General features: G+C 38.9%; 3 protein-coding genes across 5 annotated transcripts; 1 reads left to right on the forward strand and 2 right to left on the reverse strand.

The window, feature by feature from the left end:
* Positions 1–727: 727 nt before the first annotated feature.
* On the forward strand, positions 728–22,096 carry LOC145780817 (lysosomal cobalamin transporter ABCD4-like). 2 transcript variants are annotated; one of them, XM_082592458.1, is made up of 13 exons: positions 728–867; positions 11,450–11,577; positions 11,752–11,891; positions 13,453–13,695; positions 13,997–14,264; positions 14,927–15,018; positions 15,155–15,310; positions 15,653–15,725; positions 16,125–16,370; positions 16,982–17,109; positions 18,080–18,171; positions 20,451–20,566; positions 21,869–22,096. In XM_082592458.1, exons 1-13 carry the CDS (start codon positions 741–743, stop codon positions 21,929–21,931), a joined length of 1,872 nt encoding a protein of 623 aa, XP_082448584.1. In that variant the 5' UTR covers positions 728–740; the 3' UTR covers positions 21,932–22,096. The 2 variants fall into 2 exon arrangements, with proteins under 2 accessions (XP_082448584.1, XP_082448586.1); XM_082592460.1 differs by lacking the exon at positions 728–867 and adding an exon at positions 3,768–3,900.
* Positions 22,097–22,773: 677 nt separating this feature from the next.
* LOC145781154 (exosome complex component RRP46-like) lies at positions 22,774–28,570 on the reverse strand. The gene is made up of 4 exons (XM_082592921.1): positions 28,411–28,570; positions 25,174–25,409; positions 23,790–23,831; positions 22,774–23,536 (listed from the first exon to the last, which is right to left on the reverse strand). Exons 1-4 carry the CDS (start codon positions 28,499–28,501, stop codon positions 23,213–23,215), a joined length of 693 nt encoding a protein of 230 aa, XP_082449047.1. The 5' UTR covers positions 28,502–28,570; the 3' UTR covers positions 22,774–23,212.
* A 6,140-nt stretch (positions 28,571–34,710) lies between these two features.
* Positions 34,711–51,464, reverse strand: LOC145781060 (dermatan-sulfate epimerase-like protein). 2 transcript variants are annotated; one of them, XM_082592784.1, is made up of 9 exons: positions 51,142–51,464; positions 50,341–50,656; positions 49,004–49,943; positions 47,960–48,742; positions 46,900–47,013; positions 43,975–44,338; positions 43,001–43,119; positions 36,515–36,787; positions 34,711–36,269 (listed from the first exon to the last, which is right to left on the reverse strand). In XM_082592784.1, the coding sequence occupies exons 1-9, from the start codon at positions 51,382–51,384 to the stop codon at positions 36,119–36,121; spliced, it is 3,303 nt and encodes a 1,100-aa protein (XP_082448910.1). In that variant the 5' UTR covers positions 51,385–51,464; the 3' UTR covers positions 34,711–36,118. The 2 variants fall into 2 exon arrangements, with proteins under 2 accessions (XP_082448910.1, XP_082448911.1); XM_082592785.1 differs by lacking the exons at positions 34,711–36,269; positions 36,515–36,787; positions 43,001–43,119 and adding an exon at positions 43,639–43,738.
* Between the last annotated feature and the right edge of the window lie 20,625 nt (positions 51,465–72,089).

The raw sequence follows: 72,089 nt of genomic DNA on the forward strand, positions 1-72,089 counted from the left end.
AGCAACTTTGTTGAGCAAAGCTTTAGTATGTCAGGTACCTAAATAGTTGATTGGGTAAAAATTGGCAATTTTTCACCAGAAAATGTTTAGAAACATTTCTCTTGTATTATGTAAATAAATCAGATGACTAAAGTACTGCAGTTTGAAATGCTTGTGCAGTGCATAAATGCAATTTTACGTTTTTTGCTATAGCAAAACGTTGCCCTACTCATTAGAATTTCAATGGAAAGTAGAATTGTCATTGCTTAAGCTGCAATCACACCATTCATTAATGCTGATAACTTGTACCTCACCAGCATTTGCATTTTCAAATTTTAAAATTCAAATTTTTCCAAACATCGGAGTTACGGTACTTATTAAGTTCTTATTTTTAACAAGCTGTATGCTACTAAAAACTGGTAGTCATTTGGACACTATTGTGCTTTAACTTCTTTGACATGATGCAATACGATAGAGTTAGCGATACTTTATATACAGATTAAGCACTAAGTTGAGTAAAGGAAATGTTGTCAGATCTTTGAAGAAGTGTTGCTTTTTGGAATAGCTTAAATATAATGTATCATAGGCAATAGGCATAAAGAAATAACAAAGCCACTGGTGTAATTTTAGTGAAATTCTTGGATTGAATCTTTGATGCTTATAAAAAAAAGTAAATTGTTATCTACTTTACTAGTGACAGATCTATATAATCAGTTAGCACTAATAACTGATCAATTTTAGACAATTTTTAAGTTTGTGTAATGGCTCATGCAAAAGTAGATGTCGTATTTTTTCGAAGGTTGTGGCGGTTGTTTGGAATTTTATTTGAAAGATACAACTCCAGGTCTTCATTAATATTTTATGCACTTTCCATACTGTCCTTGATATGTAAGTAGCAAAACAATTTTTTTAGCATGTGCTTTTTACTAATTATTTTATGACTTCGTGTGTGCCTCCATATTTTTGTGAAAGCACAAACTTGTCACTTATTGTACTAAGTTGTATTAGTTGTATTTCATGGCATAACAAACGATTAAGAAACCTTTACAAAATAATCTTTGAATATCACAATTGAGTTTTGTTACTCACAACTGAAAAAGCATATAAATCACTTTTTGTTTTGGAATCTTATATTAGAATAGTTTTAATTTTAGTTGTTGCTCATTGTGACAACATAAAGTACAATGCAGTGTAAAAACAGCTCGATGCAACAAAAAAACATAAAAATCAAAGAGGCTCCTTCAATTTTAGCCAAGTGTGCAACAAAAATGGAAGTGATTGTAGAATTTTGACACGAATTCTACGTTAAAGAATATCTTTCTCACTGGCGCCAAACAGTGGATTGGATTATCATATGCGTCGCTCAGTTAATACGGTTATGCGCCTACTGTAACGAATAGAATTAAGTAACAAAAGTAGATGACACCATTTAATGGCTTTAATAAACTAAATAGGCACTGCGTCTGAAAAACATAGCAGAACATAAATATACCTTCACGTAACAGCAACAGAAAACTATACTAGCACCACCCTACTTCAACCCAAGCAGCGTGTTAATGGTAACTCAACAAAGGTGTAAAGGAAGACGCGACCTTACACGTCAGCGGCGCCGCTGCAATCAACACAAAGCTTTAAGCAACAAAACAGAACTTCACGACATTCAACCCCGGTTTAATGAAAAACTCGACACTACATAAATTACATCACGGCATTATAACAAGTACAAGGATTCAAGCCAAACCCAGTAAATAAATACATAAATTGCAAAAACTAAGTCACGTATCAAAGCCATAGCGCACAACAGGACGGCGTGTTCGTGTGGAGCGACGTAACGATGAGTTTTGTTCAGGATTGGTAGGACCAGCTTCTGAAGATTCGACATTTTGTAAAATTGGAGCAGGATCCAAGTGAGGTTGAGCTGATTCCAACATTCCAAAATCAATTTCTAATGGCTCCGTTAGCGTTTCGTCATCATGAGTGGTGGTAATCTGTTTAGGATTAGGTGCTAAGTCACGCAATGATACAGTAGTTTCACGTCCATCATTGAGGCGTACGTGAGCGTATTGGGGGTTAGCTTCAATAAGCTCGGCATCTTCAACAAATAAGTCGCTCTTGTTTCGTACATGACGTTTTACATACACCGGTCCTGGTTTTAGCCAGGCAGGCATCGATACCCCATTTGAAGACTTACGAGAATGATAAAACATACGCTCGTGGGGAGTGCAGTTTGTAGCAGTACATCAAAGTGAACGTAACGAATGTAATACATCGGGTAACACGTTTTCCCACAAAGTCTCGGGTAGTTTTTTTGACTCGCAGTCCCTAAAGAATAGCTTTCCACACTATGCCATTATATCGTTCCACTTGGCTATTGCCTCGAGGGTTGTATCTAGTAGACCGACTGGTCGGAACACCCTTTCCATGCAGCCACTCTTTCAGTTCGCTCGACATAAAATTTGCACCCTGGTCGGTGTGGACATACGACGGAAATCCAAACACGGAAAATAAATTTCATAATTTTTCGATAACAGTAGATGCCTTCATGTTGGCACACGGATATACAAAGGAAAATCTAGAAAATTCGTCCACGATCACCAACAAGTATCTGTTCTTGGTGGCAGATGCTACAGGACCTTTAAAATCCATACTGATTCTTTCGAAAGGTTGGGTTGCTTTGATGAGGTGTTGTTGCTCTTTGGGCTTATAAAAAGCTGCTTTAATTTCGGCGCAGTCTTTGCATTGCATTGCGACGGCTTTCACGGCTTCCAAAGAATAAGGAAGGTTTTTCGTTTTTATATAATGCCACAATCGTGTAATACCAGGATGGCAAAGTGATTCATGTAGCAATTTTAAAGCGGCTTCTGATGTTGTTGTCACAGATGCCGATGTTGCTCTAGAGAAGGTGTCAGGTGCAGTGTTTTTATTTCCTGGTCTGTAAACGGTAGAGAAGTTATAAGGTGAAAGTTCCAAACGCCAACGTTGTATTTTATCATTTTTTTACCTTGGAAGGATGTTTTAAATCGAACATAAAGGAAACGCTTCTTTGGTCCGTAATCAAGTTAAAGTGTCTTCCCAGCAGTAAATGCTTCCACTTTCTTAATGCTTCTACAATTGCGTAGGCTTCCTTTTCAATTGCTGAATGCATTTGCTCCGAAGTTGATAAGGTTCGCGCGTGAAATGCTACAGGACGGCCGTTTTGATTTAATGTTGTGGCAATGGCAAAGTCTGAAGCATCTGTTTCTACAGTAAAAGGAATAGACTCGTCGATTGGTTGTAAAGAAGCATGGGTTAACTTCGTTTTCAGTTTGTTCAAGGCAGCCAAAGCCTCACAACTTAAAGGCAATTTTTCTGTTTGCACGAGTGACCTAACTGTTGCAGAGAAGTTAGAGATCCATTTGGCGTAGTAGGCGAACAATCCCATGATTCGCTGCAATTCTTTCTTTGTTGTTGGTACCGGCAAATCTTGCAATGCTTTGATACGTTGGGGATCTGGTTTTATAATTCCAGCTCCAACTTGGTAACCCAACAAACAAACTTCAGTGCGGTTGTACAAACTTTTTGCTTCATTAAATGTAAAGTGATCTTCTTTAGCAGCTTTGAGTAGTGCTGCGAGATTGTTATCATGCTCTTGTGTCATTCCTCCCACGGTGAGTCGGTGATATTATCCAAGTAGGCATTCACGCATTTTAATTTGTGTTTTGCAATAGAGTTGTTAATTACTCGTTGAAACGCGGGTACCGCGTTTGTCAATCCAAATGGTAAGTATTTCCATTGGTACAGCTCGTGCGACGACTGAAATGCGGTATAACGGCGATCTTTGGGGCAAATTGGTATTTGATGGTACGCAGATTTTAAGTCTAATGTGGATATATACTTCCACTTGGCAACTTCATTTACTATGGATTCAATGGATGGCAAAGGGTAAGCGTCCAGCAAGGTATACAAGTTGATTGTCTGGCTGTAATCAATGCACATCCTCTTCTTTCCATTACCATTGTCGACGATCAAGGGCTGGGCCCTCCATGGGGAATTGCTTTTCTTTATGCGGCCTTCGCGTAATAATCGTTCCGTTTCGATTCGAATTAGTTCTTGGTCAGCCGATGAGAATTTACAAGTTTTAACAGCCATTGGTTTGCATGTAGGTAGCAAGTGTGAAAACAACTCAGGATATTCGACTTGTGCTGCAGGCATAACAGATGACACAAAAAGTTCAGGCAAATTACCATTAAATTGAAAAGTTACACTTTTATGGCGTTCGAGTAAATCATCGCCTATGATTGCGTCACAAACCAATTCAGGCATAATAAGAAATTCTGCCTGTTCATAAAAGTGATTGGCAAATTTCAGTTTAACATTACAAATACCATAAATGTCGGTTTTTAACGAAGTGTTAGCCATGTTTGCAACGAAACGAAGAGACGTATATTTAATGTGGTTTTTGTCCACAAAGGTCTTGCTTAAATAACTGTTTGTACTTCCAGTATCGATTAAAGCGTTAGCGAAGGCATCGTTAATTTTCACTTCACTTACAACATGTTTAGAAAATGTAGAAGTAGAATGCAGTGTAGACATTGAAGCTAGACGAGGTGAGTTTATGCAATTGCTTGTAACAACACCCTTACGACTTAAGCAACACTTGGCATAATGGCCAGTTTTGCCACAATAATCACATTTTTCGTCTTTTGCAGGACATTGATTTCTGCGGTGCCAATTACGACTACCACAAAAAAAGCATGTAAACTTGTTCGATATGTGCTTTTTTGTTTGTCTTATTGCTGCGGTTGTGCGATCCTGGCTGGACGAATCTTCGCTTTTATTTTGAGTGTACTCATGTCGAACTGTCGGCAGCTCAGTTGAACAACTTTGCACAGCACACATGTTGTGGTGAGAATACGTTTCGGACGTGCTTTTTGCCAATTCTAGAGCTCTAGCCTTGGCGCAAGCTTGATCAAAAGTTAAAGTCTGATTTTCGAGAAGACGCTCTCTTATGAGTGTGGACGAAATCCCACTGATTAAGGAGTCTCTCTTCATGTCATCTCTATAAGCTACTGCATTGACGGGGACAAAGTTGCAATTTCGGCTCAGATTATTTAGACGTGAAACAAATTCATCAATTGACTCACCGTCTTTTTGTTGTGCAGTAGCAAGCAGATGTCGCAAATAGATCTCGTTCCTTGGCTTGACGTACAAGTTTTTGAGAGCTGTTATTGCATCGTCAAAATTGTCGGCTTCAGACACAGTTTTGTAAGTGTTTGCAGTAAGGAAAGCTGCCAATATGTTGAGCTTGTTGACTGGTTCCTCTCCTTCAGCACGAGGCATGGCTTCCACAAAGTTTGTAAAAGTCTTGAACCAAAACTTCCAATCGTCTTCTGCTGTTGGTGAATTTGGATCTACGGATAGCTTTTCTGGTTGAAGACATTTCCAGTTATTATTGGCCATCTCCGATTGCTTTCAGGACTTGCACTTTCTATCAACTCTTCTAGCTTCGATTTCTATGTAGTTTATTAAATTGTAACGAATAGAATTAAGTAACAAAAGTAGATGACACCATTTAATGGCTTTAATAAACTAAATAGGCACTGCGTCTGAAAAACATAGCAGAACATAAATATACCTTCACGTAACAGCAACAGAAAACTATACTAGCACCACCCTACTTCAACCCAAGCAGCGTGTTAATGGTAACTCAACAAAGGTGTAAAGGAAGACGCGACCTTACACGTCAGCGGCGCCGCTGCAATCAACACAAAGCTTTAAGCAACAGAACAGAACTTCACGACACCTACAACAGACAGAAAAACAAGCCAAGTAGTTTGAATCTGAACACGGTCTTGAGTTCTGTTAGTTTATTGTGGCAGATAGGTTGCAAGATCACAAGTCAGCAGATCACAAGGTCACAAGATCACAAGTTGCAGGTCGAAGGTTCAGCCACAAGGTTGCAGGTTGCAAGGTCTACAGGGTTGCAGGTCGCAAGGTCTACGGGGTTGCAGGTCGCAAGGTTTACGGGGTTGCAGGTCGCAAGGTCGTTTAACAAACTTAGTGGGCAGATATAGGCTACTTCAATTCTAGATAGAGCTGGTGATTATAGTTCAGACTCACCGAGACAGCAATCAGGGCTTGAAGTGATAATCCGTACAAATAATAATCCAAATAATAATAAGTCATACAGCAATTGATTGTACTAGTGCATCTTATTCAAATAGAATACAAAATGTACAATTAGTAAATGGTCAAGAAATATTTCACATAAAGTTTCTCAATTTATGCTTAAGAGTTAAGATTTAAACATCTCGTTTCACCAAATGCAGCTAATACAAAACTCAACGGAATTTCTGGTCTATACTCTCAAACGTTCGCTTTGCTAAGCCTTTTATGCTGATATTGCAAAACACAAAGAAGATGCGCTATATAAAGACAACGATAAGAAAAAATAGCTTCAGTAATATGCCTTGGTTGAAGCAAGCAAGCAGATAACAATCGTTCGCCAACGTTGATACAACATCTTTCAAGATGCGGCGAAAGGCTTCGAAGAAATAACGCGCTTAGCCAGTATTTATAGTCACATACAGACACACAGCATTTAGACGTTGAATTACCGTTGGCCGTGCTATGCCAACGTTTAAATGGATGATGAAAAACAACGATTAGTATTTTACGGACCATAAGGCGCACCGGACTATAAGGCGCACCGGACTATAAGGCGCACTGTCAATAAATTGCTTTGATTAGTTTTTTGTTCATACATAAGGCGCACCGGACTATAAGGCGCACTGGACCATAAGGCGCACCGGACCATATATAATAGTATATCGGTACTGGTTTTGAGTGTAGGCAATAAAGCACTACCGCACTTGATCCATACATAAGGCGCATCGGACCATAAGGCGCACGATCAATTTATGAAGAAAAAAAAAATTTAAAGTGCGCCTTATGGTCCGTAAAATACGGTAATTTTCAGCCCACAAGATGACATAAAATTGTTTTTTAGAGCAGTAGAGTTAAAAATAGCATTTTAAAACAACACACTACAGATACTCTGGTGCCGTTTCATGAGCACAATCCCTTGCAAGCCCAGTCTCTTGTCTAGAAACTGACAGCAATTACACTGGTCTACAAATTTCAACTTTTTTTTTCAGGTTTGGGTTTTGACAACTGATTTTGGCTAATTTTGGGGCGCTGAATCCGAAAATGAACTCAGATTTTCTCTATCACATCAAGTTTTCTTTCTATCGTTGCCATTATTTTATGAAATTGACCAATTTTACCCTTTTTAGTGCAGTAAAATGTCAAATATAATTATTTTCTGACAGCTATAAACTTTCAAACATAGAGATATTTTTACACTAAATTCATAAATTGGATCAGATTTCCTTTAAAATAAAAAAAATTCCTGTTATGATAATCGTAATAGGACATAGTGGAGATTGGTAGCGTTGAGTTTTTCCATGCTGGCTTGAACTCCCTGTCTTGGTTTCTCAGGCATTATCTGTGGGTCAGCTGCTATCTCTGTGCAGATGGAATATCGTAGGAAGACAGCTGGTGGGAGTAGATTTGACTTAGTAATAAATTCTTGCTTAGTAAGGAAGATTTATTTAGAAGTTTCATAAAGCACATGTACATTGTACAGACCAACATCAGAGTTCAAGCTGAAAAGTGGTCTGTAGAAGGAAAAGATATTTTCATACTTTATAAGTTTGAGTTCGAGTCGGTTAGAGTTTTTGGTATAATGGTGTTTCTGTGGAAAAACTTGCTCTTAGAAAATTACTAACAAAGAAAGGTTGTATTTGATCTCAAGCTATGTCTGCTTCCAGCAAAAGAAGAAAATGTTGTAATGATCCGGATATATTTTGTTACATTTGGGGATGCTTCATGTTGAAGTCTCAACAATGCAATGTTACCACGATTGTAAAAAGGGCATATCTTGCTTACTTTAAAGTCAATTTGGGGGACCAGGATAAAAGCTGGGCTCCTCATAAAGTGTGCAAGACCTGCGTTGAATGTCTGAGAAGTTGGTCGCAAGAAAAAGGTTCACAAATGAAATTTGGAATGCCCATGATTTGGCGAGAGGAACGAAATCATGTTGACGATTGTTATTTTTGTCTTGTTAGTGTGAAAGGGTATAACAAAAAGAGTAAACATCGTTTGAAATATCCAAATCTGGATTCGGCATTGCGGCCAGTTCCTCACAGTGATGAAAAGCCACTGCAAGTATTTACATCACTTCCAGAACTACACGAAGAGACTATTTCTTCTTCAGAAGCATCGTTTAGTGAAGGAGAAAGTGAAATTTTTCAGCCAGCACCCGAGGATCTGTCAGACAAGCCTTCTCAGTTTAATCAGATGGAACTAAATGATTTAGTGAGAGATTTGTATTTGCCTAAGCAATCTGCGGAGTTATTGGCATCAAGGCTACAGGAAAGGAAACTTCTCAAAGCTGGTACAAGCGTGACATTTTATCGCAAACGAGAAGAAGAACTGCTTCCATATTTTGCTTCCTACAATGATTTCGTTTATTGCAACAATATAGAAGGGCTTCTTCTAGAAATGGGACTACCACAGTATCATGCAGACGAATGGAGACTTTTCGTTGATAGCTCCAAACGAAGTTTGAAGTGTGTTCTACTTCACAATGGTAACGTGTACGGTTCTATTCCGATAGGACATTCGGTGACAATGAAAGAAGAGTATCAGAACATCAAAACCGTTCTTGAAAAGTTAAAATACCATGAGCATGGTTGGCTCATCTGTGTAGATTTCAAAATGGTGAACTTTTTGCTGGGGCAACAAAATGGCTACACCAAATACCCATGTTTCCTATGCTACTGGGACAGCAGGGCCAAGTATCAGCACTGGAACAAAGAAGAGTGGCCTCCAAGGCTCACCTTGACACAAAAATATCATACGTGATCAGTTACTTGATATCAAAAAGATCCTCTTGCCTCCTCTTCACATCAAACTTGGTCTCATGAAACAATATGTAAAAGCTTTAGATCATGAAGGAGAGTGTTTTAAGTATATATGTTATGCTTTTCCCGGTCTCAGTGAAGAGAAAAAAAGAGCTGGGATTTTCAATGGACCACAAATCAGGCAATTGTTAAAGGATGAAAATTTTGTAAAATCAATGTTGCCATTCGAGGCTAGAGCTTGGAATGCTTTCGGTGCTGTTGTGAGAATTTTTTTGGGAAAAAGAAAAGCAGAAAATTATAAAGATCTCTTAAGGGAGCTACTGCTTAGTTTTGAAGGTTTGGGAAGCAGGATGAGCATCAAAGTTCACTATTTGAAGAGCCATGCGGATGAGTTTCCAGAAAACCTTGGGAAAGTTAGTGAAGAACAGGGTGAACGTTTCCACCAGGATATTAAAATTATGGAGGAACGTTATCAAGGTCGGTGGGATTGTCATATGATGGCCGACTATTGCTGGAGTTTTAAAAGAGAAATTCCAGATGCTGCTCATAAAAGAAAGTTCCTCAAAAGAGCATTTTAAGCTTATATATAAGTGAAGAGTTCATATTTTATGAAAGCTCTTTTTTTGACTGTTTCTGAACTCGCCCTGCCCAAGTCAATCCTTTGAGTCAATCTTTATTTTGGCACTTTGCTATTTCTGTGTGTGTCTTCAAAATTTCTGCACTCCATTGGAATGTCTATGTGCATATTGTGTGAACTGTAGGCTATAATTCAGATAATACCTTGTCACTGTCCTATCGACATGTTCGTCAGCATAATGTAGCGTAGCCTATGATGTTATTATAGTTGCTCTTTTGCATGCCTATGTTTTATTCCAAGGCATGAAATTTTAATAAAGACAACGCAAATTTGTGTGAATATAATATAGAATGCTTGTTTGCTAATTAAAGCTAGATTATTGCAGGTAAAACAGTGTTTATTGCATCAGAATTCCTTGTTTTGACAACAGAGGGGGGGCAAAATTGATTTTTTTCAAAAATTAGGGATATTTCATATCTCAAAAACGTGATGTGATAGAGAAAATCTGAGTTCATTTTCGGATTCAGCGCCCCAAAATTAGCTAAAATGAGTTGTCAAAACCCAAACCTGAAATTTTGTGTAGACCAGTGTTATTTAAACTTGTGTTTCGTGAAGAATAAGGAATTGCTAAAAATGTAAATTGTTTTCGTACAATTCGATGGATCACCAACTCCGTGGAAAGAGATGTATGGATTTAAGTAAACACAAGCTTTATCTCTGTAAAAGTAACGTAATAATTCTATCAGCAGGAAGACGCGATTGACGTTTCAGAGGTTTGTCTTGAAACAACAAGCATCGCTAGGTCTGGCTGATGCTTGACATAATACTCAAGGCGATTATAAAATTAACAGTGATTTCTAGCTGTGTTCACTGTTCAGGCCTTTAATCTCCCGGCAGCCATGGCCCCCAAGATGTCATCAAGTGGCTTTTGAAACTACCGCACTGGTAAGCCATGTTTGGTCACCGGCTTCCCCAAGCCAACATTGCCCCACTTGTGTTGGTATTTTTAAGTTTTTTCTCTTCACTCACATAATTTTCAATATTTTTTCACAAATAAAGCAAGGTCTCTTGCACGTCGACATGAAGTATTGCTGAGAAATGTTTTGCAAAAAAACTGAGCATCAACCTATAACAACTCAAAGACAAACTCTGCAACTACCTGGGAAGCAGCGCAATTAAATACTACAATATGTTTTCACGTTGATTTTACCTGAGTGAATGCAAAAACATTATACAAGGCTAATTGGCAGCCTTTCTTCATTGTTAAAGAGCTGGTAAAGGAAAAGGCCAAGCCCCATGTTTGAGTGACTAGGGCAGTGGTTCCCAACCTTTTTCTGCTGCTCATGACTCATTAAACTAGGAAGATTTTGGTGGTGGCCCATTAACTTATGCAATAAAAAACACAAAGTGTCAATAACGTAAATATTAATTAGCAGTTAATTTACACAAGTTTAATGAGAAGATTGTTGCTGCATCTTGTCACTTTGTGTTTTTTATTGAATACTTTGAATCCTGGGTGTAGTCGATGAAATTATGCAGCGTATGTCATATTCAACATCAAGTTGGTTGCGTTGCTTCGATTTAATAAGGATGAGAAGGTTACTCACATGACCATGTGACGGTGAAAGACATTAACTTTTTTTAAACAGTTTCTGCTGACGCGAAGATACGATGAGGACACTCTAATGCAGAATTCAGTGACTGAATTTATGATGATTGTTATGAAGTTATTATTCTGATTTATGCCTAGTTTGGTGTCCCACTGAAAACAGCGTCATGGCCTACCACTGGATGAAAAGTAGCCTACTGGATTAGAGGACCATAGTCTCAGAGGCTATGGCTAATTGGCTACCATTATTATATATACAGTGACTATATCCTGTAGATATTAATATTTTGCCCATAAAAAGTGGAAAAATTTGAAGTGGAAAGAAAATTGTTGTATAAAATTGGTAATATTTAAACACATTGCAATTTTTGTTTTCAGTGCAGTTTGTCATCTATGCAGCTGGGTTAATTCCTTCTAAATTCTTCGAAGTACTTGGAGCAAAAAATGTTGACGCTTTTCCCAAATTGGCGATTTATTCTATTTCAATCATTGTTTTAAATGCAGTTGTAAGTATTTCTCGTATGCTTTTCTTTGAAAAAATAACTTAGCTTAGTAATTCGTCTGAGTAAACAATACAAAGCCCAAAATGTAGCTAAAATTAAACTCTGTGTTTTCATTTTCTCTTCAATTTCTGCACTTTTAGCACTGACTTTTTAAATTTTAATTTTTAATTATTTCAGATGAAAAGCTCTCTCACTTACGTTTCTCGGATTCTCTATTTAACATGGAGACAAACTCTTTGTTCAAAACTTCATCAAAAATACTTCAGAAGAAATAATTATTATGAACTAAATGCTCTTGATCATTCATTAGATAACATGTAAGTGTCGTACAGTCAGTGTCCGACGTTTTTTTCGTAAACAGTTGTTCGTAAAACAATTGTTCGTAAAGTTAATTCTTTGTAACACATTTTTTTGTAAAGCATTTCTTCGTACGTGCAATTGACCGTAATACTAATTGTTTGTAAAACAGTTACAATTCTTTACGAACAATTAATTAGGGTAGCGTATATGCTCGAGATGTGCTAGATGTGACGTGCTGTAGACGAGCAGACAGAGTGTAGAGTCCCTGATTCACAAATCACAATGGCAGCGAAAAAGGAAAGCGAAAGCTTTTGTATGGTGGCCAGCTTTATTACAAAGATTATAGTGCACTTAACGCACAAGGGCAAGAAACTACTTATTGGAAATTTGAGCATTTTCCAAGGAAATGTCCTGCACGAGTAACAACAGGGGCGCCGAAACAATTTTTGACTGGGGGAGGGGGGGCAGGATTATGAAAAAACGCACTTTTGTTGCTGAAAGGCCAATTTTTTTTTAAACTTTTAAGATAAGATATAGCGATAATGCTCATCTATCAGCTCACTATCGAGTAATGATACAAGTGTCTGGTATACAAAGAAGGACGTCATGCTATGTTATAATGATATAACCTACTGTGTTGCAGAATTTGTGCTGTAAATATTATTTTGAGCTTTTGATTGAAAGCTTTTGATTAACGGTTTTAAAAATATTTTCTTTGTCGAATATCTCGAAAACTAGAGCCAATTTGAAAAAGTTAAGTGCATTTTCGGAATCAGGGGCCTTGAAATACTTTAAAATGACTCTCACCTTTATATGTGCCAAAAAATTTTTGTTGGCCTGTGTTATAATTAGGCTAAAAGCGAATAGCAGAAATTGTTATATTGCAAAATGTACAGTAGCTTACATGACTTAAAAAGGGCACCATTGCCCCCCTGTCCCTCCATGATGCTCCCCGCTTCCGGCGCCCCTGAGTAACAACTGAAAAATTGTTCACAAACAATAATTGACCTATCACCCGTTTACGAACAATTCACTATACAAACAATTGATGTATACGAAGAAATGATTTACAAAGAAATGTTTTACGAAGAATTAATTTTACGAACAACTGTTTACGAACAATTGTTTTACGAACAACTGTTTACGAACAATTCACCTATAACCGTACAGTCGAATTCATCAAAAATGAGTTTGTTTACTATGTCAGCTTTCCCATAATTTTTTTGGTTCTAGCAGTACTCCAGCCTTTTGTATGCATTTAAGTTTGCCCATAAATGCATGCGGAATACCATAACTTTGCTTATTTTCATCTCCCAGCTGCACTTTGTTGTCACATAGTAGTGATAAAGTTAAATTTTCATAAATAGTTTTGTGGTGCTGTACTTGGTGTGTAACTTCAGTTTTATTACAAAGTTTATAAGCTTTTGCCATTCTGATATATATATCCTACAGTACCGTACTGTAATATATTGATTATTATCCAAGTACTGAGAGTCATTGCGTAAAAGGTGGGTAATGTCTGACGTTTTGTGATTATATGCGCTTTTGCAATGAAACTATTTTTGTTGATCTTCTCAGGGATCAACGAATTACAAGGGATGCAAATATGTTTACAAAAGAATGGAGTCTCCTGATCAGCCGTCTTGTCGTTATTCCTTTTACTATTGTGTACTATTCTTACCAGTGTTTTGTCAATACAACTTGGCTGGGGCCTGTGATAATCTATGTATATTTCGTTGTGGGATCAATTGTAAATCGAGTCATAATAACTCCCATTGTTCGACTAAATGTTAATCAGGAAGTCAAAGAAGGCGATTTTAGGTATGTATGTTTGTAAACATGGATAGCTCTTTTCATTTAGAGAAAGGCAATGTTTTAGTCCATAGTCCAATAATTATCTTGACTTTGCACGCATCGATAGAGCTGTCGCTCAATTTAATTTAATGTGGTTTAGATCTGTGCTTAATGCTTTTATCACTGCTTGCTGTTTAAATGCATGGTAACTTATTGTTAAAAAGTAACAGGTTTATATTTATGTGCTTTCTTTTTGGTGAAGTGGTCCTATAGTTTGTATTGTCCGCTTCCGCATACTTTCCAGAATTGTAGTTTTTTACCTGTTTAGGTATCAGCATTTGAACGTTAGGGTCAATTCAGAATCAATGGCTTTTTACCACGCTGGCGAAATCGAACACGAAAAGAGCAACACACGACTCGGGATTTTATTAAAAACACAACTGTCTCTATTCAATTGGTCATTTTGGCTCAACTCAGCAGTAAACATATTTGATTACGTGGGAGGAATTCTGAGCTACTTGGTAATAGCTATTCCAATATTTGCGGGGGTTTACGATGATCTTGCTCCTGAAGAAATAAGCTCTTTAATAAGTGAGGTAAGCAATTTCATAAATTTGTTTAAATTCACTACGTTGCGTTTCACGTTTGCTTAGTTTAGTTAGTATGTAACTGCTTCCGATGCAGAAAACTGTTTAACATTTTGTCATCAAAGAAAATATGTCATAATTTTCTTTTGTTGTAGTCAGAATGTGAGAAAATCGTAAACTTTTTATATCTTCTACCGTAGCCTTTTTATACTCATTGCTATACTATGAGGCGCATGCGCAATTGCGCATAAGTAAGCGGTACCGAGTAACTCTTTAATTGGCGATACCTGCGATAAATTCATTTGGCAGTACTGATGCCGAATTATTTGTACATAGATAAATCGGCACTTTTGTGTTTTCATATTCCGACACTACAAAAAACATAGGTCTTTGCAATACCGGTGATGGACAATTGGTAGTTTACACAAAGTTGCCCCCAACACGTTGCCTTATATTATTTCGTAATGAGTGCGCGTGAAAGCGATAAGATTCCGCGAACTGCTGGTCTTTAACGTTGTATTTTAAGTCGTTTTTTACGACAAAAATATTTCGTTTTTGCCGTAAAGATGATTTTAACAAACATAATGTTTTTATTTGATGGAATTTAAAAAAGAACCGGTACCAGCCCAGGTACCACTAACCTACCTAATTTACATTTTTACTCATTGCAGAATTCATTTGTATGCATCTATTTGATCCATTCATTCTCCCAGCTTATAGACATGTCAAGCACCATTGGCGACATAGCTGCCCACACACACAGGTAAGCGATTGTTGTGGTTAAGTTAGAACTATCATTGCGCGAGATGCTGTTTTCCTCCAGTTGAGAAAACGAGTATTTCTGTTACGTTTTTGATGTCATTGTAAAAATAGGATTGTCTTATGTTTGTATGGACTAGGTTGGCCCAAGTGATAGAAACGATCGATGATAAAGAAAGTCGCAGTGAAGGACTTGAAAGTGGTTTTGAAAATGAATCGTACGGCAATGATGCTGATCCTCTTGTGGAAACGGATCCAAATGCCAACCTTGAGGTAGAAAAGGTGGACAAAAACACGTATGTATCTCTCACCGTTCTATTTTGCTCCACCACGAATAGAAGCTTGGGAAGATTCATGACGTAGCTTAATGGAATATCAAACGCCAAGCAATCAATTAAATGATTGAATAGTTTTACTTTTAATACTGTTGACCGAAATGTTTGAAGGCACTGACGAATTTTTTAACGCTTTCCGCTGGTATTCGCACGTTTCACAATGATCAATGTTTTCTGATCACCTTTGTTCGTTACGGCAATCGTAATTGACTATTGTTTTATGAAGTATGATTCTCATCTTACATAGTGCAATCCTAATGTGCGCTTTGCAAGCAAGTTTTTCAATTAGTCACTTTTTGCTAGGTCAACCATATCCACGTTGAACCAACAGCGGGCATGTGACAACGAAGCAGCGGTGTTCTTCAATCTCGCTGATGTAAGCAATTTCGTGTTTGTAACTTACAGTTTGTATTTCGACCGTTCATAATGTCTGAATCTTTGTATGGCTGATTATTGTCCGAAAGCCGGTACGAAGGCTGGAAGATATCAGTTTCTACTTCATCATTCGTCTTGCGCGATTAAGTTTGATGAATCTCGCTGAAGTTATTCATCTTAATTAGTTGCTCCACCGTTGTTCTTACTGCCTATTGCAATTCTGAAAACCGTTGTAGCGTAAAAAATGGTGTTGCCGTTTGAAAAGTTAGGAATAGTTGCTTGAAATTAACCAAAACATGGCATATTGTTGTGATTGAATTGCTTTCAAATACATCTTTTATTATTGTGAAAATCTCTGCAAACTGGGTATTAGCCTATGCTTGTATGCTTTCTTTTGTAGATCACATATTACACGCCAGACAATTCTTATATCTTGGTGAAATCACTAAACTTAACAGTGCAAGCTGGAAAGAACTTGCTGATAACCGGTGCAACGGGCACTGGGAAAACGTCATTGCTGCGAGTTCTAGCCGGGTTGTGCCAACCTAGCAGTGGTACATTGAAAACATATGTTGCTTTTGGCCCAAGAGGTGTCATGTACTTGCCACAAAAACCCTTGGTTACTGATGGCAACCTGCAAGATCAGGTCAGTAGTTGAATGTTTTTATATTTTACGTTGATTCAAGTACAGTTTTTTGCGCAACTATATGATGCAGTATACACTAGTATACAGTACTTTCATGAAGAAACTTTTTTGTTTTACATCGTTATCATGTGTTTTTCTGCTACAGCAACTTCCGAAATCATAATCTTGTGGCTACTTCTACATTTGTTGTATGCTCGTATGTTTCTATTAAACGTGTACGTGTCAAATTAATGTTTAGTTTACCATTTGTGTTATTCGATCATGTTTGTTCTCTGTGTTTGCAATGGCGGATACAAACGTACAAAGTATCTCGGTTTAGATAAACTTTGGCTGAGTTAAAGGCTTTGTTTGCATAATCTTTGATCGATGTTGTTGTGATTGATTTGCACAATTATGAACTGTAACAGTGTACGTATTTGAATTTCCAGTAGACCTAGTGCCTATGCTGCTTTCTCTCCCTTGTCTATGGCACTGTGGTATCGCCTAAGCTTTGCGCTTTTTGAAAAAAATTGGTAGTCAAACTTAAACAGCTTGAACTAGATTTTATAAAGCCTGCAGTGCTTGGTACCAAGCACTATTATTTGATTTATTACTGGAACGTGTAACTGTAGATAACATATCCTCAAAGCGAGCCCTATCCCGAGTACAGTGACGGAGAAAACCAATCTAGGATGACAAACGCGATGGTTGAAGTTGGCTTAGAGGATTTAATTGAAACAGCTGGAGGATTATGCGGGAGGTTTGTCACATCTAGCCTAATCACGCCAGAATTCTATTTGAATAAGATAGTGAAGAAGTCGCCTTTGCAGTGGCGAAAACTTTGTCAATAAAACTTTTGTATCTTAAATGAAGGATCCTTCTACAACTTTTCATTCTCAATAACACAGTGGAACCTGAATGAGGTTGAGAGACATCAGCGTCAATTTCATTACCGTACTCAGAATTTTCTATAATTGTATTCAGTGGCGCCGCCAGACCTTCAACAATGGGGGGGCAAAATATTGACAGTGCAAGACAGTAGCGTAGTCAAAAATTTTGAAAAGGGGGGTGTTGACGGCCGGCGGGCAAAGCCCGATGGCCGTCAACACCCCCATTTTCAAAAATTTGAATGAAACATTGAATGACCCACTGCTGTATGCACTGCCACCACTCAGAACCAAATAAGAGCCAATCTGCTGAACAGCCGGTAACAATTGTTACGTGACAGGCAGCAGGCGAAGTACGTGAATACAATCACAAAATCGTAATAATAACAGCAGCAAGAAGAGCAAGTTTAAAATAAAAGGGAAAGCTTTTACCCCCCTCCCCCCCCCCCCCTTGCAACTTGAGTTGACTTCAGGTTGGGATCTAAATATAAAAAAAATAAAAAGATGATGCCCAAAACATTGGGGGCAGCTGCCCCGCCTGCCCCCCCCCTCTGCCGGCGCCACTGGTTGTATTATGACTGGACACCATCGATGCGAATAAGTCTACAATCCAGTCGGCAAATCAGTCATTTTTTACATTGTTTCAACGTCTGTAGACGTTGAATCAATGCAAACAAATAATTGATTTACTGTCTGAGAATGACTTTACATCCAAAAATCACACGCGTGTGGTGCAATGTATCGACAGTATTTATTGTCGGTCTCCATTTTTTTTGTTAATTTTCTCTTGCATGCAATATGTTTCAAATTCTTTTTTACTGTGACCTTTATTATTTTTTACAGGACTGAATTGAATTGGCGCGATAGGCTTTCTACAGGGGAAATGCAGCGATTATCCTTTGCAAGATTGTTTTATCATCATCCCGACTTAGCAGGTGACATTCGCAAGTTTTTACATGAAGTAGGCTACATGGGAAGCGGCTGATTCGATGACCTTCTTTATCGCATCCAGGGTCAAGCCCAGTGGTTGAATGTTTAGATTAAGTTAACTTGTGGATAAGAACTTCAGCTGCATGGAAACATGGGCCCAGGAATGGAACGAGCTGCCACATATCCCTCCCCAGTTTTCAGTTATACCAGCACTCTCCATCCCTCCTGGAGCAGACCTCTCAAGAAAGGCATGGGTCACATTGAACAGGATCAGATGTGACGTTGGCTGCACTGGAGCTAATCTATTTAGGTGGGGGTTGCATAATTCGCCGATATGTGTCTGCGGAGCGGTAGAACAAACAATGCAACACATACTCCACGAATGTTCCATCTTACGCCGGTTACGGCCCCCAAGTGGAATCACTGGTATTCGACAACTGGACCCAACTACTGTATCTTGGCTGCACGAGGAGGCATTGCCAATCTAAGCTATTTAAAGTAAGGCACCTGCAGCTAATAAGGCCCGGCCAGTAATAAGGCCCACCCCCTGGATCTCCGTTGTTACAAATCTTTTAAACAAAATTGGAAGCTCTGATTGGTGCTATGGTGAATTGAGACTAACTGGTAAAGTTTCACAGCCTAAAGTTGAGAACTTTTTGAGTTACGGAAAGTTGAAGTTTGGGGGGGGGGGGCTGAAATTGAGTGGTTTTATTAATTTTCACATATTTTAGACTGTTCTGCAGTTAACAAACCGCTTTGACTTCTGTTTTTTTGCATTTTATGTGAAAGATATGTGCATGCTGATGCAGTAAAACCAATAAATTCGAACTTTTTTTCTTATTAAAGCAAGACTGATAATAATGATCAGACTAGGCTAATTTTGATAATGAGGCCCATGGGCCCCTGGAGTAACGTTGTGCACCCCTGGTTAAGAAAGTGGGGGTTAAAGACTTGAGTGACCTAAACAATTCTTGTTACACCATTAATCCAATTTGTTATTGCAATGGAAATATCATAATTTCAGAATCAAAATACTTCAGTATCCCTACCATATCTAAAAACACCATGTCGCTTTTTTAAAAATGGAGCATGGGGCGGGGGAGGGAATAGTTGTCTCTGTGTATTTAATTATTAGTTATGTGCCTGTGTTGCCGATTAGAATTTGTTTTGTGGTGTTGTTATTGTGAAAATACACCTTTTCCATCACTTTTGGTGCTAATTCAAACCGGGCCTTATTCACAACACGTGCATCTAATAAGGCCCACTTGAAATTTTTTTTATTTTTTTAATATTTTACAACCCCTTTCACTTAGAAACTTGTTTAATAGATATGTTGTTTAGATAGACCCAAAGTATCCTCATTCCAAGTTTCGTTTAAAACTATGCAGTATTTAGAAAAATATTGAGGTTTGAAAATTAGCGGGCCTTATTAGCTGCAGGTGCCTTACAATTCAAACGAGAAGAAGAAGCAACAGGAGCTTCTGACATTTTGTTGGTTTAAAAGCACTGTGGAATACAGTACTTAATTTTGCGTCTGAAAAAATATAACGTGACATTCAGTGAAACAGCGAATAGCTCTACTCTCCCTAAAGAAACTTTGTACCATGAAGAAGCGCAATCTTCGTGCACTGACAACAATTATACAGCAACATATGATTTATTGATTAGGCCTGCTAGCACTTCACTTATGCCTTAAACAGTTCAATATCCTACTCTTCAACTAGTAAAATAAGTTCAAAAACTGCTGAGCTTATGCTTATCTAGCACTTCCAGAAAAATCGATCAGAAATCACGAAGTTGGCTAAACATGATTATTACGTCACGCTGGCATACTATCATACATGCTGCATAATTTTCTTACACCTGTGTGTAGCCCTTACATAATTTACTGTAGTAAACGATACAATTTTGAAGAACATTTTATCAAGGATTTATAGAACTCTCAGTGGACCAACAGAAATTCCAGATGGGCCACAAGTGGTCCACCTGGACCACGTTGAGAATCACTGGTTTACACAAATTTATCCTCACACTTTCAAATCGAAAGGATGTCATCAGAGTACTCATACAAAAGGTTTCCTGTGCTGAACCGGATGGTCTGTCACAAAATTCCTGCCGTAACCTTTTCCTTAAACGACAATGTCAAACACGACTGTTTTGCTCGCAGTTAGTGCAGATGAGCCGCGCCTTTTGAGACAGATCTTTGTTCAGCAGAACGAGGGGATGCGTCAAACCTTTTAAAAACTTCCACGTTAATTAAACTTATCATTTTTATATATTTTAGTTCTTGACGAACCAACTAGTGGACTAAACGAAGACACTGAAAATATTTTGTATTCTTCCTGCAAAAAGCGGAATATCACTTGCATCACTGTCGCGCACAGAAATAACCTCAAGCAAGTAAGTTAGCTAAAAGTAGAACTTGGATAACTCGTCACCCCTGGGGAACAGAAAAAGTGACGACTTACGCGAACTGACGACCAATGCAAACAGCCAAATTTTGCCATTGTTTCGCGTTGCATTAATTTCATGGTGCTCCGCGACCTAATTATATGCGGTAGTGGTAAAGTGATACGAAGAGGAAAGCGAGAAAAGAATTTAATTACGGTACACAATAAAGTAGGCTACAGCACAGCAATAACGCACTTAACAGCTTAACTGAAGAACACAGATGTTTTTGACTGCGTTTTGCTTGCGAGTGTCTTTTTAGGAGGGTGTTCAACGTCGTCCTTGGTAGGTCATGTTTGCTGAACAGCGCTTCTCTTATCGGCAACAGCGCACGTGCGCGCACACCCGCAATCGACCAGACCGGTAGGCACTTTAACATGACCCACTCGTCGAAGAGTGCCTGCTTTTCAATGTGAAATTGCTTTGTGTTTTAGTGACAATTTTCCTTATAAACTCCATTGATTGCAGTCATTAAGATCCTTCTTGCACTCAGTTCAGTTGCAGAAGAAAAAATAGTATTAGCAGAGGGTGGGAATCGAACCCACGAAATCGAAATTACTACTCCTCTGGTTGTAGCGAAGCATTCAGTTAAATTTCTTTGTATCAAAATTTTTCGATCAGAATATCACGTGTCGAGTCACATGACTGAAATCAGCTGAATCGCGAGTACGCTTTTCGACGAGTGGGTAATGTTAAAGTGCCTACCGACCAGACCAACATACTCCACGCATGTGCGTCTGGCCCGATAGAGTGTGTGCGTGCACACGTCTTAGCGCAGTAATTTCTTCTCGACAGAGTCTGTAAATGCCACGTCAGCATTTGGGTGGATGATTTAGACGAATTTTACGTCCCAGGGGAAGAAAAACATTGACGACATAATCGAATTGACAAATTATGCGATGGCCACTTAACCGAACTTGATTGTGTACGAAAGATAGGCTTTCTGCCGGGACCTGGCAATCATTGACGACTTGGGCAAACTGACGAGTTTTCCGAAGACGAGTTATCCAAGTTCTACTGTAGTAGAATTCGCTTATTTCAACACAATTTTTGAAAACTACTAGTGACAGATTCATATCTTTTTTCCATCCCGATCCTAAGCTGCAATTAAATTATCGTGCAAGTGCTTCGTATTCTTGCATCGTAGTCCCATTTTCCACCTCAGCACCCGAGAAACTAAATCACATGCAGTGACAGCAGATTTCACTCGCTGTCATAAATGAGAGTTCCAATAAATATTTCATTTGTTTGCAGTTTCACGATTTGGAATTACACTTGCTTGGCGATGGTGACTGGACTTTATCCTCATCGTTATGAATATCAACACTGCCGCTGCAAAGTCATTTGCCTTAATTGTGCTACCTGTTTTATGAAATAACCTACCGGTGCCTGTTTTCTTCAAAATTATGTTTTAATGTTGTCCTAGTTGACGATTTGATTGCTGTGACGTGCAATGCCACTACTGCTAACATACAAAATATCTGCAAATTCGTTGGTTGAAGTTGAAACGATTAGTCTTAGTTGAGATGGCAAGGAAATCTAAATTGACCAAGCGACTGGTCAAATATCAGATGACGCTCACATGGCGTAGGTGGCTAAAGCGATAGAAAGATCTTGAGAAAAACATCACAAAATTTCCACTTTGTAAATGAAAATTAAACGCCCTTTAAAGGACAGTTCTGCATTCGACGACCCTTGTGAATGGAATAACTTATAACCACCGCGCCTGCGTCGGTGGTTCGAAGTCTACAAGTAAAGGTAAAGGTGAGTCCCATACTTGATTCAAGCCTCGGGGAACGAGAAGATAAGGTTCTCATTAGACTAAGCCTTCGGCACTAACGAGAGTAGGGTGGCCAGTTCCTTTCTCTCAGCCGCCTTTCCTTCAGCAACTACGCCCACCCAATTTATTACACCCTGGGTAGAGGTGAGCGGTGTTTTTCAACAACCAGCTTAAGCCGGGAGTCGAACCAGGATTGCATGATTGGAAAGCGAGCTCCTTTATCCGCTGCGCCATCCCACCGAAGTCTACAAGTAGCCTATGCGAAACTGCCGGCGTTAAGCTCCCAAAGAGGCTTTCTCAGTCCTAGGATAAACTTTTACACAATCAACATTTGAATCATTCCCCTTAGGGAGATCTCAAGTTAAAGAACGCAACCGTTCACTGCTATCAGATTCGATGGGGCAGATAACTGACATATATTTGGAATTTGAACACATGGATATTGAAAAATTGTCCAATGCAGCGGCTATGATTTTAAACTTAAATTGTGGTACCACGCATTATGCTAAAATTAATACAAAAAATTGGCGCTGATATTGTCTCAGGTCGTCGCTTCTGCAATACTTTAAACAGAAAAATGCATGCGTGACGCGCAAAGCTAAAAAACATACACCACTTTGCACTTACATTAGCAACCACAATTGTTCATTCTACAGTGCGGACAAAAGATTTTCTAGCTGAAAGTTCCACAAGCCAAAACATCCAATCTGTCAGGTGTAAGTGGTCATTTTTGTTACGACAATCCTCCACATTCACGTCTTTTGAGAATAGAAGTACCGGCAGTGCTATTTCACTTTCATGGCAGCAGTAGTGGGAGGTTACCTCAAGTCAGCTGAAAGCTTTTTACTTATTGACTTTCTAAAAAATTGCAGTATGTTGCTGCTTGCCTTTTTCGCTAATTGAAGGCTCTCTCCGTATTGTGATGATGTCATCGGACCACTTGTATAAGTAGACAACAGATCGCCGTTGGTGCTATCAAATACGAATGTCATTAACGCCAAGGCAGCTTCCTCTATTTTCTTGCTCGGACTTAAAATGACCTTTGTCGGTCTTTCACTGTCCGATTGTCCATCCTCGTCAGGTTCCCGATACAGTGCAACAGTGACAGCAACAGGCATGGAACTCATTGACACTCCGGCATCCTGAATCAAAAGTACAGTTTAAAAGTTGACAAACGTTGGTGCGAGTAGTGTTGTTGCAAAAGCTTTAAAGATGCTACGATACCGTAGCCCAACTCCCCTCAGAAAAAAAGAGAATATCTACAATGTTTAGTGAAAAAATTTAGCATAAGAAACTAAAATTTCAGCGCATTGATTATTGTTAATGAGAAAAATGTTGAACACTTTTAGAAGTTTTGTTTAAAAATAGTGTGACAAGTAAAAAACTGTAGTATACCTGTAATGCCATGCTCACTCCATTGATGGCACAAGAAAGCAACTGAAAGAATTGTTAAAGAATAATAAAATACCATACGGTACATGGTACCAAGATAAGATTACGTTGTCAGTTATGATTGCAGTGCTGTAACAACTTTTGTGGATTATAATAATATAGTGCGGATATGTAACTGTAACTTATTGAATGGGAAACAACAATACTGCTGGGAAAAGTATTTTATAATTTGCTGGTGAAAACTTTCAAGTTAAAGTTTAGCTTTCAATGTTTAGCTGGCCATATGAATTTAATTATCTGACAGCCTGCTTCACCCTAAAAGGGAGATCATCATTCAAATAAAATTCTATTTGAATAAGGACCTTCTGATGATCCCCTTTTTTTGGGTGAAACAGGCTGTAGAAGTTGTAGAAAGTAATAGCTATATTTGATGTAATTTGCTTGGCTTTGAGCACTTTTTGTAGTATTAATAGCATTTGTTGTTTAATTAATTATCTAATTCAGCGTGGTCCAACTGCAGACCAGCGGCCCAAACCTGGCCCGCAAGCTCCGTTTTATTGGCCCTCGAACTGATAGTCAGCTTTGCTTTAATCTAGCAATATCACTTCAATTTTTGTTTCTTTGTTATTGTAATTGACAAAAAACTTTGTGAATGATCCTTCGTGATGCATAACAATACCACTTTGTTTCAAAAAAGTTTTCCTTGGGCGTGAGAGTTAGTACACAGCCCCTAGGCCTAGAGCCTCAACTCTAATTATGTGAACTTCAGAACGATCTGTTTTTGCTGTCGAAGAAAATGGAAAATCCTGCAAGCTTTTGGAAGTTAGTGTTAAAGGAGAAGTTTCCCTTTTTAAAAGATGCTGTTCTGAACCTGTAGGCCACTCAATGTTTGGAAGTACGTTTTCGGCAATAAACAACATTAAAACCAAAATTCGAAATTAACTTGAAAACGAGGCTCTTTACGCTTGCGTTCGCATAGCCACAACTACGATTCTCGTGGATATCAACGCAGCAACGCTAAGGTCAAAAATTAAAACTTAAAGTTGATTAAGTTAAAGATAATCCCCCTTTTAGGGTGAAACAAGCTGTAGAGGTTTTAGAGAATAGCAACTATATGCCATAGGATATGTATTGTATAATTTGCCAGCAATAAGCCTATGAATCGCTATTTAAAAACATTGGCTCGCAAGATAAAAAAAAGTTTTTTGGCCCGCGATGAAAAGAAGTTGGACCATGCTGATCTAATTGGTTAATTAAATCTGCATCATTTAAAGTCAAGACAATCTTAACCATCAAATTGACTTAGTAAATAACACACATTCAAAGTTTCACTTTGATCTACTACTAAGTACCGGTAAGTCAAATTACACAAATAAAATAAGGATACACATCCTTGATCTTGCATGACTTGTATAATGATGGAGAAAACACATCTCGGATGTAATGATCTTAATATGACTGATTCACAAATTCGGCAAACAAATTGTTCCAGGTATTTCTCGGCTACACCAGGAATTCCAATTTTAGGTCGAAAATTGACTTCAACAACAGCTTGTTTGACATCCTGCTTACTTTCTTTGCAATCTGCTGGTCCATACATACCAACAAGAACAGAAGTTTCACCTAAAATTAGTTATTGAATAGTTTTACAATCTAATAAAAGATCAAGCACAAAATAATCTCAGCAACTGTCTAGTGCAGTGGTTCCCAAAGTGGGCGCCAGCGCCCCCCTGGGGGCATTTGCAACCATGAAGGGAGCGCTGGCTACAAAGTGGGCAATTGGGGGGCGCTGAGGGTAAATCGGGCAGTTACAAGAAGAGGATTGCAAAGCATTTTTTGTCATGTTTTGCTTCAAAGAAATACAAAAGAAGACGGTGACTATAAGACTGTATAAGAGCTCTGTGGCAGATATTTTGGCAATTATGTTGGCAACGTCGCTCGCAGTGCCTTACAAGTTAGTTGAGGTCGTAACGTAACGCATGGCAATTTGAAGCACTGCGATTATGCAAATCCGAGAGTATTTTGATCGAGCGTTCGTCTTGATTTATCTTTGAAGATTGTTATCAAAGCAATGAATGAAATTATAGCGCACGCTCTGAACACACGCTTATTCAAACGATTGTGCCATGAGAATGACGAGGCTTTTGAGCGGTTACTAGGCTACTCCACACCGAAGTACGATAGCTTTCCAAGAGAAATTGCCTTGCACGATTGTATTCGCTGTTTGAAACTATAGTGGAATTTCTACAGAATTGTGACCCTGGCCTGGCGAATGACGTCCTGGTTGTGAGAAATAATATCGCCTACTTGTCAGACATATTTTCCAAATTTAATGAATTGAAATTATCCCTTCAGGGTAACGAAATAAGCTTGTGTTGTATCAGCGAAATTTAGCTAGACGATAATTTTTCCAATTTTCAAGCTTGCATCAACTTGATACCAGTGACAGAGGCATATCTGATGTTGATGTAGAAACGTACAGCAATCATCTTCAAGAAGTACACAAAGGCATGGAAGTTCGATTCCAGGATGTATTCCCGTTAGAAATCCCTGACTGGACAATCGACCCATTCTGTGATATTTCCGAACATGGAATTCTTGAGGAGGAACTGATAACATTGCAAAGCGATTTTGCACTCAAACCGAAGTTCAATATCTCGTATCAATCGTTCTGGCTACAGAACCAAATCAAAGAGAAATACCCTCACGTGTGGAATCGGGTCAAAGTTTTTATCATTGCCTTTCCAAGCTCATACTTGGTGGAGCGTGCTTTCAGTGCCGTGAAAACGCTTCTGGATAACAAAAGAAACCGTCCTGGCATAGTTAGACGGGGAGACTTAAGATTATTCCTATTCAAACTGGAACCCGATATCAAGAGGCCGATGACATTGCACCAACCTCATCCATCTCATTAGAGTTGGACTTTAAGTTGTGATGAATGGAAAATAACTTTGGTTTTACTTTTTTTATTGAAGGGGGCGTTTGACACTCTGTACGTTGTCCAGGGGGGCGCTATTAAAAAAAAGTTTGGGAAACACTGGTCTAGTGTATAAACATCAACATGAAAAATAAATTGCTTTAAAAAACTGCATATAAAGTTCTGGAAGTTTAACACAGAGAGCAATAAACTTGTATAAAACAATCTGTACAACATGACTATGACTACATGACAACATGACTACAACATGAACATCTGTACAACATGACTAAGATCATATTAAATATATAAAAGAAATAATAATAAAAGAAATAATATATATAAATAAAATAATAATATAAAAGAAATAATAATTAATATATATATCATATTAAATAAAGCATTACATTTCTTATTAATGTGTCTGGGGCAAAAAAAAAACAAGATTAAACAAAGCACTTATTATATATATATCTGATCCACAAGCATGTTAACACAGAAACAAAAAAGTCTACATTTTGAAACACGCACAAATGATTGTTTGGGTGGCAAGGACCCAAGGTACATGTCTGCAATTACTACACTCACAAAAATCTTGGCCGATTCTCACACGATGAACATAAGACAAATTAAAAACCTCACAATTTAATAGTTCAAGTCAGAGCTAATTGTAGCCAGCATTTTTAATACCAGTCAAACACATATTCCCAACATCTAGAGCAATGGTTCTCAACCTTTTTTCTTTTGTGGCCCATTTTCTTTGCACAAAAATTCTGACGGCCCATTAATTGTTTATGCAAGAAAAAAATTGCAAAATAGGTTAAAAAAAAAAAACAGCAGAAAATGTTCCAAAACAGATTATACTGTGCAATGTGCATCAATGAGATGCGTGCTCATGAACGTTATTGACCAACTTGTAGTTACAGTGGTTCTCAACATTAATGCCGTATTTCTTCTTTGAAAGACACAACTATTGTCAATTTCTCCAGACAATATTTGACAAAAAATACTAAAAACAGATCTGCACAAATTTCAGTAGGATACGGCTTTCAGTTAGGTTAGGCTATGACTTGATGGTAATCACAAGAGGGTCTATTACATCATAAAGTGTTGTAAAAACTTGACGTTGATCAAAAACTATGTGCTCACTGCTCAGTCATAAATAAATTAACCATTTCATTAGATTATTTAGATAAATTTACATTTGATTTACATTTCTTTCCAATTCCTTTCAACACGATTATTCCTCCCTTTAAATTAAAAATTTCTCCTCACGGAGCCAAGTGGCTCCCTATAAGAACCACACTGTTGTAGTTGCTAAAAATTAACGTTCGTATATTAACCCATGCAACAGACGGCATTGATTAGGCTACACATACATCATGCCACCAAAATTATTATTTCAATAATTACAATGGAAATTACCATTCTGCAGCAAATTACAGCAGCACCATTCATTGTTGCTACAATAAAAAAAACTAAACAAAACACACATGTGTAAAATTAACTATAGCAACACAAATGAAACTACATTTTTCACTAACTGGCAAATTTTTAAATAGGTCTGTGGCCCACCTCAAAATCTTTCCATGGCCCACTGGTTGAGAACCGCTGATCTAGAGTTACATGTTTATAACATTAACATACTAGTAAGTAGTATGGCAAGTGTCTAATGCTCTCTTAAACACTTAAAAAAATACTACTTACCTTCTGTATACATTGCTGACCCATCGGTATTTTTCAACACACTTTGATCACATTTCAATTCTGAAATGTGAAATGTTTGGCAGACATCCATCAATTTAATGTTTGCAAAACAACGCCAACTTATACTGGTTGTAAATCTTCTGAAACAAAACTTTTATTAGGTTACTGAACAATGAACATGTTGTCTGGAACAGCTTAAAAAGAAAAAAGTTGCAATTAGTAATGCACTGGAGGCATTATTTAGGTCGGATGCAGGATGTCCCTAAAATAAATAGTGCTGAAAAATAAAAGCATTATACCATTTGCAATTAGTGTCAAAATCTAATCCAGTATTAGTATGGTAACAATCAGTGAGGTATGGTGACCATTTGTTTGATTGTTCACTTTTTTTCAGCTAGCTTTTAACACATGTTAGGCTTGTAGTTTATATACTCAATATGTTCAGATCATATCAGATTATATACTCAATATGTTCAGACTATATACTCAATATGTTCAGATCATATACTCAATGTGTTCAGATCATATCAAAATAAGCCGATATGATATGTATAAAGAGCTATTGTGCATATCAAGCAAGCTTTTAAAACTTTATAAAAAATGTGTACACCTAAAAAATGGTTACCATACGCCACTGGTCAAAATTGTTTAACTACTACTATATTTATTAACCACTGCTCAAACTGTTAACTTATACTAGCGATTTTGGCTGCTAACAGATCGACTTTTGACAAATTTGAAGCTGCACATTGGCACGGCTTGTGTATAAAGGTCTCCATGGTGCGAACCCAGGGCTGGATTTCAGCCGGAGCGCCGCTCCGGAAGCTCGATCAAAAAATTGACTTCTCCGGAACGGCGTTCCGGAAGCTCAAATATTTTATACTCTTATTATGCTTTGCCCTGTTCAGTAAAAGTATATCCATAATTCTTGATGAGTCGGCCAGGTTAAATCGGGTATTCACTCTGATAATATATCTAATTCGTACCAGTCTTGACGGAAGCGAACCTGTGAATGTATTTGTCTTGTTGAGCTCGCTAGTCTTACGGTGAATGGCATTTTTGATTCCTTGAAGAGCTGCCTAAAATCATATGGCATGTCTACAACATTTTTATCTTCTTGTTTGATTGGTGTTGTATGTGATGGCGCAGCTGTGATGATAGGTCGCAAAAATGGTGTAGCAAAATGGCTTCGTGATTAATTTCCAGACTTTGTGGTGTGGTAATGTGCAACCATAGATTGGAACTATCGGTTCGTCATGCTGTAAATCAGTCAGTAATTTGAATCGATTTCGATCTTTTATGGACAAACGCTATAGCCTTTACCATGCTTCTCCTAACAATAGCAGGGAATTGGGTGAATGTGCAGCGGCTGTTGAAGTGCAGTTATTGAAAATTGGAAGGGTAGGCCTATTGGACACACGTTGGGTAGCCTGGAGTTTCAGCACAGTTAGTGCCGTCTGGAATGATTTCCCAGCACTTTTCGAATTTTTTAAAAAGGGGGCGACACAAGATATTCTCGGGAACGTGCGAAATATCAAGGACTCTTGTCGAAGATAACATCTACGGATTTCTTGTTGGACTTGGCTTTGATGTACGAATACTCGCAAGAATTATCCGAAATAGCCTAAGCCTTAAATTGTAAAACAGAGCATGTAGGCTACTATTTGAGATGCAGATAACAAAATTAATAATCTTGCAAAATTATTTAAAACACGAAGGAACGAACCCGGACGACATTATGGCATTGCTAATGATGCTGAAAAAAACTTAGAGTTCAAAGGTGTAGAATTACATGTAAACAATTGCAGAAATAGCCCGCTAATCAATCCCCGCATCTTCTACGCTGTAAATCAAAAATTGTAGTTTTAACCACTTCTTGGGGTGGTCTAAAAACTCCACTTCTACTTTTTCATTTCCACCCCATAGCCTATTGGGAAAGATGGTCATTTCCACCCTACCAAAGGGTGGTATTTTCCACTCAACAGAGAAGGTTGTATAATCACTTAGGAAATTCCATCCAAGATCGCTTGTTGAATTCAACAGACTTGTCATTTATTAACAGCTGAAAAGTACTTGATCCAACTATTTGAGTAATGACACACGGGGAAAACGAAATCATTGAAGTAGCAAAGAGATTGCGCTTAGATGAACGCGAAGCTGCTGTGAGAGGACTTCGTGAATATACAACTACGAAAAGAAGATCCCAGAGTCTTCAAAATTTGATAACGTCACTATAATCCCTTCCAATTTCATCGAGCGAGTGTGAGCGCGGATTTTCACAAATGAACCTCATACTGACATCTGACTGTGCTTCTCTACACACTGTAACTGTTTCAAGTTTACTCTTTATACGAATGATCCGTCTTCCACTGAGAAATTTTTAACCAGCGAAGTGTGTTGGATCCTGATTACGCCATGGACATAACCCGGCAATTGAGACCCGAAGTCGCCAGAGGTTTTATGATTTTGAATAGGCTACGATAACGATAAGTGTCTTAAAAATTGTAGGCTATAACTTGAAAAATCAAAAGTGGAAAAAACTAAAAACATTTTTTTTTCTAGGCTATAACTTGTATTTTTTTGTATTATTGTTTCAATGTCCCAATCATACAACGCCTACCATCACGGTGCCCTTTTGTAAGGCATGCTGCAAAACTCCAGCTCGCTGATTTCAGCACGTCAGATGCCTGGTCCGAGGAATTGAGCACTGTGCCAAAAATAAAGTCTCCTCTCGTTCTATTCGATGTCTCTTCTGCCTCTTCACTCCCACTTGGTTCTGAACTTCAGAGATAGGAGTAGGTGACACTGAACCGAATAAGAATGAGAGTTGGCCGCTTCAATGCTTGCTTAACACGCTGGGGCATAAGGGACTCTGCTGCTTGTCAGTGCGGTGCGACGGAGCAAACAGCTAACCACATCATCGTTGGGTGTCCCATCTATTCCCCTCCCAATAGAATAACAGGCCTCCGCACACTTGACGATCTGACGAAAAGTTGGCTCCAAGCCCTTTCATTCGGCTGACCACAAACTTTCTGCTTCATACGAACGACGACGACTAAAATATGAATATTTGCATTGAACAACGCTATACCATCTATAAACCATGATACTTACTTTAGCAACGTTTTAGGCTACATCAAGTGTGTTGTTTCAAAGTCTTATAAAGACATATTTCTGAATTTCTTCTACAGCACCTAGCGCATTTGGAAAGTAAAAAACTAGCGCTCCGGAAGCTAATCTTCTGAAAATCCACCACTGTGCGAACCTATGATAATAACTCAAAGCTGATATAATTTTGAACTCTAAACTAAATGCACTTTATATCTTTTTTAAAATCAAAACTGTTTTCCGTCTCAAAATCAAATTTAATCAATGCAAAAACATCCAAGCCCAGTCTAACTTGAAAAAACCTGGCTTTGTTTTTAGTGTTGCCAGTTGCGTTTCAGATTTCCAAAGAACCGCAATGCTTGATCTTAAAGTTTTTTTGTTCACGAAAATTCAATCAATCAATCAATCAATGTTTTATTTGTCAGTAACAGGAACATAGGTACATGTTTGAAATATGCAATATACACAGTACAAAAGTTACACAAGTTCCCATACCGACAGGGAGACAACGAGACGACCATACGGTCTACTAGTCAATTGCCACCCTACGGAAATTACGATTTTGCCATTTAAAATAAGCTTGCAAGAGAAAAATAATAATTGAAACGTTCCCGCGCTTCAACAACAGCATACGCACAAAAAAACAAAAAAAAAAAACATATTGATGATAACGTAGACCAAAACACAAAATTCCATGAAGCAAGCAGAGAATAATAAAGTTTCCGAAGCAACTGACAAGTTGGTTTAATGGTTTCCATAACATATCACTTACGATGCACTGTAGCTTTGTAAAATTAACGTTTTGATCTCTTTTTTGAAACAATGAAATGATAAGTTTTTTAGCCTGCTTGGAACCTCTGACCAGAGCATTGGTCCCAATACCTGCATGGACTTCTTGCCAAATTCTGTGTTTGATCTGTTTATAAAATAATTGTTGCCTGTTTGATATCTTGTGTTATGCTGATGAATAGATGAAGCATTTGTAAATAAATCACAATACGTAGACGGATACTCATTCATATGAACTTTGTACATATGTTTTTTTATTTCAATGTTATGTAGGCTATGTCTTTTAGTTTCAAGATGTTCATTTTGAAAAATAAAAAATTAGTGTGAGCATAGTAATTTTGTTTCGTAATTATTCTTATAACCTTTTTTTGTAATTTTATTAATGGATCCAGTGCACTGTCACAGGCCTTTCCCCAGCTTGAAATACAATATTGCAAATGACAGTAAATCAAAGCGTGATACACATCTTTTAAAGTGTCTGTGTTGACATAATTTCTGAGTTTAAGCAACGCCCATGAACCTTTTGCTACTTTTCCGCAAATTTTATCTATGTGATATTTCCATGTTAATTTGTTATCTATGTAAACGCCAAGGTATTTTATTTGATCTTTTTGTTGAATGCTATAATGTTAAATTGATATAAATGTGTGACCTATGATGGACGCCAATTCTTGTCAACTTGCACCATGAGCGTGAAGCATGTGGTCACCTTGAATTCACTGGTTTTCTTACCTTGCATCCCCGCCTTGGATTTAAAGTTTTTCAGATAAATATTTCACGTTTTGTCAGACCGACTTCAAAAACACCTGGCTAAAGCATTTAAAACCGCTAAAAGTCATGCATAGCGATCTATAGCCTACAGGCCTTCCCAACTGCAGGCCGATGCAATTTCTATTTTGAAATCTAAGCTAAATTTACCATATTTTATATCCCTTTGTTTAAAATGATAGTTTTGAGAATGTCAAATCATTGCATAACTCCTAATATTATGAGAAAATAAATTGGCGAATAAGTAGGTTTACAAAAACTAACAAGAGCAAGTGCCTATGTTTTCTGTACAAGTTTAGATTTTTATAAAAGAAAACAAGAAAATTTATTTCAAAACAAGATTGCAAATAAAAATTCATGGTTTATCGCTTCTAAAGCTTCGAAATTGTGTAAATCGAGATGAAAATAGCCTTATTTGGGGAAAAATAGCTGGAAGAAGATGAAGGGCTGCACAAAATATGGAAAAGGGCCGCATGCGGCCCCCAAGTTGCCCACCCCTGCTTTACATTAACCCTGAGTGGCGGAGTCATCTTCTTTTCACATAGCCTACTCAAACTAGGCAAATCTCTTCGACTCCACAATTTCAATTTGTTGGCATAGCCAAACGTAGGCTGCAGCCCACATTTGATTTTACCTTCAGCACTCTTGATAACGCACCATGGCTGATCTTCATAGCAAATGTTTATTTATACAATTCTTGAAAATATCAGCTAAAGCTATAATATAATGGGCTGTTCTTTTGTTTGTACGGTAGGGTAACATTTTCTTTTCTATATGAAGTTTTTCTGAAAGTGTTGCCACCATGCCAAATCCTTCAACTTACTTCGGTTGCAAGTAGGCTAGGCTACGTTTTAACGTTCGCGTTTTGTCGCTTCTATCTTTTTCTCGACCTTTGCTATGTTGACGTGTATTGTTTTTGCTGTGATGGTCAGAAATAAAAACAACTGTTTGGTTGGTATTGAATCTTTATCCTCGGACTGACAAAACCATTGATTGGTTGTTCCTGGTAGTTTCGCATACTTGTAGGTCCGATTGTTGCCGGGGAATTACTCTATTCACTAGGTGTCGCTGAATGGAGAGCAGTTCTGAAACTGCGTTACTCAAACGCACACCCCGAGAGTCGAACTTGTGCCGCGTGATCTTGAGCCGGGAGGGTAGGCTAACCAGTGACGTGCGGTGAGGTTCCTAGATGGTGAGGCACTAATTTTTTCAAGTCACTTTTACAAAAAAATTTTAACAACAAAAATGGTATCATACTAATCAAAAAAATTAGCAGCATGCTTTCACATTTATTAAAAATAAAATCCATGCGCCTATCCTTTTGGACTAAAACATTTGTGACTTTGTTGTATAGACTATAGACCCTTCTTTAGTCCTAACATTATCACTAGATATTGAAAACAAGAGACAGGGAAAGCAGAAAAGGCAATTTTTAAGGCATAGCCACACAGCCACTTCTTTTTTGAGTAGCAATCTCTTTGAAAGTTGCAAGTTATTTTTTTTTGTTCAGTCGTCTGATGCAAACCTTATAAATTTAGAACGGGTCTTCCTTTATTTATGACTTCAACTTTGGATTGAAAGTTTATTTTTTAAAAATCTCTCAGATTTGATGCTAAATCTTCCTCCATTTTTTAGTTAAATTTTATAAGAAACAATCCTTTACACTGCAAGAAGTCACATACCACGTAGCCACATACCACACTATGCCACGGTGCAAGTCAAGATTTCTTACTATGAGCTGTGGCAAACACAAAACTGATAGTAGCCTACGCCAAGGAAATTCAGTTTGCAGTGAGGCACGTGCCGGTCTTTGGGATGTGCAAACCGTGCGATCGCACAGGGCCGCAATTTGTTCAGAGAATGCAGTAATTTTTGTCATTTCGAATGGAAAAATTCAACAAGTCAATTCAACAAAGGAATTAGCAACAAGAAAACATAGTTGCACCCGTTGAGTCTCTATCTCGTCGCATGAAAAGATTGAGAAAAAAAACAACAGAGCCGAAAACGCTAATCGGAGTTGCCGCAAACATTTCAAAATTTCTCACGATCTTTTGGGGACGAAATTCGATTTTGTTGACAGCGGACAAACGTGTCCAGTCTGAGCAGCTATCTCGGCGGACATATTAAGTCTCACGGCTGACACACCAGATTTAACTTATCTGACTGAAATAGGTTGCATCCAGACTCAACATAGAGACATAAGCTTAGCTTTATTTCCGAAAAATGCCAAAGAAAACATGATCTTATCATGTTGCTATGCCACTGGACAGCATCATTTTACAGTAATATTCATACCCAATTTTTTGTTGAACATGCTCTCAGAATGCACCAAATTCAAAATAATTTTTCAAAATTTTCTGGGGGAGGCTCTCCCATACCTCTCATCGCTGGGTGTCGCCTTCAGCGAACACGCCGACCATCAAACCAACCCCCCTCCCATTTCAAAGTACCTAGCTACGCCACTGAATTGGATCATGGTCATTGGGGCCCGCAAAGCATATTCCGCTCAGGGCCCGAAATACCCTAAGACCGGCACTGAGTGAGGTAGTCGATACGCGCCAAACAAACCAAAAATATTGCACATACCGGACGTCGTAGGCTACGATGGACAAGAGAAACTTCAAAGACCATTTGTTTAAGAAAGGTGTTCAAAAATGAACATTTCCTATTAAATGGAAGTTATTGTATAAAAAGAACAGTAAAAAAAACATGATTGATACAAAATGCTGCAGAGTATTAAAATATTGAAATTCAAACCAGATATTTATTTAAGTTATAAAACGATTGACCTTACGTACTCAAATTGTTTGCTACGACAATTAAAAAATAGCTTTTCGTAAAGATTTTACTCACGTGTTTTACACGTGTTGCACACTTTGAGAAGCGTATAAGTTATAATGCACAGTGATAAACATGCTCAATTGCTCGTACAAGCAAATCAAAAGGTTCTGAAACCTTGCTTCTTCTCATATGTTTTGATGGCAATATGAACTCATCAACGTAAATAACAGATCAACAATTTCATTCGTTGATCCTTGTCTTCTCATAAATAACCCAGTTTATACATTAGCTTTCCACAAATCCTTTCTATGGTAACAACATCATGTTTCAATAATTTGTCTTTCCATTGGTTCATGTTCCTATAATTCAGCGGGCCTTCATAATTTAAATAATAAGCTCCACTCCTCACAGACCTTAAAATATAAAACAACGTTTGAAAACTTCAAACCAGAAATATATGTAGGCCTATACTTGGTGGACTAACAAAGTAACAAAAGGTTTTATATTTTGAAAAGATGGTATGCTAGTTAAACAAAGCTGTAGTCGAAGCAAAATATAGCTGGCCCACTATAGCCTATTAGCCTATTATAACTATGCTTAATTGCTTAGTCTATTATTATTTTACAACAAAACAAACCTTATTGCAATTTTATCATACCTTAAAATACGATTCATGTTGGGGACCGGTAAAGTTAACCCCAAGTGACGTAATATAGAAGTAGAAGCATCGACAGGGTTGGATAAGATATCTTCAAATCGAACAATTTGTAAAGATCGACCACTTCGAATAATATGGGCAACACTAGAAGACCAAACTTGAGAGAGCCTTTCCACTACTTTGGTTGAAAAACGTCTCTCATACTCCCAAGGCTGTATTGCCGGATGTCGACATGTCACGTTGGATAGCAACATATTTTTCACTTCAGATTGCCTGAAAAAAAAAACTTTTAGACTATTGTTTAGCAGTTTGAAGTCTTTAGGGAAAAAAAGTAAAACTCGATCTCTAAAAGTCATCTAGGCCTATTTAGGATTAATTTTTCAAAACTTTCATTCAACATCACCTTTAGGATAAGGCTCCGCAAGTTTGATAATAACCTACTTCAAAATGGGCTAGTCCAGTGGTTCTTAGTGAACCATTTTTCATGGGGGTGCGAACTCTGCAAAGATTTTAAGCTTTTGCAGTGTTCAATGTCTTGTACTACTTTTGCAGTTCACATCTTTTTGGGAACTGGGAATTACTGGTAGGCTGCGCCGGCTGCGGTTCATGCAGACGGAGCTTTTGCTGCGCTTGCTCTGCAATCTGGCTTCATTGTATGTGAAAATGAATAAAAATCCATTCAGTGCTAGTATCCACTACATTATTTACTGCGAAGCCTTGGTATCCAAACCCTTGCCTACAGTAAATCAATCAAGTTGTCAACCTCCTAGTGGTGAGCCCTGGTAATTGATTCTTGCAATCAAGCGAATGACAACAAATCGAGACAGCAACTGTAGCTCACAGAGCTCCATGCAACTCCATCCTGTACAGAGTGATGTCGACCCAGAGCATGCGCCCTTCATGTCTAATATCTGTTCAGGGCGGGCAACTTCGGTTGTCGTATGGGAAGGCATCACTTTGCTGCAGTCAGGGGCGCCGGAAGCGGGGGGGCAGGGGGGGCGAATGCCCCCCCTGCCCTCAAATTTTCTGCAGATGGAGGGGCAGGGGGGGCAATGGTGCCCTTTTAAAGTCATGTAAGCTACTGCACATTTTGCAATATAACCATTTTTGCTATTCGCTTTTAGCCTAATTATAATCTTTCATTTTTGCCTCAAAATAATATTTACGGCACAAAATTTTGCAACACAGTAGGCTACAGGCCTTAAAACTCGTTTTTTTATCGGCAGCCATCGTGGCCTACCGGGAGCTCCTTCTCGGCGGCCAAATCTGCGTGCTTGGAGGCCAAAATACGAAATAACGATAGCACAAGTAAATAGAATTAAACTTGCAACAATGCTAAAATGATCACTTAGCGTTGTTGAAGTCTGGGCCTGGGCGACGTCCTAAAATAGAATCGTTGCACCACGCAACAACTGCTTTATCGGGATTGTAATCCAGTACTATTCAAACGACACTCATACGAGTGTCTCCAATGTGGCTGATTTTATAGAAGTTCGCCACTCTCCTAGAATTCTTTTTAGCAACGAAAAACAACGTTCGACATGACTGTGTTGACGATGACGGCAAGGTAATAAAATAAGTATTTCAATGATTAAAACATTACTTGTAGGCTTTAACTGCCCTTTATCAGAACTGACGATGCACTAGCAAGTGCAAAATATTTTTTTCTGTTACATCTACTGACATCTGATCCCTGTTGCCTTAGCAATTGAGGTTTTAGCTATTTCAATGATGTATATTACAAAAAGAAGCATAATTTTTGCAAAATATGATCAAAAAATATTTTCCCCATTGATGTCAACTAACTTAGTTCTCCTTTTTAACAACGGTTCAATGTCCGACAACATCGAATTGACATAAAAACGACAATATTGCCAGTGGATGTAAATTAGCACTTCGGATTAAGACTTTGTTAAAATAAACGTCGAGAATTACAAACAAGACTTCCCGCACAATGCAACAAATATTCCCCGCACAATGCAACAGTGGCGATTATGACGCGCTGACCTAATTTTGCGTCACTCTTTGATACTACATATCTTCGACAATTAATCCACGATCATTCTATTGCGAAATTAAATAATTGGCTAGAAGAGACCGGCGGCCAAACTTGGCCGATTGAGGAGGTAGCACCGGCGGTTCATTCAAGCACTACTTAGTGGCCGTGGCCGCAGGCTGCTTTAAGGCTTGACAGTATAGGTTACATCATTATAACTAGCATGGTGCCCTTCTTTGTATACCGGATTATCATTATCGCTATATTTTATCTTAAAACTTGAAAAAAAATTGCCCTTTTAGTAAACAAAAGTGCCCTTTTTTCGTAATCTTGCCCCCCCAATCAAAAATCGTTCCGGCGCCCCTGGCTGCAGTTGAATGTGGAAGGCCCGACCAAGGCTAAAATCGACATCTTAGAACAAATAGTGAAGGCCAACCAAGTAACGGCTATTCTTCTACAGGAAACACACGCCACCAACAGTGCTGTTCTGAAAATTCACGGATACACATTGGTTGCACAAACTTGTAGTAACATCCACGGTATTGCCACTTTTGTAAAAGATTCTATTAAATGGAAACCAGTGTCCTCCTCCAACCCTAGTTCTGCATTGGAATGGCCAGCAACGGAAATCAATGGTACAACTGTAATTAATCTGTACAAACCACCTGTCGCTAAACTTCAGCAAACCTCTCTTCCCATGTTTCTGGCGCCATGCATATATGCTGGAGATTTTAATTGTCACAGTACCACTTGCGGCTATCAACACTCAAACCAAGACGGATTAGCTTTAGAATCCTGGGCATCAACCTGCGGTGTCCAGCTACTGTTTGACCCCAAACAGCCTAACAGCTTCCGCTCCGGAAGGTGGTGCACTACAACTAACCCTGATCTGGCTTTTGTCAATCTAGCTGGCCCAATACCACAGCGAATGATCCTCGACCCATTTCCAAAATCACAACACCGGCCATCACTGATTACCCCAGCAAACCCCATCGCACCCGTCCCTACAAATCCAACAGTTAAAAGGTGGAACTTTCAAAAGGCAAATTGGGAAAAGTTTACACAACAGGTTGATAAAGAGATAAAAAGAAACTTCCTCAACGGTTGATACAAAGGTTGATAAAAAGGTTGACCTACAAAGGTTGATAAAAAGAAACTTCCTCAACCCGCCTCTGCCGACATCAACGCATACTACCGAGCCCTTTGCAATATCTTCTCTCGGGTAGCTAAGAAAACAGTCCCTCGTGGCGTTCGTCACAAATTCATTCCCACTTGGGACAAGGAATGTGACTTACACTACAATGCCTTTTTGAGCGCTGACTCAAATGAAGATGCTACAGTCAGTGCCTCAGAACTGATGAACTGTCTTGACAAAAAGCGATTAAAGCGTTGGCAGGATACAGTTTAATCAATCGATTTTACTCACTCCTGCAGGAAGGCATGGAAGACGTTCAACCGTCTCACTGGCCGCAGTTCAAAACCATTTAAACCCTGCCCTGTATCAGCCAACAGCATTGCCCACCAACTTCTAGCCAATGGAAAATTCCCTGGTGCTGACAAGAAACACGAACTTAAAGTAAAACAGGAGTGTAGCAGACTTTGGAGTGCCCCGAGTGTTGATGGTGTTTTGTCAGCTCCTTTTTCTACCCAAGAGCTGCAAACGGCGATCCAACAACTGAAATGTGGCAAAGCTCAAGGACCCGATCACATACCACCAGAGTTTTTAAAACACTGCGGCCCTAAATGTCTTTCCTGGCTTAAAGACTTTTATTCAATCTGTCTCAACCGCAACACAATTCCTAAGATATGGCGGAAGGCCAGCGTGATTGCCCTACCCAAACCGAAAAAACCGTTGGACGACCCCAAGAGCTATCGTCCTATTTCTCTCCTCTGTGTTCCCTACAAGATTCTTGAGCGGCTCATTATAACACGCCTTGAACCAGTCATTGATCCGCAACTTCCCGCAGAACAAGCTGGCTTCCGCCATGGGCGTTGTACAACCGATCAAACAACTAAACTGACCAATGACATAGAATAGAGGATAGTTTCGAGAGGGGAAATAAAGCCGGTGTCATATTAGTAGACTTAACGGCTGCTTACGACACAGTGTGGCACCAAGGCCTAGTGCTTAAACTCCTACAAAAAATTCCTGACAAACAGCTTGTTCGCTTTCTCGCTAACATTATAGCAAACCGCTCATTTGTGTTGAAAACTAGCGACGGACAATCCAGCCGCCCCCGTCGTCTAAGGAATGGAGTTCCACAACGATCTTGCTTAGCACCCATGTTATTCAATATTTATATTAGCAACATTCCCCAGACAAAGTCCACACAGTACAGCTATGCAGACGATTTGGCCCTACTATATACAAACAAAAATTGGACTAAGGTAGAGGATGTCCTCACCGAGGATGTAAAGCTGATCTCACAATACCTAAAGGACTGGAGACAAAAACTAAGCACAGCTAAAACTACCATCACATCTTTCCACCTCAACAACAAGGAAGCTGGCCGCCAGTTACGAGTCCCCCTAGATGGAACCCTTATCCGACATGACCCTTGCCCTACATATCTGGGAGTGACCTTGGATCGGCAACTCACGTACAAAAAGCACTGTGACTCAGTTCGTGCCAAAGCATCAGCAAGAAACAACCTTCTCAGATGTCTAGTTGGGTCGACTTGGGGATTCAAATCCCCAACACTGCGCACTAGCGCCCTAGCGCTTGTGTACAGTGCTGCCGAATATGCTTCTCCAGTCTGGTGCCTTAGCACACACGCAGGAAAAGTAGATATCGCCCTTAATGACACCATGCGCATAATCACTGGATGCCTGCGTCCAACTCCTACAGACTTACTACCAGTGCTTTCAGGCATCGCCCCACCAAAACTACGCAGAGAGAATTCTACCATACGGCTCGCATTAAAGGCAGAGGTCAATGATCGCCATCTCCTCCACAATGTAGTCCTTGACGCACAACAGCTCACACGTCAACGCCTGCCTTCCAGGCGCCCTTTTTCTCGACACATTGTGGCGCTTCATGAAGGTCACTTCGACCTGATGAAGTCATGGAGAGACCGCTGGGAAACCATCTCACGGCCCAACCAGTTCCAAGTCACACCAGACACTACGGTACCACCTGGCTCAGACCTGCCAAGAAAAGAATGGGTAACTCTGAATCGCCTCCGTACTGGTGTTAGTCGCTTCAAGCACAATATGTTTACCTGGGGATTGTGTGACTCACCAGCCTGTGTTTGTGGTGACTGTCAAACAGCACAGCACAGCATAAATCACTGTCCAGTGTTTCGACCTGAAGAACATGTGAATCTCATAGACCCTGATATGAAGACACTGCTCTGGTTGCAACAATTGGGAGATGTTACCTGAATTGCTGCTTCATAAGCAAGAAGAAGAAGTAAATCAATGAAGAGTGACTTAAACTTAGTTGTCTGGGTGCTCAACTTTACCAAAGCTGGAGCTCTTTGCTGTCGTCTTTTCAATCGTCTGTGTAGCTAAGTGTGAGGATATGGATTCTGATCGTAACAACCTACCTGGCTTTTTCACAGGAATGTTTGATGCCTGTCCAAAGAAACATGCTAATTGAAACTTTGACATTCAAGCTCTACTTCTGAAAAAGTCGCTGAACAAGGATGAGCTTGTGTAACTTAGATGCGCACTCACATATGATAAGCTTGAGCGTACAAATCAGGCAACAATTCATCTACATGTTTTCAAAAAGCAAAAATCATGAAACAGTTTCCAGATAGAAAAAAACCTGGAAACCCAATTTGTATTGAAGTTCTACCCCACTGCCAAGTGGGCTAAGATTTCGAAGAACTGAAACTCAAGATTATTTTTCTATTTACTCACTTATTTACTCTCAACTCAGGATATTCAAATACTAACAGTGCTGTGATCCGCATACCTTTGTAAAGGTTAATTTTCTACTCCAGTTGAGTTAAGACCAAGGACAAGTCGAGAATTAAAATCTTAAGCTACGTTACGCAATTTCTGGAGTTAAACTTTGCATTAAAAAATCTACTTGCTGAGATGCAAGTAGATTTTAGGGTATCTTACTAGGGTATCTTAGCAGTGTATCTTACTAGCATGTACGACGTACATGATCAATAAATACGTAGTTTAGGCTACACAAAAAAAAATTGTTTTTAGTGTTACACCTGTTCAAAATTGGGAGGGGGCGCAAAGCACGTAGGGCAGGCCTAATCATTGCTAAAGAGCCTAATCTAAGAAAAGGCTAAGAACCACTGAACTGGTGACTACAAAAATAATGTGAGCCAATGTTTTAGAGCAAGCCGATTCCAAGAATATAAAATGTCTACGTCAGTACGTTGGTTCATCAAACACCATAGATACAGGCTGCACTTAACAAAACAAACGTGACTCAGAAAGTCTACGTTTTCCTCATAGTTACGCAATAGACTTAGTAACCTTCCTCAGCACACGCACACTGCGAATAAAAACCATACTGTTACCTAATGCTTTGCATGGGTGAAAGATCAGAACGTAGCAAAGAGTATATCCAATCTCGTGGATCTCTCAAAAATATGATTTCCCTTATATCAGATCCAACAGCCTGCTGTAACCATGGGAGCTGCAAATAAAAGTAATTTTAACAAGCATAGTTTCATTTTTAGTAGCTTGTAATCGTTCTCAAGCCTCAACTGAGATAGTTTTTTTTTATACCTCCTTTATTGAGCTTTAGACCTACACGAGCCAGAACAAGACTACCGTATTAATCTTATCACTGCATGCACTGCATTGCTTCAACTATATATTACGTTACTGAAAACTTTATTTTATATAACCGTAAGTTTGTAGGCTACGCTTGTTCAAGAGTAGGTCTACACTGCTAGTTTATTGCAATTTGTAACCGCTGCAAGTTAATCTTTTATCATAGTTATTCTGAAACTGTTATTTGCTTGTTAAACAGTCCGTTTATCAATAGCCTGTCGTTAATTGTTTTCGTCATTTTTAATTATCTTCAAACTATAACGGAATACAATTCTTTTCAGCACATTTGCCAGTCTCTGACCTTTGCAAAGGTCAAAAAAAGTATTGGAGGCCGAAAAGATAGTTTTCAGACTGTAAAATTGTCTGCTTGGCTTTATCACTGGTTGTAGGCTATCTCATCAGAAGTTAAAATAGTTCAAAGGCCGGTTAACCACTTCAGCTCGGATGACGTACTTGTACGCAATGGCAGATATATACGTCTGTCGAAAATTCAAATGATTAAATTATTTTTGGAAACACTATGTCTTGTTCTTTAGGGGAAACACCGGAAAATGTTAAACTTAATCCTGTCTGAGCAGCATCGCTGTCAGTAAACAATTCCGTCCACAAGTGGTTAAAGACAAAAAGCTGAGATCTAAAATAAATCAGTCTATGAAATTATTTTACCACACATAAATATATGTACTATACATTATAGTAAATTATCTTTGTTCACCTTCGTGTTCCAGAAACCAGACGACAAGTCAAGAACAATGCGAGATGCTTTCTTGTTTGCTCTGAAGTTTCTGCGAGCATTTTCGACTTGGGAATTGGTTTCAGGCAGATTGTTCAAAAACAATAATGGTTCTACCGCCATGGTCTTGAACCAACCGGCTGTAATGATGTTAGTGTCGCTATCAGGCCATGAGCACGGGTGGTAGCTGTTTGGATCATCATAAGTAGCCGGGATTGTAACATCTTCGGAAGACAGATATAAAAAGTCGGTCGAATTGTCAAAAATCATCTTTAAAATTTCAGCTCCTGATCCAGGAAGTGACACGATGAAGATGTTGGGAGCTTTAATTGTTTCAAATGTTTCACTGAAAATTTAGTCATCAACATTAATCAAAGGTTAACGGTGGTTGAAAGCACATGCTTGATCAAAACAAAAAGACGGCAACATCAACGGATAAAGCATATTCCTTGGTATAAGGGGGTGTACTGGAGCAAATGGTTGAATTAGCGTCACAAACGCAAGGCAAAAAGAACGGAATGGATGAATATGTCCGATTTTTTTAGGAAGGAGGGAAGCAAATGAAAGAAAGGTATGGAAAAGAACTAGCAGTGGAGCAGCTGGATGGCAAAACTAAATATTTTTTCACAACGTTTGCTATTTATTAGTTTAAAATGGTATAGGCCTACGAAAACGATGGCCGTTCTCGTATGCAAAAAGTGGTGGCCTTGCTTAAATAAGGAATAAAACTTATCCGATCTACTACGAAACACAGAACTCAAATCCCAGAGCGCAGTGGTCTTTATAACCAGGGCTGCGATTTTTTCTTTTTTGTCGAACGACCAAAAATTCTACGCTTGTTTGTCGAATAGTAATATGACGCCACAAGAGTCAGATTATAAGCGTTTGGCCGCGAGTTACCGCACAAGTTGTGTGGTATCAGAGTCACTTACTTTAAGTTTTTAACGCTGGTTGAGTGATTCCATCTACGACGGCAAAAACATTGCCGTCGCCAAATCAACACACGTTGGATTGCTGCGACAATTGCCGTATGCTTTATTGTTTAATCAAACGAAATTTTATGCGCTTCTTCATCGCGTGTCACACGGCGGTAGCCCAGAGCATCACGCAAGCTATTTTATGCGCTGACAATGCTCAATTGTGAACTGTAAAAAGTTTGCCACCTTATGAATACTGGCTTAATTGTTACGCAAATGTTATTTTTTCATCGAATGCTTATTGTTTACCGGTGTCGTTGCGAATATAAATCATCGTGAAAGAAGATACAGTTAAAAAGTGGAATTTACCTGCTATAGATTATCAAACAGAAGGAAAAGTTAGTGTGGTATTTTGCAAAATTTGTAAAGAATTTTATGACGCAAACAAATCGGAATTAGAAAAGCTACGGGGTCAAGTTAAAAAAGTAATACGAAATTAGATAAACGGTTCTTCAGCAGAAAAGAAAAATAATGCTTCTGATCATATGGCATTGCGCGTTCATGAACGGGCAGTTTTGCGTCTTCAAGTATTCCAGTGACGATGCGACAGCTTCATCCTTCCATACAGCGTCTTATGATTCCGATTGTGACAACTAGTTCTTTATCAAACAGACTCGTGTTGTGTTTGCTCGCAGTATCTCAATTGTGCCGAAATTATGTTAGTGTAAACGTAAATCGAGGCAATCATCTCGCAGTGAGATATTAATTTGTTACCGGTACCTGGTTGAACAATTAACGTTATTTTATGATAATTCAAAGTCGCTAGATGTCGAATTAATGAAAAACAAACGTATATTTCTTCTTGGGCATTATTACACAGGCAGCAAAATTCGTTATTTTTGCATTGACTTCACGTCTGTAGACGTTGAATCAATGTAAAAATGATGATTTTTGCTGTCTGGGTACGCAATGTAACCCGCCAGGAAAATTAAATAGATTTGTGCTGACTCGAACGTTGAATCAACCCAAAATTAACTTACTTTTCCCTCTGAGTTATTTAACGTGATTTAACGTAACAGCGTGCGTATCGCTACTTTTGGTATTATTACATCACTACAAATCAAACAGTGCGGTCGTGACTCGTGATAGACTACTCTAGTATATTTTTCGCTTCTCGTTTTTTCGATTCAACGTCTGCAGACGTTGAATCAATGTAAAAACGACGGGTTTTGCCAGCTGGGTTGTGTGCTTTTGTGAATGCAAATGCAAAATCGCCCATTACGTAATCACAGAAACCCTTTTAGTGGATGGAAGTCAAGTTGCAACCGTGTTTATCTGTCTACTATTCCTTATTCACATTGCAAAACATTTCTGCAAGCTTGGAACAACAAGTGCATAAGTCAGACATAAATACAAACTTGCAAACACGTTGACAATTAAAGTAGCCTACTTCGGTTATTTTATCTATAAAAGAAACCCGTTGTGTCGAATAGCACAAAACATGTGTGGCGAAATGTTTGATGCCAGGCGTTGGAACTTCGATCAAAGCATTCTCCCGCAGTGTTCAAAATGGCGGCGCTGACGCCTTGGGAGTTTCTCGTGTGAAGCGTCACTTTTAGACCTTGCTTTGAAGTACCTGGCGCAAGAAAGTTTACGTAAGTCAGCACTCTTATGATTGCATCACGTAATGCCTCCCCCCCCCGATTGTTCCTCGACCTGACTACGTTTAGTCCTCTCTCAGTTTTTTTTATTTCCTTTTTATTTTCCTTTTTTTTTCGTTTTTTTCTTTCGTAAGGCACGGCGTTTGTCGAATAGTGATGGCGCGTGTCGAGTGACCTCGTCACCGAAAAAGGCAAAAATCGCAGCCCTGTTTATAACTAACTCAAACGAACTTTGTAGTGTTTGGTTTAGGCAAATGATTTTACGACTGGCTCGAACAAATTAGTTATTAGGTCATCGAAGATGTTGATATGACTGCATCGGTACTTACATTGGATTTTCGATTGAACAAGCAGATCGCTTTGCTTCTGTGGGACAATTGTTGCAAGTAACATACCAAAATAGTAATGTCCAAGCTATCAGAAGAGTAACAGCATGTTTCCATCTACAAGATAAATGTTGTTATCTGTGCACTACAAAAGTAAAGAAATGAACTAAATGACATAGCGTAACTTTGCTACCTTTTGGTGAAAAAGGTTGTTTAAAATTAACATCTCTCAGCTCGAATCAAGAATGATTACTTAACTTAAAGATACAAATAAATAATAGTTAGACCTCGTTAATTGGAACTTCAGCAGTTGAAATCACATTCCCGGCTATCCGACTTATTTAAACTGAATTGTTTAAATCGCTTAAATCTCTTTTTCTTCGATTCCGAGAAAACCAAATAATCTCGTTATACTTATCTTAGCTGAAGAAGTAATCGGATTATACGAGGTATGAGTGCATTACGATTAACCACAACCAGTGAAAAGATTTTTGTAGGTTTATGTTTGTTCTTTGTGAATTATGTTGAAATGTAGTATGCTCACTGGATAAATTGTGAACTCATTTTTCGGAACAAAGTTCTCCTATCGCAAGAAATAAAACGACTTTTGTAGTCTTTCGTGGTAAATTAGTTTAAATGGCACAAGTTATTCTGCACTATCAGCAACTTATTTAATTCAAAACCTTAGATTCAGCAGTAACTTCACATTGCTTTTCATGTAGGCCATTTACTACATAAAAGGAAAAATAGGGCAAAGGGTCAGCAGAAGGGGCTGTAGCGTGGGAGACATATGCTACCCCGGAGAAATTAGATTTTTTTCCTGGGTTTCTTGCAAAATATTGCTTTTCCAAATCTTTGGATTGGAAAGTTCTCACTGCGATACCGTTTAGACAATTAGTCGTCATCACCATATTAATTTAACGACGTTAGTGATTTAAACTGTCACTAAATGATAATACAATGGCGTTTTAAATACAAAAATATAAATAAAATTTATGATAGAATAAATAAAGTAAGTATAAATTATCAAAACTTTTATAAAGAGTAGTGCACAAAAGTTTACCTGAGAATGCGGCGTCGAACATACCACAACACAAGCAAGGCAAACACAATGAGAACAAAAGCACCCATGCGATTGGATGAGATTGGCTGTTGGATTTCTTCTGCTGGTTGAAGCGTATCTATGCTGAAGTTTTGTGAGGAGATCAAACTTCTAACAAAATTTAACGATGTGATATCATCTTTCACCTCACATCGATTTAACTTCTTAGAATTTTTCGTACCTCCAAATACAGCCATCACATCTCCGGCTCGAACAGTTGCATAACCACCAAACCCTAAGAGCTTCATTCGACGTTGCAGTGGGGTTGTCGTTGAAGCTATTGATATCTTATGTTCAATGTTGTTTATGAGGATTTTTAAGTAAGCAATTTCATCATTTGACTCTTTGAGAAAAGACAAATCTTGAACTCGAACGTTCGGGCCTAGGAACACAAAAGCAATCCGAGTGGCACGCTTTGGTTGGATAGGAAATGTGACATTTACGAAATAAGTGGTCCGTTTCTTGTACTCTGCATCGTTGGCTTGGCTTTGCAACTGGGCAAAAGGCGACTTTCCGTCGGGCTGCACCCAAAAAAATGCGTACGGTCCTTCGGGGTATATGACTTGGGCTCCTTGATACCCGCCGTGTCGGTAAGGATGAAACTGATGGAGAATATTATGGAAGTAGGCACTAGCTCGGTTGATTTTAGTTTCTGGTTTGACGAAGACTGTATCAAGTACTAGCAGAACTTCATGGTGAAGAAGAAGCAGCGATCGTTGTACGCTATCCAAGCCAAGCTGGGGTCTGTAAAATAAGTAAAAGCCATCTGTTAACTACTAACAGTCAACTATCGGTATGCGACAATTAAGTACTTCCACCCGTCATGGAAATGGATACAATAAAATAATAAAAATAATTTAAAAATTGCATAAAGTTTGAAAATAAAACCATATAAAGTCTACAGTCATCACAAAAGCACAAGAAGATGACAGAAGCACAGGACCTTTTTCATACAAACACAGCCATTGCCGGTTTAATACGTACTTGTACGCTTTCAATGCTTACCTGTACGCTTTCACAGATTCTCCGGCGATGTACACGAAGTTGTCAGATGTCGCAACGTTAACAATTTTCCCACGCGGCACAGGCACATTATTATAACGAAACCACTTTGAACATTCGCCGACCTGTCCTTCCCATGGTTTATTGCACTTAGATGCAAGTGAAGGGGCAAAAGTGAGAACATTGTTTAAGTGAGTATGCTTGGGGGCATACAGAGCTTCGGTAATAAAATAGCGTCCATTTGGAGAAAAAACAAAAGAATTTTGATCGGTATGTTCATGACCAGGATTAAAAGTCTTCCAACCGTCAACAAAATGAGACAAAAGCTTATGTTCTACTATATCTGCTACTGCCTCTCCGTGAATAGGTGAAGATTTGAAAGATAGAAACGTGTTTCCTTTTTTTAAATATTGTCCTCCACCATAAGTTACCACTCCCCAGTCGCTAAATATATGCAAAGGTAAATTATTAGGCCACACTGGCTGCATCGACTTGATACTCGCGTTGTAGAACACGAATTCAGTATGAAGCGTACTCCATCTTTGTGACATTGGTCGAGACAATGGTGGGTTTTTGGGTTTGGCTGACCGGATTCGGTCAGCCAACCAGTTGCCGTAGCCATTTTTCATCACAAAAGAATCTAAAAACACCAGCTGGCTTTCTGGTCCGTAAAACCAATTATGATTGGAATCAGCGATTCCCACTGTTCGTTGGTATCCTGGTAGTACGGTGGCAAAGAAAAACCAAAAATGCTCTCGCAGCCAGGGGTTATTTGTATGGTCAATATCAAAATGACGCTTTGCCAAATAAATGTATTGAGTGATTCCTCTGGAAGTGTACGAGCCATACGCAACACCTTCATCGCAAGAACCGTCAACAACGTAAGAAAACAGGGTCATTGCCTTTTCAAGATGATCCACCGCTGTATTCTTCCATGGGAATTCTACAAAACACAACGGCAAAACATAACGGTGTTTCAGTTGCTTGACTCAATATGCCCAATGACGTCTATGTATGTTTACTCTGGTAACAATTGAAGAAAAAGATCTCTGTTCTAGAACACCAACTAAAAAATTAAATCTGCTAAAACAATTGCTTGTAAAATTTGATGTTGATTGAACGTTAAATAAAATCTTTTGAGGTAGAGCGGAGAATGTTTTTTTTTTCAAACTTAGTCAAAAAGACTTCATGTTAATTTGTTTAGTTGAAACTAACTTATCGCTTTTGATCTCAAAGTATTGTTGAATGGACCACCTTCTAAAATTTAGAAGAAAAAAAAATGTATTTTATATGCAATAACCATTGAAACCGATGTTTAAAGCGGAGCCTTGATATCTCACCTGATTCAGGGGCATGGTGTTGGTAAACAATTGCACCCAAAAGCATAGATATCAAATTCGTGGGAGCATGGTTGTGTATGTGCTGCTTCACCCAACCTGACTTGTTCCGTACAATCACTGCAGACATTCGTTCCGTTTCTACACGGATTTTCTCCAGGTACTTTTCCTTTTGTGCCACAGTGAACTTGTCATACAAGAAGTCAAATGCGGTCACATATCCGGTGAGTGAATGAGCGACCGGAATTTCGTCAACATTTCGACTAGACGCGACGTACCAGTCTTCGTACGATGTCATTCTATCCATGTACAGCGATACCTAAGCAAGCAAAACAAATTAAAAGCGCTTTTTAATCAATATTTTAAAAGTGTTTATAAACAAATCTATTGCTTTAGTTCTACCATTGGCTATTAGCAAAAAGGTCGGATTGGGAGTTTGGCCGTTTTGTCGTGTGGTCAGTAAATGACATTTAATCACTTTTTTCACAAAAAATTGTTTTTCTATTTTTCTTTTCTACCGTATTTGATTCATCATCTTTTCTCCCGAGCAATGCAAAAAAAAGAAATTATTTTGTCACATCAGAAAATGAACATGTCATGTCGGTATCGCAAGAAAAAAAGATGTGGGACAAAGAAAAACGTAATTGCCAGGCACACTTGTAAAGTGCCGCAGGACGTAAGTTGAGATTTGAAAAACATTGCTTGAGATCTATTTAGCATTGTACTCCGCATGACAAAGCAAACATTTACTAAAAGTTTCAAATCAACTTAGCATTAGAGATATGTCTTACAATCATAGCTTACAATACTCAAAGCTTCATGATCTTCTGGATACAGAAGGCAGTACATGGCGAAAGCACAAAGATTATTTCCATACAACTCATTCCATCTGCTTCCAAATTTTTCAAATGATTCTGGAGGAAGGTATACTGTGGTATCTTCTTTCAAACTTCTTCCGGCTTCTTCTATCACTTTTGCTATTTTGGCATGAGTTGTTCTGGCTTTGTGACGCAGTGTGGGAACCTCATTAGCATTAAAATACAACATTGGATGTGACACTTCCGCAAGACCTACTGCTACTTTTACAATTACCAAACTTACATAAGTAATCAGTAGGTAGCCGCATTCTTTCTTGCCAGCCATGTCTATGACAATAAAAACTTGTAAAATTATTTGCTGTCCCAGTTAATGAAATTGCTTCTTTTTACGTTAAAGTAATATTTGTAGACTTTGAATAAATTGAAAACAGAGCAAATTTTACCGCTGAGGTGGAACGCAAGCAAACTAAGCCAAAGGTGAAAATAAATGTACCGACACATAATTGGCAAAGTTTGAAACAACGTTTGAAGAGCTCAACTCTTAACAAGAAAAGTTGATACAACTGCAAAAAGCAGTTTGTGTAAAGAGTAATCCAACATCTACTATTGTTACACTATAGCCTACAAGTTATTATTTTTGCACAAAACCACTGAATTAAAAACGCATTTATTTGTAGACAATAAAGATATCAATTAAAAACGATGTAAATAAAACTTTTTCATTTGACCGTAATACTTTGGAACAAGTAAAATCTAAATAAGATTGAAATGTTGTCAACAGCACATCTCTCATTTTCTTTAAAACGTGAATTTTGGCAGCTGGTCAGGAGCGTTCAATGTTTTGTGTAAGAGTGTCATCTTCAGAATTAACATGTTTTTTTACTGGTCAGGCCTTGAAACTGAAGGCGGCCATCGCGGCCATGGCCGCGATTAACCTACAAAAACCGACATTTTGTCCGCCGGTTTCGCCCTTCCGTCGGCCGCATTTGTCCGCCATGAAGTTTCGAGAAAATTTTACGCAAGCGGCCTTGTGAATAAAGTACTTTGCCACTTATAATCACAAAGGATTAGAAAGCAGTCAAAGCACCTGATAAATCACAATACACACTGTCTATGCTTGAATTGTTAACATTATTGATTGACCAAGTAGCAGCTGATGTCTGACGATAAGCAGGATGCAAGTGACATCACAATACACTTTATTGATGCGATATATTCAGTCTTCGAAATTAGCGTCGGCAATAAAAATGCCGAGGCCACACGAGCGCTTGTAAGGTTAGGGTTAGACATTCCTCCCAGTCGTTATGGTACAGCCATAGATTTGTTCCTTAGACAACACCCTGATGGAGCTCTATGAAAAAGAAAGAGGTGTGTGGAAGTGTGTCAAAGCCCGAAAGTCGCAAAACGTGGACGCTTCATTGCGAAAGGCGAAGACGGTGTGGATTTATAGCCAAGCCTCTTGATGTGTCTGATTCCAGTGATGACGTGACAACATCGTGCTCCGATACAGCATCTGATGATTCCGATTCTGACAGCTATTTCTTTATCAAACAGACTTTGTGTTGTTCGCAGTATCGCAATTGTGCCGAAATTATGTTAGTGTATACGTAAATTGAGGCAATCTGCTCGCAGGGAGCTATTAATTTGTTACCGGTACCTGGTTGGGCAATTAACGTTATTTTATGATAATTCAACGTGGCTAGATGTCGAACTAATGTAAAACAAACGTAAATTTCTTATTGGGCATTGTTGTTACGAAGTAGCCTATAACCCGCCGGAAAATTAAATCGATCTGTGCTGACTCGAACGTTGAATCAACCCAAAATAAACTTACTTTTCCGCCTGTGAGTTATTTAACGTGAATTAATGTAACAGCGTGCGACGTGCGTATCTTGTTGCTCGCTTTATCGCTACTTTTGATATTATTACATCACAACAAATCAAACAGTGCGGTCGTGATAGACTACTCTCTAGTATATTTTTCGCTTCTCGTTTTGGTACAATTGTTTCGTAATAAACGTTCACAGCAATTGCCGAGGCAATTTAAACTTTTTTCGTTTGGCCTCGGCAACGTTTCTGCCGAAGTAAAAATGTGCTAATTTTGAAGACTGTATGTTGATGCGTGTCGACGTTCCGATGGCCGCCATGTGCTTGTGATTGGCCGCCGAACAGCTTGCTTCAGTCGGACACGTTTGGCCGCCGGATAAAAAAAGTTGTTTCGAGGCCTGCTGGTGGTGGACCGAGGTATAGATGTATCTAGTCAGAGAAATACATTATTTTTACATTAACTCAACGTCTGCAGACGTTATCGTGATCCACCAGTACCTAAAGTAATCCCCTCCCTCATTCAGTTAATTTGCCTACACTGTTGTGTGAGCCATTATGTTAAACCACGTTTGATGTGTGTAATCTATTATCTCCTTAGGTCTTCTCTTTGCCTCCTCTTCTTTTGCAAGTTTGTTTTTAGGCATTTTATCAGCGCTGTCCATTGTCCCCTCTATTGTGCTAGCGTTTTGCAATAAAAAATTACTTTCAGTTTGACTGAGATACTGCTGAGACCTTTTTAAATTGGTTTATCCCAGATTGCTGTTAGCCATGAGACAGGATTTTACCAATCAAAAAGCGTTTGTTTGTTTTTTGACTTTTATATGCGTAGTTAAATTAGAGTTTACAATGTTTCCCACGGTTCGTGTGTAGGCTTCCCTTATGACTTTCTAGAACGAGGTTGGGAGCCTTCGTTTCCAGGCCACGAAATTCACGGCGGACATGTCCGCTGTCACAGCATGTGATGTCTGCGGGAAGTCCCCTCTAGATCGGTCATATTTGTCCGACGAGAAATAACGCAGGAACTAGCGATACAAATCGTCATTCATAGCACGAGCAACTGTTGCAAGAATATAATTTCAGCGCGCATCTAGAAAAAGTTAATACTGTATCCCTTAGCTTCCATTCAAGCAGGAAAACTTTCGATTTTTACGTTGCTTCTACGATTGATCACATTGAATCAGCGTAACAAAGGTGAATTCTTCGCTAAGAATCGATGATAGTACCGGTACTTCTACACTAATCACGCCCAACTTAGTTCAAGTCTTATGTCACAATGTCTGGCTTTGATCACCAAGTAATAGCCTATTGATAAGGCAAGGTTGGTTACAAAGTTAGATAGCACGAGTAGGCTACTACAGCAAGAAGCAGCAAAACTTAAGTTTTGGTATTACAGAAAAAAGAAAAGGCCCACAGGGAAAATTCTGAAAGTGAGAATGAGGGCGATGAACCTACTACTAGGAAATTTAGCGGTGATAGATGCATATATTAAAGGAAATAAATCAATAGCTTTTTTTCCTTGATCTAAACCTTAAAACATTTGACCAGGCTAACACTCACAATAGTATTTCAATAAGATATTAAATAATATATTAATATATTATAAGAACAATAATATATTAAAGGAACAACGAATGTAAGGATTAGCTCTGTCAAAGATCACAACACAACGTTACCTGGCTGCAGCTTCAGCATATCTGGCCGACAATACCCCAAGTCATCAATTTCCGATCATCAAGGCCCTCGACAATGTGAGTGACAACGAAAATAATCAAAATTAAGAGGTTGTTTGAAATCGCACATTTTATCGCTAAACAAGAGCGCGCATTTACGCTTTTCCTTCAATTAGCCATTCTGGAGAGAAGACACTGAGTAGATCTCGGTATTACGTATCTTAACGACAAGCGATGATCGCGCGGAGATTGGCGCACGTCTTTGAAGATCGATATTATTGAAGCTCTCATGCGCATATGCCTGGACGACCCTGATTGCGCTGATTATAACCCCGAGCCTGCCGTGATCTCGTGGAATACATGTAGCCTACTGATACTATGTTGGAGAATGGAGAGGCGACCGCATCACGGAGAGAGCAAAAAATAATTGCGCTTTTTTTAATGTTTTGTTTCTTCTTTTCGTCACTTTCGCTCACATGACACGCAAAAATAAACCTAAAGAAAAAAGCCTAGTGAAGCTTTGCACAGCAGAAAATAGCGTTAATGTAGAAGTTTTCCGACTCGTGCCCAGAGCATTGTGACGCAAGAAGCCATAGAATTCAAAATTTTGACAAACATCATATTATCATCATCATCATGGTCTACAGACAGCAGAAAAATGGTCTACCACAAGGGAGTGTTTTAGCCCCCATCTTGTACAACATTTATACAAACGACCAACCAATCCATCCTGGTACAAGAAGCTTCATATACGCTGACGATTTGTGTATAACAACACAACACAAACACTTCACTTCCGCGGAAAGAGTACTCAGTGATGCTCTGGATGGGCTGACAACATACTACACGGACAACCACCTGCGTGCCAACCCCAATAAAACCCAAGTCTGCGCATTCCACCTTAGATCCCGGGATGCATCACGCCAACTAAACATTTCCTGGAATGGAACCAAACTGGCACACTGTATCAATCCCACATACCCGCACATACCTCGGTGTCAAATTAGATAGGTCTCTCACATACAAATCCCATATTGAAAAAGTAAAAGCTAAGGTGGCTTCTAGAAATAATATTTTGCAAAAACTCGAAAACTTTGATTGGGGTGCCCTCCCTGACACAATACGGTCAACTGCTTTAGCCTTATGCTATTCGGTTGCAGAATATGCTTGCCCAGTGTGGGAACGCTCAGCACATGCCAAGAAAATTGACCCCATATTAAACCAAAGCTGCCGTCTGATTACAGGTTGTCTCAAACCAACCAACATCACGTCGCTGCACATTCTGTCTGGAATTGCTCCCCCCAACATCAGAAGAAGCGTGACCAGCAGAAAGAAAAGATCTTGTCAGGACATAGATTTGAGACACCCACTGTATGGCCAAACTCCAGCACACAGGCGTCTGAAGTCAAGAAAAAGTTTTCTTGCTTCAGTTGCCCCATTAGGTCAAGACGATGTCGCCGCCAATGTGCGGGTTCAACTATGGCAGGAGGGACTGGCAGCCGGACCGACATTGGCCAATATGGAGCTCACACTCCATATGGAGAGCCTTCCTCCGGGAAAACGTGAACCGTGGAAGTATTGGCGATGCCTCAACCGCTTAAGAACTGGTATTGGCAGGTGTAAAACCTTGAAGAGACACTGGGGGTATTCCATGGGGAGCACAAGTTGCAAATGCGGACAGGAGCAAACGATGCAACATCTATTCGAATGCCCTGACCTAAAAGCAAGGTGCTCTGCACAGGATTTGGCCGAGTTCAACGATAGAGCAAGAGCCTGCGTGATGCTCTGGGCTACGGCCGTGTGACACACGATGAAGAAGAAGATCATCATCATATTTAGCAGCTATACGGCGCTTTGACTCTTCAAGCGCACCTCGTTGGTTTGATGAAAGCCTTTCAGAGTGACTTTGCTAAAAGTTTAAAAAGCCTAAACCGTAACTATGGTTCTCAAATGACGAAGACTTATCAAGATAAAGTAATTAAGTATGATGATCGACGTTAAAACTGGTGTGTCCGCCGTGAGACTTAATTTGTCCGCCGAGATAGCTGCTCAGACCGGACACGTTTGTACGCCGTCAACAAAAACGAATTTCGAGGCCTGTGTTTCACTTTTAAACAACAGCCTATTCTTTTGCTTCAATATGCTTGATTTTGAAAAAGCAATCTTCAGATGACTTCCCGACTGCAAACATTCTCTTTTCCATAAAAGTGGAAGAAAAGTTCCTCCATTGAATATTGACTGACAAGTCAAATGTTATAAGAAAGAACATATTAGTAGCTTTGAGCTTACTACTTAAAGCAGGGGCGTCCAACCCGTGGCCCGCGAGAAGGTTCTGAGTGGCCCGCGTGATATTTTTCGAAATGACATATATTATATAATCAACTCAATCGCCAACGTAATTTATGGCGAACTTACATTCCGATAAATTGGCATTTATTGTTTGCTTTCTTTCTCTATTACTTTATAATCCCTAGTGCATGGGGTGCACAAATGTTCAAGTTAATTTTATTGTATTTGTATCACAATGCACGTTGTTACGCATCACATTTTCCATATTGTTACGTCCACCCTTTTCCACACAATAGTTCTGGTGCTTCAAGAATCAGTCAATCAGCAATATTTCTTGCTTTTAGCGAGAGAAGTTCAAAACTTTCTATTGCTAGAATTTTACAAAAAAAAAATGTTTCTTAAGAAAATGATCAGAGGATTCATAGATTGGCAGTTTTCGTGACATTATTATTCGGCAGCACTTACTCGTGCGAGCAAGTTTTTCGTGGATGAACCTAGGGACAGCCGGACAATACATTACGGGACGCGCAACTCCGCTGTTCCGGCAACATCAGAAGGGTCAATTGCCAATTTGACAGTTTTTACGCTTTGCTGCTGGCTTGCTTTCAACTAAAAACCTTAAACCACTTTAAAACCAACTTCACTCTTCTTATATAACCCATAAAATGTACAAACACATTTCTAAGATTATAATTTGGGTGTGAGGGTTTCAATTAGAAATTATCAGACAGTCATTTTTAAGATTACAAATTAGCAGTAAATACTCAAGTGGCCCGCGCAACCATTCGTAAACTACATGTGGCCCTTTGGCCAAAAAGGTTGGACACCCGTGACTTAAAGGAAAGAACATATTGATAGCTTACTACTTTTAAAGTCGTTGCTGAACTGTAATCCGAAGTAGAGTTGACCAAGACTTAAGACTATCACTAGTAGAACCAGAAGTGAAAACTTAACTTTATAACACAATGATTTAATCCACATTTTCTTCACTTTTAAATTTCTCAAGATGTTGAGTTGAGACCGTGTTAAATCATTGTACAAAATAAATCATTTCGATCTGGAAGCACGCTATAACGTTCTGGTTTCATCGTTTTCACCTTTCTCTGGATCTTTGTTATGTCATGGAAAGTATTATTTTTTAAAGTCGAAAATGAAAACTGAACCTATCAGTAACAAAACCGAAAAAACGCGGAAAGTGATCAAAACACGACAAAAATTAGTGAACATTTTCTGAGGCTGACCCCGACCTCAGACCTTTCTGAGTTTCTGTTGACAAGTTCTTTTCTTACCAGCTCCGTTTTTATGCAGCGTTGGCCTTTTTCTCTTGGACTTTTTGATTTGACAAAACATTTGTACTCCCATCTGCTACTGTTTGTCAAGTCTGCTACGTCGTTTCAACGTTTGATGATAACATGTTGTCACAAAGCTAAAATTACTCTTTACAGTAGGTCACGTCTTTCTCTCTATTGACTAACGCCTAACAAGGACTAATTTGCAGGGTGAAAACATCTCGATAGAACAATGTGACTGGCTAACGTTTTGCAGCTGTTAATGGATTTCACACGGATATCTACAGTTTGTCAGTTCTGTCTAACTTCTAAAGCTGATTCTTGCACCAACACTTTGTGCAATGTTGGTTGACCAAATACACGTTCAATTTTCAGAAGAAAAAAACGTGTCTCTCAAGAATTAAGATGTACCAAAGCTAATACAATAGCCTCAAACGAACACACAAAACTAAGCACAGTGACTAAATTCAGTGTGGCTGTGGCGATTTACCTTTTTCAGAATCCATCAATGCGTTTCACTTGACTTGCTGACAGAAGAAAAACAGTTTGCGCTGCAGCGTGCGGAGGTATTCGTTATTCACTGCTATGTTGCGAGAACAAGGAAGTGCATAGTCAATGAAAATTTATGTTGTTCATCGCACGGTATGCCCAGGGGGCTTGAGGCAGCCGCAACACATTGACAAAAGCGTTGCGAATTTATTTCCTCACTGTCGTACTTGGAAACTCATTTTCCTACAAGAGGCAGTCAATGCTTGGAATCAAGTACGACAACGAAACAAAAAGACTGAATACTTGAAAAAAAGATAATTTTGACACTTTAAACCCTGATTAACGTAAAGTCAATAGAGGATCCGCGTAAAGCAGATGCAAAAGCATCTAATTTAGTGAAAAAAATTGAATGCAGTAATATTGACGACCTTTTAAAGTACATGTAGTTGAAACAGAAATAGAAAATGTTGGGTGGAAATTCAATGTTCATGACAAAATCCAATTGATATTCATCTGTTTGCGATCTGCAACAGATGAATATCAATTGGACTTTGTCATGAACATTGAATTTCCACCCAACATTTTCTATTTCTGTTTGAACTACATGTACTTTAAAAGGTTGTCAATATTACTGCATTCAATTTTTTTCACTGAATACTTGGCTAGGAAACAGCAGTGTTTATAACAGATAAGCAGAGGATTTTTCATGAATGTTTTTAGGTAAAATAAAGTTGATAAAAGTCCTCTATTTTCTTTCTTTGCTTTCCAGTTTACAAGACCTTTGCTAAAAATCTGTTCGGCAAATTTATTCAACTTTGATTGAGTTTCGCTTTTAGCAGCATGATCGTTGCTTACTTCACAGTGTAGATTCTAACGATCTGTTTCAGCTTGATGCTGCGAGTACGTTATGGCAATATCGAATTACACTAGTTTTCGGAACACAGTCATGTGCTATGACGATTATTCAACTGTATTAGTGGCCAATCTATTCTATTTCGATAAACCTCATATTCTGCCACTGACCGTGCAACTGCATCCTAGTTAGCAAAATTGTTTCTTTTTATTGACTCAACGTCTGCAGAAATTAACGTTAAAAGAACCAGTTTTACCAATCAGGGTAGCCAGTTTAACATTGTTTCAACGTCGTCCGGCGACATTGAAGCTTTGTAAACATGGCACGTGTTACTGACATGAAAAACCAACTGAGCTACTGACATGAAGAACCAACTGAGCTAACATGCGAAATCGGCCCCTGGCTGAAACTGAAGTCGAAAAAGCATTTTGCTAGAATGTTAGCAATGCCGTTTTAACAAGATATTTAATACCGTAAGTTTAACGTAGAGAGACACTTTGATCAGATGCACAAACGTTCTATCACAAAAACTTTGCAACTGTCAATGTTACGTTATTTTGTTGGATACACAGTTTCCCTTCAAGTAAATTATAGCTTAATATGTAGGCTACAGTGGCGTAGCCAAGGGGGGTGGGGGTTACAACCCCCCTTTGGCACGCGTGTGACGTCACGATATTGAGAATGATGCTTTCAGTCCAATAAAAAATTGCCTAGTTTTAAACAAAATTGCATTAAAAGAGCGAGTTTTGCCAATACCAAACATCTCAGCCAGGAATTAGCAACAAGAAAACACAGAGACTTAGCTTTATTTCCGAAAAATGCCGAAGAAAACATGATCTTATCTTTTTGCTATGCTACCAGACAGCACCATTTGACAGGAATATTCGTACCCACATTTTTGTTGAAAATGCTCTCAGAATGCACCAAATTCAAAGTAATTTTTCAAAATTTTCTGGGGGAGGCCCCCCACACCCTCCGCCGCTGGGTGGTCAAAACCCTCCCCCCTTTCAAAATTCCTGGCTACGCTACTGGTAGGCTATGCTAACTATATATGAAACCTTTCGCTCTTATGCTGCGTAATATATTAATCAGCTGTGATCTAACATTTACAACTAACTCAGTATGCTACAAAATTTAACGTATTTCTACAAAGTAAATCGTAGTTAACTCATGAAAAAGTGTTTTTCATGAGCTACTGTAAGTTGCCTATGCTAAGGTTCTTTACGAAGTGAACACAATCTAAGTCGCACTAAGCTGAAACTTTGAGTAACCTTTTTTTCTTGTCATGCGCTACGGGAAACCAAACGATTAATTTTCGCTCTGGCAGGTAAACAGAAATCTTGCTTGAGCAAGCAAGCGGAAAGCAAGAATACGCTTTGGTCATCGGGCTTGCGGTCTGTTTGTCGATGAAGATTGATTGCTGGAAGCAGATTCTATGGATATGCTATGTGCTAAAAAGAAATTACAAATGATTTTTGCGTGAGTCAAAACTCACCCAACCTCAAACTTCAAAGTTTCTATCAGTAGGTTGTGCGAAACTGCCAGGAATAAACTATCAAAGGCTTCTTTCTCCATCCTATTATTATTATTATTATTATGACTGCTCATCCACATCAATATTGGAACTTGCAAATTCAATCCACAACACTTTTCATTAGGCTGTCATTCATTACTGCATGTGTGCTTCTCTGTTTTTGTTTTATTTTTTGCTATTTTTTTGGGGGGTTTTGTGGCCGTGCTAACTACTGATATATAGCCTGCTACATAATTTTTCATTCAGGCATGTTTTAAACCTTTCAAGGTTTTGCCACCTTTTCCCGTTCGTTAACGTGCTGGTAGGTTTATATCGATTTTTGTACCGTAGTTAGTATCTTTTTCGTCCCGGACGCGTTAATGACGAAAAATAAAATGATTGATTGATTGATTTGTCAGTCCGAGGATGATATGATTTCAAAACCAAGTTCTAATAATTACAGACTAGGCTACTCTGTCAATCTGGATGACCGTCAGTGGTAGGCCTATAGCCTAAAGACTCTGTGCAAATGCCAGGATCAAGCTCTGAAAGAACTTTTCTCAAACCAACGATGAAGATTCTCACAATCAATCGGGGAAAGATCTAGAAAGACTTTTTTTGGGGGGGATAGGGGTACAAACAGATCTACATTAATCCGATCTTGCATAGGCTATATTAACCTACACTACGAATAAAGTTAATTTTTGTATTAGGGGCAGGGAGCGTTCACCCCAATTGCTTTCTGGATCCGCCACTGCAATAAATGAATTAATCAATTCCATGGCTTTGTAGTGATGCATTATCATTACGTCAAATGAGTTTTCTTTTCTCAGAAATATTGAATTTCATCAACTCGTCTCCTTTTCCAAAAATCCTGTGATTTTCCATGCAGCTTGCTTACAATAGAAATAGAAAAAAGGGAGCAGTCACAAAATACTTTGCAATTGACATTTGGACAGACAACATTAATTAAAGAATTGTTCTCACCAAGTCAAATAATTTCAATTTAATCAATAGGTCTATAGCCTATAGATTTTTAGTCAATAGATTTTAGTTTCAGTTCAGTTTGTTTTTTTATTTCTGGCCATCACAACGAAAAAAATAAAATATATCAAACATAGCAGAGGTCTAGAAAAAGGTAGAAACGACAAAATGTGGACGTTATAACGTGCATGATACCAAAGCAGAACAATCAGTTTAAAATATGGCACGGTCGCAAATAGATTTTTTTTAATTTAGAAGAAAAAGAGAGAGAAAAAGCAGGCTACAGTAGTAATTTTTTTTTGTTTTTACAATTTAGATAAGTAAAAACAAAAAAGCAAGACAAAAAGACAAAGAAAACCCCTGAAAGAAATCCTACCACGGGAAAAACCATTTCAGAACGCAACGCACCAGGCCTTGATAGATTAACAAAAAACGATACAGGAGACATTATTAAAACATCATAGAAATATAAAGAATATAAATATGCTTTAACATCTCTGGTAACACCTGCAGGCTGCAAATAATGCAGTTGTTGAAAGAATACTTTCACTAGGTAGGCTACTGCTGCAAAAACAAAGCCTAGAAACAGAACACAAATTCAATTATTGGAACTTGGAAGCTATCATAAGAAGTCGTTCTTACCTATTGGATCAAAAAATGTGTTGCAAAGACTTCAAGTGCACTCTGAATTTGGTAAAATTGCACAGCAGTGAGAATTTGTATATTTCATCGGCAATATATATCCTCTTTAACACTTACATCTATGACCTGCCTGACACCATCTCCAGGAAGTATGCTTATGCAGACGATCTGGCTCTCCTGCATCCAGCCGGAGATTGGCAGTCAATGGAGAGGAACCTAAGCCAGGACATGTCAACTATATCAACATATCTCCAGAAATGGAAGCTACAGCTCAGCAAGGCAAAGACAGTGTCGGCGGCCTTCCACCTAAACAACAAGGAAGCAAAACGTGAGATCAACATTACCACCGATGACGAACACCTCCCCTACTGCGCCAAACCCACCTACCTCGGCGTAACCCTGGACAGGTCACTCACGTACCGACGACACCTGGAGTCACTGCGCAAAAAAACTATCTGCGCGCGTTGCACTTTTGAGGCGGCTGGCGGGTTCCGGTTGGGGAGCTGATGCGAAAACCCTTCGCACAGCTACCTTGGCCCTTGTCCATTCTACTGCTGAGTACTGCGCACCAGTGTGGTGCCGCAGCTCTCACACCCACCACATTGACACCGCCATCAATGACGCACTACGCACTGTGACTGGATGCCTGCGTCCCACTCCAACGGACTGCCTTCCCATCCTTGCAGGCATCCAACCTGCTGAGCTTCGCCGTAAAGGAGCCATGATTTCCCTTGCTCGTCGCGCACTGGACCCCGACCACCTCCTCCACAGTACATTTCAGCGCCTACCTGGAGGACAGCAGCGACTGAAATCAAGACGCCCATTTGTGCCCGCCGCACGACAGCTTCTGAACAACGTTGAAGATCTTGGAATAAGTGCGGCACACTGGACGAACTACACATGGAACATGGAGTGGCAAAACAACACCTCCCGACTCCGTGATTTCCTACCCGACGTCGATCCCCACCCTCCGGGAATGTCCCTCGCAAGACTTGCGTGGGTCCGGCTTAACCGCCTACGAACCGGCGTCGGTCGCTTTCGTTCAGACATGTGCAAATGGGGCCTGGCTTCCTCACCGGGATGCGAGTGTGGCGCCACAGACCAGACAGTAGATCATGTCGTCCATGACTGCCCAATCCATCAACCACCACATGGAGCGCCTGGACTGAAGGCCCTGGATGACGAGACTGTCGAGTGGCTGATGACATCATGCCCAAACATATAGTCCAGAAGAACAGCTCATACGACGAAGAAGATCGGCAAATGAAGAAACCAACTATTTAGAGGAAATTCTTCCATAATTCAATAAAATGTAAGTAAATTTGTTAAATATATATATGTTTTACTATTTTTAATAAAAACAGGTAAATATTCATTTGGCCTTTTATTTTTACTGTATCTCATATTTTTCTTGTTTTGGCTTTTTTTGTATTAATTAATAGTCTGGCAACTCTGTTAATTACTTTCAGTCGATAAGTTGATGGTTTTGGGCAATGGTTTGAGTAGCAGACAGTACTAGATAACGGAAGATTTTAATCATATAGCTGATTAAATGCTAGCTAGATAAGATACCATTGTCCCTAGCTAGATAAGATATCTACGGTATACTACTAGTGAGTGCTCAGCCTTGTGTTGATAGCTGGAAAAAAACGCTCCTTTCTTCACAATTATTGTGTTAATTAGTGTGCAAATCAATCTATGGTCGTATAGTGGGGTTGTCACAATTCTCATTATTTTCATGTTTCAAATGGGGTGAGGCAAGGGGAGAGTATTGTTCCAGACGGTTGTTCGCCTGGTCAAACGTCATATAAAAACCGTTCGGGTCTACTGAATATTACGTCATGGAAATTCCTAAAACATGAGCCAAAATTGCACCATCGTCCGTAAGACTCGTGTCAATCCTGTTGAAACCGGTTTAAACCTGTTTCAGTTTGAGACCTGTTTGGACATGAAATATTGCGTCACGAACTGCTCTCGTGCCTTTGAGTTATCACAAATTTTTCTGATTCATTCTTGAAGTTGTTTGTTGGAAGTCGGTCGCACATTTAACTGGTTTATTTGGTGCTTGCTAGCTGGACAAATTCTCCGTCTTTTATCCAAGTAATCCGTATCGTAGTGACAGTTTTGAGGTGTAAGGCGTTGCACCAGTCATTTCGATAGCCGCGGGCTAATTTTACAGAAATACACTGTTTGAAAAGAAGTTCAAGTGTGTGTTTCTTCGGTCACCTACATGCAGACGAACAGATTCGGGAATCTTATGTTACAATTTTCCCACGAAGAGATTATGGTTTACCGCTGTGACCAAGTATTTAGGGTACGTACAACCTAATTCGTACCATGAACAATTCGTACCGTCAGTTCGTACCTTGAAAAGATCGAGAGAAAAAATTAAAAAAGCTGAAGTCACTAATTGCAGTTTCCACAAACATTTTAAAAGGGTTAGGGTATCGGAGTATCGTTATCCGCAATCGGACAAACTGAAAAGATCGAGAGAAAAAATAGAACATCGCTGATCGCAGTTTCCGTTTTTCAGCAGTTTCTGCAAACATTTTAAAAGGGTTAGGGTTAGTTAGGGTATCGGAATATCGGTTAGGTATGGGTATCCGCGAATGCCACCGATGTCGTCCCCTGGACATGTCGTCCCCCCGATGTCGTCCCCTGCCGATGTCGTCCCACGTCGATGTCGTCCCTGTTGCCAGATGTTCAACTTTTTTTGTTCCCCGATTAAATATAGCTAAAAATTATGGTTGTTCGACACGAACTTATTCAAATCAAAACGAAATTTTTGCTACCTTTTTCTTTTGTTGGTTTTGTTCCTGTACTCTATTGTTAAATTTATCATTACTGTTTTACTTGTTACAATATTGTTCAACTCATCATGACTTATACAAAAAAAAATAAAACTGAATTGAAAACAAAAAAGATCTTTCTTGCCCTGTTCTGACTCCTCATGAATTTCGCATTGCTCTTTCGTCCGAAGAACATGGATTTCATGTTCCTGCAATCAACACAGTGGCGTAGCTAAGGGGGGGGGGGGACAGACCGCCCCGGCCGGCACATCTGGGAGTGGAACTTTCAGACTCCGATTTTTGATTTTAATCTGATAAAAAAACGTATTTCATTTTCACATACTTTTTCTTGAAGGGGTGGCAAAATCTGAATCCTCCCCGGGCGACACATTCCCAAGCTACGCCACTGAATCAACACTCAATTTCTTTTCATGAACATTTATTTTGACATCGCTAACGTAGCCCACTGCAAATTGGTTGGTTGGTTTTAAATCTTTATCCTCGGACTGACAAAGCCTTGATTGGTTATTCCTGGTAGTCACGCGTACTTGCAGTGGCTCTTGACGCAGGGCCGGTCACCGAGATTGGCAGAGTGAAGTTTTCCGATTGTTGAAGTATTGTTGCTGAGAAATTATTCCATTCACTAGGTGCCGCTGAATGGAGAGCAGTCCTGAAAAGCGTTGCTCAAGCGCACATCCCGAGCGTCGTGCTTGTGATCTTGAGCCGGGCGCATAACCACTGAGCTAACCGGGCAGACAATAAATAAACGCAATAAAGGCGAAAATAAACATATCTAACCTACGACAAAAAACACAGAAACAGCTAAAAAAACATTAATTATGACATGCAACAAGTGTGGTTCTACGTTATCTGGTAATGTAGGCTAGATTAGAGATGTGCTTAACTGTTACTTTTAAATAAGTAGGCTACTTTGAAAATCTGAACTGCTACTTTGAAAGCTAAAACCATGAAAGCAGAAAAAAGCTAGGCTAGAGTAAACCTCAGTTAACGTGTGACTAAAAAAAACAATTGTGTAAACCAGGGTGGTCCAAGACTGCGAACATGAAGAGCCACATTAGGGTCTGTGAAAAACTCCACGGGCGCATAGTGAGAAATGATAACGCGTTGCTGAAAGTACCGGGATTGTTAACTACATCCGCTTTTTCGTTCATCCGCAACATTAGAAGGGTAATTTTTTATTTTATTTACAAAATAATGTATTTTTTATGGGTTGTATAAAAAGAGTGAAGTTGGTTTTGAAGTAATTTAAAGTTTTTAGTTGAAAGAAAGCCAGCAGCAAATCGTGAAAAAAATGTCAAATTGGCAATTTACCCTTCTAATGTTGGCGGAACAACGGAGTTGCTCGTCCCTACTGAAAGTAGAAACGTTGTTAAATAAAAACTTAACTAGGTTGCGATTTTGAAATTCTTTTCTATAGATTTCGATCTGTTTTAGCTATATTCTTACTGTTAGCAGGCTATAAATATTAACAAATCTTTGGACCACCCTGGACTGTAAACGATATAATTTTAATCTAGTTTGTCTAAAAAAAAAGGTCAAAAGTTGAAGGCGATTAGGTTAACTAACAATTTTTTTAACTGTTACTTTTCAATTTGCTATCTGTTAATATGAGTTAAGGAAATTACCTGTTACTTTTTAACGTTATGTTACTTTTCGCACATCTGTAATGTAGACTTATAGTGGCGTATGCAGGATTGCCTCAAGGGTGGGAGCCTTTCGAACCGAATTAAAAAAAACGCCCAATTGCTAATAATAACCAGTTAGTTAGACTACATTGTAAAAAATTTGCCTACACAGGCTACTCAGTTTGCATTGACGGTAATTTTTTTAGTTTGCTGGTCAGCTTGGTTACATTAGATAGGCTACATTTTTTATTGAAAACAAACAATATGATATAGCCTAACTTAACTCTTTTGATGTCGCATAGCTGTAATGTTTTAATTAGACGACGTAGTTGAATTACTTAACCCAATGAACTGCGAGTACATTAGGCTTATTGATTGTATTTTCGGTTGTGTGGCCTGAGTAGGATCGATATAATTTGACAATTTTTTTAAGAATAGCCTAATGCCACTTCATAGTTTAGCTTTACAGAAAATACTGTTTGTGCACGCTCAGGAAAATAGCCTAAGTAGGCTTGACTGGGCTATTTTATGTCTTGATCATCATTCATAGCATTACTTTTTTGCATTTGGCCTATTGCATGATAACGAACCCAAGCAAAGAACATAGCGCTTCTGCTTACCGGTAACAATAAAATGTTAAAAAAAGGTGCCACGTTACTGCACTGCATCGATGGTTCGCATTTGTTTTCTATATAGTCTATACTGCTTTCTATATAGTCCGCCTTGTTCGCAAGCCAACATAGGACTAGCCTACTTAGAAAACAAAGCTACCGGTAGGCTAATTGTTGTAAGCGGACCGGTATTAGCTTAAAATTTATGCTACAGGCTAGGTCAAGATAAGCACATAATGACTGCAAACTAACTTTAGAATTTGTTCTTTTCTTCATTTCTGTGATGGTAATTTTCCATTGATAACGTATTTTCAGACACACAATTAAACGGAAGTGAACAGAATTACGAGCCACATTTTTACGACTTCGTTCCCCTAGGCCGTAGCACTGCAGTGGCGTAGCCTACCTAGGGTATGGCAGGCATGGCTCGAGCCATGGGCGCAAAAATCGGTTGGTAAAAATAAAATTTGTGACTTACACTTTCTTCAAAATCTAATTTGCGCCCAACAAAGATCAAAAAGGGTCACTCTTTTACTGTAGCCGTTGTTAAACAATGGACGTTGGAAAAGCAACATTGTGCCTCTCCTGGCTCACTTCGCGTTCAGTCAGCAACAATTGGAATCAATCAACCAACGGTTTAATTGTCAGTAACAGGAACATAGTACAGTACATGTTTGAAATATGCAAGTACACAATGCAAAAGTTACACAAGTTCCCATACCAACAGGGAGACAACGAGACGACCTAGTCATTTACCACCCTACGGAAATGACGATTTTGCCATTTAAAAATTGGAAGTTTAGTAAAGTCGCTAAGCAGCGATTAGTTGAAGCGTAAAAGTAGCTCCAGAACTCACTTATTCATTTTTATAAGAATTTATAAATCTAATCTGTTGTATGACTTCAATTTGGCCTGACCAGACCACTCAAACTCAGTGTGTTCTAAGAAGAAATTAGCATTGAAGTATTATTATTGAGCCTATAAGCATCATTATGTGAAATTTTGAAACCAAGAATTATGCTAGGTATGATTTCTTTTACGTGTTGCGCTGACGCTGCTTAGCACTAAGTGACTAAGCAGTCTGAAGTTTTGAAGTTCATTGACAAATTCACAAGCTGTGCTTTATACATATACGGTAGGCTACCGTACTTTTACCCAACTTCCTCAAGTTATCAAACGGATAAAATGAACGCAATTCGTAGTAGCCTACACACCAATGTTGGGATTGATTCGCTGTCAGTTTCTTCAATCTCTAGTTAGCATACAACCCAACGGTTACAAAACCCGCCGACATGCCAACAAATGTCGGCGACAAATTAAATTAATTAATATTAGTTTTTGAAAAAATCTTCCGGACTTGGGTCGTTTTATTTTTATCCACAGTTATCAGACAAAAATACCCCTATCTACAGGTCGGTCACCGCCGGTTGCATCAACACAGTGCTCTATTGAGATGAATTTTAAGTTGGCTAGGCCAACGTAAAGGACTACGAAAACATTTTGCGTATGCCTAGGCTATATATTGTAATTATCGACCAAGGATTTTTTTAATTTAACTTTTACTTGCTCTTTTAGACCCTGAAACAAACCAATACAAAGAAAAAGAAAAGTGGGGCTGAAGGGCGAAAGAGACGAAACTTGCAAGCAGCAGAAGCTGAAAAGTCAAGCAGACAAACTTATGTCCGATTTTGTCCAATAATTCACTTGGTAGTAGACTACAGTAGGCTATACACACACAGCGTCAGATGAAAAAGTAATAAGCCGCGTTGGCTAGTTTTTATGTTAGAAATAACTTGGAAAAGCGCAATAGCGCAGCATTCTATCAAATTGATTAGCTCTGTAGAGAACAAAATTTGCATGACGAAACAATCTCACGTGACTGCCTTTGAACATTATAAAACGGCAATAATACATTGATTTATTTTCTTCACGATTTGTTCATAGAAGACTTGTATGCAATATTTAATTTAAATTGTTAAAAAGGGCGCACATTTAAACTTTGCCATGGGCGCCATTTTGCACAGATCCGCTACTCGTAGCAGTGGGCTACCGTGTCCGTAGGTTATATTATTTTAAAGAAATAATAATAAATAAACAAACTGTTCACTCGGTTGTGCAAAACTGTGCACTCGTCAGCAACAAATAATTAACCCTGGCTAGCGGACATTTAAAAAAAAAATTAGCCTAGAAATTAATTTTTATTTTTGAAATTAAAATAATTTGTTTGTTCATCTGAACAAAAAAAAATGTTTGTTCATCAACTAATCCCACAAGTTGTACCAAACTGAAAGAATAACGTAGCCTACCAAACTGAAAGAATAACGTGAGCATTGACGCTCGAGCTGAAATGCAACAGCCCGCCGCATTTTGAAGTCTGTTCGGCAGCGTGATTCATGATCACTCATCGGAGACGACATGGGCATTGACGCTCGAGCTGAAATCCAACAGCGCGCCGCATGTGAAGCTTTTTTTTGGCGGCGTAAATTATTGCGCGTCCCGATGTATGAGGGTACGATATCGGGGGTACGACATCGGCAGGGGACGACATCGTCGCCACCCGGTATCCGCAAACAAACAAACTGCAAAGATGGAGAGAAAAAAATAGAAAATTGCTGATCGCAGTTTTCGTTTTTCCGCAGTTTCCGCAAACATTTTAAAATTTCTGGTAATGATCCTAAAAGTTTACCGAAGTCGCTGATCGTAGTTTCCGCAAACATTTTAAAAGGGTTAGGGTGTTTCCGCAAACAAGCAAACTGAAAAGATTGAGAGAAAAAAATAGAACAAAGCTGAAGTCGCTGATCGCAGTTTCCATTTTTCCGCAGTTTCCGCAAACATTTTAAAATTTCTGGTAATGAATCCTAAGAGTTTGCCAAAGTTGCTGATCGCAGTGTCCGTAAACATTTTAAAAGGGTTAGGGTTAGGATTGATCGGAGTTTCCACAAACATTTTAAAAGGGTTAGGGTTGATCAGAGTTTCTGCAAACATTTTAAAGTTTCTGGTATTGATCCTAAGAGTTTTTGTTTCTTTAAGGAAAATTTTAAAATGTTTGCAGAAACTGCAATCAGCGACTTAGGCTTTTTTAATTTTTTCTCTTGATCTTTTCAAGGTACGAACTGGCGGTACAAATTGTTCATGGTAAGAATTAGGTTGCATCCGAGTATTTAGCCCTCACTTTTTCACCTTGTGTATGAATGATCTATCATCGGAATTAAATGGCCTTTCCAGTCTATTGGGTCAAGCTATCCAAAAATCTATAGCTGGTTGAGCTTCCACAGGTGTACACTGTACAGGTTAACCAAATGCTGTGCCTTGCTGTGGAGCCAAAGATCTTCATATTTTGCTTGTGGGTCCACACAATCAGAAAAATACAATAGGTTTCAAGAAAAACAGTTTATTCGGGAATGTTGCCTATAGTGGATTGAAGGAAAGATTATTTGAATTGAAATTTCACTTCACAGTATTGGTGCATTGTCTAGTGTCCTTTTGATAGAGCTTTCTTTACAACCACCTTTCGTCGACCACAATCCATTAGGCCTACAACAACTTTACACTCAGTTGATCTGCCCCGATAGCTCAGTAGGTTAGCGCATGACTTCTGGAACGAAGAAGCTTCAAGATCAAGCGGTGCTGGTTCGACTCTAGGGGTGTGCGCTTGAGGAACGCACGTTAAGGACTGCTCTCCAAGAGTATCCATTCATCTAATGGATGAAATAATTCCCCGTCAACAAGACTTTAGCAATCGGAAGCTTCACTCTGTCAATCTCGATGACCAGGTCTGCGTCAGTTATTCAAAGCCTCTACAAGTATGCGAAACTGCCAGGATTAAGTTCTGCAAGAAGCTTTCCCAGTCCGAGGATAAAGATTCAATCAATCACTCAATATTGCCGTTAAAGCGTCTTTAGCAGCAGTTGTCAGCCTAGTTTTCAATTGGTTGTTCAGGCCTCTAAAGCTCTTTTATTTTTTCGGTGACCAAGCATGTCCTACCAGAGCTCCTTGACGGTGGCCAAATTCTTACGTCCGGCAGCCAAAATAAAAAAAAATTGTTAATAAATATGTATTTATATATATCACGTTTTTACATTCACTCATTCATTTAATCATGTAATTGTCTGGCCAGATGTTCCTGAGCAAAGTTAATCAGTCACATGACAAATGTTTACCTGTAAGCAAAAAGAGAATGCCCCTGTTTTTCCACATAACTGTTTTCCTTGTGTAAAAGTGAAGTAAATAAGATTACCAGATGAGACCATGCTTGCAGTATAAACATAAGTAAGTGTCTGTAATCTCATGCACAAGACATCACACCATAAGAATCCAATATTTGCACAACTG

The sequence above is a fragment of the Aplidium turbinatum genome, chromosome 12 (assembly GCF_918807975.1).
Source record: "Aplidium turbinatum chromosome 12, kaAplTurb1.1, whole genome shotgun sequence".
NCBI classification, from domain to species: Eukaryota; Metazoa; Chordata; class Ascidiacea; order Aplousobranchia; family Polyclinidae; genus Aplidium; species Aplidium turbinatum.

Excerpts from the sequence above, each read along its gene's own strand:
- LOC145780817 (XM_082592458.1), top strand. The coding sequence starts at position 741 with ATGGCTCATGCAAAAGTAGATGTCGTATTTTTTCGAAGGTTGTGGCGG. Across the intron at positions 11,578-11,751 it reads TCATTGTTTTAAATGCAGTT|ATGAAAAGCTCTCTCACTTA; the intron begins GTAAGTATTTCT and ends TAATTATTTCAG. Across the intron at positions 16,371-16,981 it reads ATGGCAACCTGCAAGATCAG|ATAACATATCCTCAAAGCGA; the intron begins GTCAGTAGTTGA and ends GTGTAACTGTAG.
- LOC145781154 (XM_082592921.1), bottom strand. The coding sequence starts at position 28,501 with ATGGATGTCTGCCAAACATTTCACATTTCAGAATTGAAATGTGATCAA. Across the intron at positions 23,832-25,173 it reads TCATGCAAGATCAAGGATGT|TTGCTTTCTTGTGCCATCAA; the intron begins GTATCCTTATTT and ends CAATTCTTTCAG. Across the intron at positions 23,537-23,789 it reads GAGTGAGCATGGCATTACAG|GATGCCGGAGTGTCAATGAG; the intron begins GTATACTACAGT and ends CTTTTGATTCAG.
- LOC145781060 (XM_082592784.1), bottom strand. The coding sequence starts at position 51,384 with ATGTTGTATTTTAATGCTAATGAGGTTCCCACACTGCGTCACAAAGCC. Across the intron at positions 47,014-47,959 it reads GTTCGACGCCGCATTCTCAG|ATGGAAACATGCTGTTACTC; the intron begins GTAAACTTTTGT and ends TTTATCTTGTAG. Across the intron at positions 43,120-43,974 it reads CTGGTTTCTGGAACACGAAG|CTCCCATGGTTACAGCAGGC; the intron begins GTGAACAAAGAT and ends TTTTATTTGCAG.